Source organism: Pelophylax lessonae (genome assembly GCF_965119305.1).
Source record: "Pelophylax lessonae genome assembly, chromosome: 7".
Classification (NCBI taxonomy): domain Eukaryota; kingdom Metazoa; phylum Chordata; class Amphibia; order Anura; family Ranidae; genus Pelophylax; species Pelophylax lessonae.
The window spans coordinates 117,392,563-117,464,651 of NC_138774.1; the positions used below are offsets into that span (position 1 = coordinate 117,392,563).

Sequence of the window (72,089 nt, forward strand, 5' to 3'; positions counted from 1 at the left end):
TTCTTCCTGGCAAAAAGCCCAAGTTCCTGTAAATTCTTGGGCTGTCTTGCATGAACTCAATGACTCAATGATTTTGAGGTCATGGGACTAAGATGGCCACTCCAGAACCTTCACTTTATTCTGCTGTAGCCAATGACAGGTTGACTTGGACTTGTGTTTAGGATCATTGTCATGTTGGAATGTCCAAGTACGCCCCATGTGCAGCTTCCGGGCTGATGAATGCAAATTTTCCTCCAGTATTTATGGATAACATACTGCATTCATCTTGCCATCAATTCTGACCAAATTTCCTGTGCCATTGTAGCTCACACATCCCCAAAACATCAGTGATCCACCTCCGCGTTTCACAGCAGAAATGGTGCACCTTTCATCATAGGCCTTGATGACTCCTCTCCAAATGTAGCGTTTATGGCTGTGGCCAAAAAGCTCAATTTTGATCTCATCACTCCAAATTAATTTGTGCCAGATTGAGGCTCGTCTCTGTGCTGTTTGGCGTATTGTAAGAGGGATACTTAGTGGCATTTGTGTAGTAATGGCTTTCTTCTGGCGACTCCACCATGCAGCCCATCTTTCTTCAAGTGTCTCCTTATTGTGCATCTTGAAACAGCCACACCATATGATTTCAGAGAGTCCTGTGTTTCACCTGAAGTTATTTGTGGGTTTTTGTTTGCATCCCGAACAATTTTCCTGGCAGTTGTGGCTGAAATTTTAGTTGGTCTACCTGACCGTCGTTTGGTTTCAACAGAACCCCTCATTTTCCACTTCTTGATTAGAGTTTGAACACTGCTGATTGGCATTCTCAATTCCTTTGATATCTTTTTATATTCCTTTCCTGTTTTATACAGTTTAACTACCTTTTGCCGCAGATCCTTTGACAATTCTTTTGCTTTCCCCATGACTCAGAATCCAGACACATCAGTGCAGCACTGGATGAAAGATGGAAGGGTCTGTCGGGAGGCCAGAAACTCATTGACCTTCTATACAAACACACACCCCCCAAGCAAACAGATCACAGGTGAGGGTGGTTACCTTTAATAGCCATTCAAACCCCTTTGTGTCAACCTGTGTGCATGTTATCAGGCCAAAATCACCAGGGTGTGTAAACTTTTGATCAGGGTCATTTGGGTAGTTTCTGTTGGCATTATGATTTAAAAAGAGTAAACACATTTGATTTGATAATAAATGGCTTCAGCCAAACACTAACCATAAGTGAAAGAAAAGTTTTTGTGTTATTCATATTCTCGGAAAAATGGCCAAGAAATCATGAATTCTGCCAGGGTATGTAAACTTATGAGCACAACTGTATATAGCAGAAAGTGAAATCTATCTGAATTATTTTTTTATAATTGTCGCTTTGATTATTGTTAATGGCGCAAAAAAAAAAAATAGAGCTTTCTTTTGGTGGTATTTGATCACCTGTGCTATTTGTGGGAAACAAAGAATATAAATTTTATTTGGGTACAGCGTCGCATGTGCCAAATTGAAAAAAATGGTCTGGTCATTAACCACATGCTACCTGCGCCCTGTCAAATGACGGCGGAGCAGTGCATCTATTGTTCTGGGGTACCGTCATATGACGGCGCAACAAAACTGCCTCCCGGGGCACGCAGAGCGGCGATCGTGGCCGCGCCATGTCCTAGCAACACGCAGCAACCTCAATCTCGGTAACAAGTCAATGACATGACCCATGTGATCGGCTGTGTCCAATCACAGCCGGTCACATGTAAATGAGGAAGTGCTGTTATTCGGCTCTCCTCGCCTCACACTGTCAGAGTGTGAGGCGAAGAGAGCCGATCAGCGGCTCCTCCTCACAGGGGAGACAAGAACATATTAGGGCACTAATCATCAGTGCCCTGATTACACAAATGTGAAATCAAGTGCCCATCAGTGCCTGCTCATCTAGGCACTGACTGGCAGCACTATGAGCACTGATTGTGGGCACTGATGGTGCTGCCCCTCAGTGCCAACCATCAGTGCCGCCTGTCAGTGCGGCATATTAGTACCTCCTAATCAGTGCCATCTCATCAGTGCCCATCAGCGCAAATCAGTGAAGGAGAAAAATTATTTTCAAAATTTACTCAGAAAATAAAAACTTTTTTTTTCCCAAAATTTTCTTTTTTTTTTTTTTTTTAAGAAAAAAAACCCAGCGGTGATTAAATACCACCAAAAGAAAGCTCTATTTATGTGAAAAAAAAAAATGATAAAAATTTCATGGGTATAGGGTAGCGCAATTGTCATTCAAAGTGCGAGAGCGCTGAAAATTGGCCTGGGCAGGAATGGGGTGAAAGTGCACTGTAGGCAAGTGGTTAATGGGGGAAAATCTTCCGGTCCAGAAGTCATTAAAGGTCAATTTAAAGGAAAATTTTACAAGAGAATTGAACATGTATGGCCAGCCTCAGGTGACTAAGCTTGCGTGTTGTAATTAACATGCCCTGGTTTATATGCAACAATCCAAAGAAAAAGTCCCCTGCACTTGAGCCTGGTGCTTAAGAATTCCATGGACTCTCCCATGCCACCAGCTGAATACTATGGACCTAGAGGCGGTCTCATCTGCATGTTTGATATGCTTGTCTTTGTCATGCGCTTGTAAGTATAATACTTTTCTTATGGCATTTATTACCATAATAAAATGTATTTAATAAATAAGGACTCTCCATTGAACTGGCCTATGGATGTGGCACAAAACATCTTGCTGCCACTTCAGGACTTGGTACGCGTTCATGTACTGGAAAACATCGGCGATGAGAGGGTGCACTGAACTAGTGCGTTCCTATAATAACATTTATTTAATAAATAAGACCAGTATTATACTTACAAAAGCATGACAAATACATGCGCATCAAACATGCAATTGAAACCGCCTCCAGGTCCACAGTATTCAGCTGATGGCATGGGAAGGCCCCAAAGCATTCATAATGACTTGTGCGTTTTTGAGTGTTAAGCCCTCTGCCTCAGTGCTATGAGGAAAAAGGCTTGACCCTCAAAATGTGTAAATTAGGGATGGTTTGGGAACTTCCCACGCAATCAGTTAAATACTGTTTACCTAGAGGCGGTTTCATTTGCATGTTTGATACGCATGTATTTGTCATGCTTTTTTGTTAAGTATAATATTTGTCTTATTTATTAAATAGATTATAGTAGTACACTAGGTTGGTGTGTGTGCTCTCTCTTTGTTGTTGTAATTTCTGCAAAAAACTGGAAAACATTTTCTGTGGCTCTGATACTTTCAGGAGTGGCAAACACCTATGCCGAGTCAGTGATGGAGCAGGGACTGCATGAAAATGACTCACTGGTCAGTGTACTTATCTTGACCCCTCCTAAATGAACAATGACCAGGGATGATGTACACAGTATGCCAACCCTGCATACTGTATCCTGGGTAATGAAATAGCACTGCTCAGCTTCACAACGACAGGGTACTGATTTACATTTTGGCAAGGGTATGCTGGGCAATTTGCTGTACTGAAGTTTTGTCTAAACTCTAAAACCACTGTTATCTATTCTCGTAGATTGTTGTTTTTTTCGCCTTTCCCCATAAGTGATGGTTTTGCACCTTAATAGACACCTGTTTAAGTAGACAGTAGGGGTTTTTTGTTTACTAAAGGGAATGTTTTATCCATTATGCTGCAGAAGAACAAGTGTCTGGACAGGCTCATTTTAATGTGGACTGCTGTGTTCCAAGTGCTGGGTTAGCCTGCAATATCTACACATGGTTTTTAAACGGACCCTACTACTTTGGCGATAGATATAGTTTAAGAACACAAACTGCTCAGTTACTTTGTGGCTGCCACAGACCTACCCTGGGTAACACTGCATAATGCTGCTTAGGTTCAGTCTTCTTCCAGAACAAGCAAAGTCCTCCTGCCACATGCATAATAACATGCCAAAAGTCAAGATGAGTGCTGCATAACAGTAAAAGATAGAGCTAAACAAAGCTACACCTTTTTGTGTTTAGTACTTCTGCTATAGGTCCCAATGCTAAACTGGCATTTGCGCTTTTGGCTACTGTTCTGGGTCATTGTATTGTTCAGCCCTCTGGTGTGCTGTGATCAAGGCTCATCGCAAAAATGCGTAAGCCACCTTTGTCTTTTTTACTCACTGAGGCGTGACAATAAAGAATTGGAAGATTTACAGAGTTGCTGGTTGTCCTTACGCTTGATAATGTTCAGCCCTCTGCTCCAAAATGTTCAGCTATAAGTATCCTTAAGTATAATAATGTTTCCTCTCTGATTTGGGTTTCCTGCTTTCCCATGCAGGAACATTTAATGGAACCTCCTCTTCATCGTCCAACTGGAGGCTTCCTGATGACAGTCTGACTCTAGCCATAGGATGTCTTATGTTTTTACCAAAAACAGCATAGTAGTATGGGTTTATGATCTCAGATTCAGAGTCACTGGATTCAGTCCCACTGTAGACATAACGCTCTGTCATTTGTGGACCTTTCTTTGAGGAGGAGGATGAGGATGATGATGGAACAAGAGTGGGAGGTGGTGGAGGGGGAGGAAGTGGTGGAGGTGGAAGTGGCAATGGAATAAGCTTATGTGGCAAAGGGTTTCTTGAGACACTTGAAGTCCTGGTTAAGATAGGGTAAGGACCTAAAGGTCTGAATTCGGACCCACGTGGCAACCATTCAGATTTCATATCTGAATGACTCCAAGATCTTTTAGGATAAGGGTCTTGAGAATTTTCTATATTTGTTAAATATGCATCCATGTTAGCATTACCTTTGCAGCTTGTCCTGGGGTAGACTGGCTGGTGATACTCCTTTAGTCTTCTAGCACTTGGACTGCGGTCTGCTGCCTGCTCTGGAAAAAGCTTAGATTGACTAGTAAGCCTCATGATTTCTTCCACTACAGCAGAGGCCTGTGCTGGCAATTGGGTTATTCCCTCTGCATAGCAGTATCTGTTGGGTAGTCCCTTTTTAACATAGTGTCTTGTAAAACATGGGTCAGGGCCTGTATCAGTGTAATAATTCCTTGGTGATGAAGGCAAAACATCTCTCATGCTACCTTCAGATGAGCTTTTGCGGTTTTCATTGAAATGGTTACTTTCCTCATAACAGGACACAGGTCTTCTCTGGATTTGTTGATGAGATGCATTACTTAGTAGATCACTATAACTACATCCAGGAAATGAGGCGCTGCTTTTGGACTGTTGCAAAGCTACTGCCTCCATCTCATCAGCTTTAAAGCGATCCATCTCTGTGCTGAAGAGTACTTCGACAGCAGAGTTCCTTCTGTTCCTGTCCATAAGTGAATCCCACCCCACACTGTTGGTGCTTCTAGAACACGGTCTGCTGGTGTACACCAGGCGTAACTCATTCGGCTTGTGAACATAAAAAGAAAAAAATAAATGGATTAAAAACCATGGTACATCTTAATGCAAAAGTAAAAGTTCTTCTGACCTTTTTATTATTTTACATTCTCTTCAGGTCTTGTGAATTGCATACCTCATCTTTGGTACTTCCAGGCCTCCAGCTGTGGTTTGCCCCCCTGGTGGCAGGCAAGTGTAAAGTTGGAGAAGAACATATCACCAGAAGTACCAAAAATGAGTTATACACCATCCAGGAGCAAGTTTTTACAACAAACAGATTTCTTGCACCCAATATCAGTTTTAGGCCAGCCATACAGCAAACAGACAGGTTCACTTTCCTCTCCTGGTTCATACATACTCTTTGCTTACCACAAGACCTTCAGCCACGGTGAGACAAATGTATGTGTGCTCCAGTTGCAGTCATGCCATAGCTGACTTGTTTCAGAAGTAGTATGCTTTATGAAGGTCATTTTTATCCTTCCTCTGAGGGTTTTGGCTGACAGCAGCAAGAGCCTATGGTTCACACTGGACTTAATGTCTTCTTTGTGGTTTTTTTTGTGGTTTTTTTTTTATATATATTTTTAAAGGATAAGTTCACCATTTAACAAAAAAATAAATGCAAATTTTTATTTTTTTACAGGTTAAAAAAAATGCATTTTACTATTTTTATTTTTTCTAGTATTAGAAGCCTGTAAAACATTGCAGCAGTGTTTAGCAGATCAATGGGTACCATGCAGGACTCCTGCAGAACTGTCAGCGTCAGTCAAGCAGATACCACAGCGCTTTCAAAAAGTGACAGTGGGTGCCCTGAGAAGATTCCACTTGCTGTCACTGGGAAGGAATATGGCTTCAGCTGCTGGAACAAGTAACATTTTCCACCCTAAATACAGGTGGAACATGTAACATGATCCAAAGGGTGCATTTACGTGTTCCAAAGGGTGAATTTATCCATTAAGTGCTGGTAAGTTACATAACTAATAATTTTGTTATTGGGTTTAGATATCCTTTATAGCAGACCTCCAGGCACAAATTCATTAACATATGTCCCAGTAGTGACAAAGGACATAAATCTACATTTTGTTAACTAAACTGCTTTGCAAATCCAGACGATACCTTGTCAAACTAGCACAGACATCATTCTTATGCTGCACATAGCTCATGCAGAGAGCAAAACTGTGGAAGGGAACCAGCAGGTCCTCTCCACTACAAGCCGCCTGCAGAAAACCAAACAAGGAGGCACATACAGGACCAATCCTACGAATATGGTTAGGTTAAGTTCCTGAGCAGAGGCAAAGTGCAGGATTGGTTTTATGCCGCATTACTGTACACATTTGTGAGAAATACAAAAGTTGTTTTGCCCTGATGTCAGCTTTAAAGTCATAGGCACCTCACAATAAGTCCACCATCACAGGAAAACTCATGACAATGTAAACTAACTACAAGTAACTAAGAAATTCAACTAAACTTATCACGATTGAGAATCAGAGTACATATTATCAGGTACGCCAGGGGTTAACTCCGTTCCTTCCTGTGCACTTGCTGCAGCACCCTCAGTGACTAAAGAAATGCTCCAAACTGTATAACACAAAAGGAACAGATGAGAGCGCAATCTACATGCAGTATTAATCAGATTTAGACAATTGGCAACTTACAAAATGACAGAAGTGCTTATCACAACTCTGAACTGACAAGGCTGTCATTTTGGGATTTCCTCCTCCTTGCGCATGCCAGGACAGCAGGAAGAACACTATCCATTCAGTATGCTGGATTCACTGTGTTTTGGTGAATCCAGGATACTGATTGGATGGTGCTTTTCCTGCTGTGCTGGCATGTGCGAGTAGGAGGAATACCCAGATGGCAGCCCATTCAGCTCAGAGTTGGGCTTTTGTAGGTTGCCAGTTGTCTTTTAAACTAAATGTATGTGATTAATACTGCGCTTAGATTGCGCCCTCCCTAAAGTCTGATTTCCTGCTTAGTCTGGCTAGAGCAAAAGCACAAGCTTTATCATACAGTTTACATTCTACCTGCTTTGCCACTTCAGAAAGGAGGTCAGGAGACGATCTACACTGTCTTTCATGAAGATTTGCTTTTAAGTGTTTCCTGGAATGACATAAGAAAACCTTTAAGTGTTAAGGAGCAGTCATCAGCAGTCTGTTTCAGGTGTTAAAGATGAATGCTTACCTTTCAAAAGGGAGATTCTTCGCTTTTCCTTTAGTCCAGGATTCAAAAAGTTGTCTTTGTGTTCTTCCACTAAATAAAATCACATTTTAATGAAAAAGATATGAAATGTTAATCCATGCAAAGCGGATACTTTAATATTGGACGTACAGTTTTGGGATTAGTCACTTTCTAACTTTGCACGGTGGAAGTTCCCAGCTCTGCCTACCTGCTGCAGCCTTACAAGAAACGTATTTACCCTGGCAGTTTCAAACCTGAATTGAGAGGCCATTTCTAAATGCATATCAATGTATGTCAATTTTTTTTCAACAGTATCATTCAAACTGAGCACTTACCTGCCCTTAGGTGCAGTCTGGTTTTCTCACAATGCAGCTAACCAAACTCCAGGACTGTGCCTTCAGGATCCAATTGCATATAGTTGCATCTAAACATATCTAATTGTGCTTAAATGGGGCTAAACCCACTCCAAAGCACATCTAAATGTAGGAGAGTCATTTTGGAAGCATAAAAGTTGTTTATACTTCCCAGATAATTTTGTCAGCATTTAGAAAAGCTAAAGGCAGATGTGGCAGGGCCTATAATTTGCAAGTTTGGATGTTTTATTTGATACTATTTTTATTTATTTTTCTCCACATAAATAGGGAACATTTTAAGCTTTACATATTCAGGTTGAAAAAAGACACAAGCCCATTTTCCTCAACCAATTAAAAAAACAGAAAACAAAAAAAACAAACAACCATACAATCCCATACCCACAGTTGATCCAGAGGAAGGCGAAAAACCCCAGCAAAGCACGATCCAATTTGCTACAATTTACCCAATAGAAGAATCTCAAACAATCCCCCAATGTCTGCCTGCTCTACCCCTTACCCCCTCTTGGGCACTAAGAATGTGGGCTTTTAAGCACTGGAAGGCATTGATAAAAGCAGGGACCATTATACACTTATGCTTTGGGGAAGAGCCCAAGTACAGTGAGGAAAATAATTATTTGATCCCCTGCTGATTTTGTAAGTTTGCTCACTTACCAAAAAATGAAGGGTCTATAATTTTTTTATCATAGGTGTATTTTAAGGACCGGAAGATTTTGCTGCTTAATGACCAGGCCCTATTTTGCAATTCAGCACTGCGTTACTTTAACGGGCAATTGCGCGGTTGTGGAAAGCTGTACCCAAATAAAATTGACGTCCTTTTTCTCCCACAAATAGAGCTTTCTTTTGGTGGTATTCGATCACCTGTGCGATTTTTATTTTTTGCACTATAAACAAAAAAAGAGCAACAATTTTGAAAAAAAAAATAACATTCCCCAAAAAAAATTTAAAATCTAATTTTTTAACATTTTAGGCCAATTTGTTTTCTGCTACATATTTTTGGTAAAAAAAAAAAAAAAAAAAAAAAAAAAAAATCGCAAAAAGCGTATTTTGATTGGTTTTGCGCAAAAGTTATTGCGTCTACTAACTAAGGGAAAGATTTGTCATTTTTATTGTTTTTATTTATTTTTTTACTAGTGATGGCGGCGATCTGTGATTTTTTTTGTCGGCGGACAGATCGGACCCCTAACTGACATTTTTGACACTTTTGGGGGTACCAGTGACACTACTACATTAATCAGTGCTAAAAATATGCACTGTTACTGTAATAATGCCATTGGCAGGGAAGGGGTTAATACTATTAGTGATCAAGGGGTTAAATGTAAGCCTAGGGGAGTGATTCTAACTGTGCGGGGGTTGGGCTTGTGAGATCATCACAGAGACATGTGATCCTATATAGCAGGATCACTTCAGGGAGAATGACGGACGGCTGTGTTTACATCAGCCGTCCGTCCTCTGTCAGCGGGGGGAGATCGCGGCATGCGCTCGCCCCCTAGAGTCTCCTGATCAAGCGACGTAGTACTATGTCGGTTTGCCCAGGAGCAGCCACCTGCCTCAGTAAATCTGCGGTGAGCAGTCGTGAAGTGGTTAAATGATAGACACAGAATATCAACCAAAAATCCAGAAAAACATGTTTTACATTAAGTTGCAGTTCAGTGAGTAAAATAGGTATTTGATCCCCAAGCAAAACATGACTTAGTACCTGGTGGAGAAACACTTGTTGGCAAGCACAGAGGAAAGCCATTTCTTGTAGTTGGAGACTAGGTTTGCACACAAATCAGGAGGGATATTGGTCTACTCTTCTTTACAGATCTTCTCTAAATCCTTAAGGTTTCTTGGCGGTTGCATGGCAATTCGAAGTTTTAGCTCCCTCCATAAATTTTCTATAGGATTAAGGTCTGGAGACTGACATAGTACCTGATGGAGTGGGCTAGTCATGTTTTGCTTGGGGATCAAATACCTATTTTACTCACTGAACTGCAACTCCATTTTTAACATTTGTATCGTGTATTTTAGGATCTTTGGTTGATATTCTGTCTCTATCTTTGAATATACACCTATAAAAAAAAATTAAAGAAAAGGGGGAAGGACAGAAAGGCGCCACGCAGGCATGGTGTAGCACAGTTTATTAAATATATATGAACAACAATTGCACTCACATGATAGAAGCAGTGACAGACTAAGGCCAGATAATCGCAGTAGCCAATAGGAATGCGCTTCAGGGGCAAGCCATGCCTCCATCAGCCTCAGAGAGCGATTGTCAGGCTTACAGCACATCCATGACAGCTGGAGATTTTCTCCGTGGACATCCATCCCTGCTCTGGACACATCACTACAGCAGTCTCTGGTCTTTCCGACATCGGCTCTTCCCAGACGGATTCCTTGCACTGCAGGCTCTCCCACGATTGCCAGACTATATATCCCCCCCAGATCTTTAACCATAGTTCCTTTTTACTGTCCTTGAATATTTCCCACTGGCCCCAGTCTGTCACCCCTTCCATCATGTGAGTGCAATTGCTGTTCATATATATTTTAATAAACTGTGCTACACCATGCTTGCTTGGTGCCTCTCCGATCTTCCCCTTTTCTTTTGCCGTTTGTGGATTCCCAGTCTATAGTGAGAAGGCAGTCTGGCAAGTATTGTTCGTGGCAGCCAGAGACTTAGTTTTTATATATTTAACTGACATAACAGACCTAAGCATCCTAAGGATGCTTCCCTGGATGTGGTTTGGGCAATCAGGGTGTACCTGGCAGCTACAGAGTCTTTTAGGAAGTCAGACTCACTATTTGTACTCACAGATGGACCTCGAAAAGGGTTGGCTGCTTCTGCTGCGACCATTTCCAGATGGATCAGACAGACAGTGGTTCAGGCCTATTCAATTAAGGGTTAGGTTTCCTCCTTTCCCTGTTAAGGCGCAATCTACTCAAGCGCTTAGTGCTTCCTGGGCCTTCCGTCATCAGGTGTCAGTGATACAGGTTTGCAAGGCGGCCACCTGGTCATCTCTGCACACTTTCACAAAGTTTTAAAAGGTGGATGTGTTGGGATCTGCCGATGCTTCCTTTGGCCGCAAGGTTTTGCAGGCTGCTGTTTAGAGGACCCTGGTCCTCTTTGAGAGTGTATTGTTTTTTTTCCGGTTGTTACCTGGTTGGCTACTGTTTAACCTTGGGAACTTTTTCTTACTGTTCCCACCCCTCATGTTTGACACTGCTTTGGGACGTCCCAATGGTCAAGGAGATGAAGAGCTGTGTCTGTCAATAAACGAAAGAGAAAATTGAATTTTTGACTTACGGTAAAATCCATTTCTCTGATTTTAATTGACGGACACAGCACCCACCCCTCTGTGGAGTTGGCTTTCTTCTGATAGTGCTTGTAACAAAACTGTTACAAGCACTATCTTACAGGTCCTATGTCAAGCAGGTGCCCCACTCCATGCTGACCACAGGCATTCTGCACCGCTGCCAAAGCATTCTCTTATTGGACAAGGTGGAGATTGTGAAGAAAATAAGCCAGCAACCCAGTACATTCTATGTTCCAAATACTTTATTAGGCAACATTTAAAAGCAGCACAATACATCTAACGTGCTTTGGCTATGCAGCCTTTCCTCAAAGAATAGGAAGCCAGAACTGATTTTAAATTAGCTGTATTGTGCTGCTTTTAAATGTAGCCTAACAAAGTATTTGGAACTTGGAATGTACCAGGTTGCCGGCTAATTTTCTTCATGGATTAATGCCTTCGGAGTACACACACCAGCCACGAGTGAAAATAAATGTGAAAATAAACCAGCTGAGAGAGTAAAGTTTTTTCAAGGTGGAGATTGTATTGTCACTGTCCCTCCTCTCCACCTCATCCAATCAAAGAGGTCTTTATATTCGTTGAAAAAAATACAAGGCGTTCATAAATAGCGGAGAGGCCGAGCGAGCCCTGTGGTCAGTATGCAAAGGTTTTGGCACAGAACCCAGGAAAGATCTCAGTGATCACTGTAGTAGTGCCAACTATTATAGTGATTGTTAGCCTGCAGAATGGTCCCTCGGGTATGAAATAAGCATGCTTACATTAGTCCAGACTGAACAAATGTAACTCTTCAATTAAGATCACTTAATTCCCTCACTTTAGAGGGCTTTCCTTTCACTTTCTGTTCAGGCTATGGGATGGGAAGTGAAGGGAAATCTCCCCAAAGGGACACAGATGCAAAAAAAAAAAAAAAAAAAATAATAATAACTGACAGGTGTTATAACCCTCCCATACTCCATCCAAAATGAAAAAAAAAAGTTGTCCCTTTAGTGACACTTTAAATAACTAACTAGATAATGCAATAAATATTGTGTAAGGGTTGTTTAATAGTGGTTACTATTGTGCTGGATGTGACAACTTCACTCTTTTTTGTAAAGGGCTATAACTATTAGAAAATTAAGCTCTGTTGTATATAAGTTTAGATGCAAATATTATCAATTTCCAACTAGAGTGGTTGGTATTAACCACTATCAATCTATCAAAATCATATTTCCTTGTTCATATATTACTTTTCCGTTCATTGAATACTGCATATTACTTCACTCAACTGAACAATTGTTTTCAGCAACCAAAATGTGTAAAACCACAAATTAATAGACTGATAATGTTTTAAGTCGTTAAGCTATCAGCATTGAAGTTAGGGCCGATCCCACCTTTTGCATAATCTGATCTCTTGTTTGCTATTTACAGCTTTGGGAGAGACAGGAAGGGCTGAGGGAAACATTAAAGAAAAAAAAGGCTATAACACTAGGCTACAATCTTATAATATGTGACAAGACAGAGTTATGGGGATGTGCAAAGCAAAGCAACCCATAACATGCATACTTCCCAACATCTGAGATGAGAATAAGGAACTTTTTAGCACAAAGCTTGTAGGCAAAGGACACATCCCAGCCATGCCTCTGTTACAAGAACCATGAAGAATCAATACACGAACAATGATTGGCTGAATCAATCGATCTTTATACTGACTTCTTTAAAATAACAAATGCAAACAGGTAGAGGGATGAAGAGCTTACAGCAGCAAAATACAGTTGGTAGGTAAATATTTCATTCATAGAGCTGAGAACCAAAAATAAGAAAGATAAATTCTCTCAGCATCTCTAAAATATGCAGGTGTTAGCTGAACTTTTTCCTATTTTCCAAGGCAATTGCCAGGGCTGCCCTTTATCCCAATCAGCTTTATCTTGACCTTAGAACCTCTCAGTGCTGCAATTCAAGCAAACACCTCAATTCTTGGTCTTTAGTTTGCAGATACCCAACCCAAAATTACAGCAATTTGCTGAAGACATCTTACTGAATATTTACAATTCACACGTTACTTGACCAAACCCTTTTTAACATCCTATCGAACTTCGTGGTTGTTTCAGGATTTAAGTCAACAAAGTCCAAAGCCTTAAATATCACTCTTAACCTCCCCCATTATGTCACCAAATCAGGGAGAGTACCAATGCACTTGACCTTCAGCCTTACTTTACTTGGGCATCAAAATCTCCCCTTCATTTGATTCCCTATGTAAAGCGCATTAAACATTCCTTCTCAAGAACTCTCAAGTTTAACAACTGTCTGGCATTCTTTCCGTGTGTCCTGGTTTGTACACTAGCAATATGTCATATCTCCCTAAACCTCTTTATTTTAGGGTTTTACAAATCCCCATACCCACCTGTATTCTCCAGATTGAACAGAGGAAATTTTTTTAAATTTGTATGGGGCTTGCAGAGATTGACAGCCTAAAATTGATACCACTGCAAACTGTCAGTGTACCAAACCTGGGAAAATTATACAGCACAAACAACACCCTTAGCATCTCTTCAGGAAATCAGAACTTCAAGTGTGCTCCAACATTATGTACAGCTCTCCTATCCCCTATATAACAGTCCAGAAAGGATAGATCAGAATTATTCTCAACAAAAAGTCAAATCCATAACCCTTGGAAAGCCCTACTTCATAGACCTAATTCTGACCTCACCATTAACTAATAAAAGCCAACAGCCTTCATCTTTCTAACTTCACGTCAAACCATAGCTAAAGCCTTCTCTGAACTTCATGTAGATGAAGCAGTAAATTATAGGCACTATGATTCACAGGAGACATTGAAACTAAATGACACTCACCACAAATTTTTGAAAATATTGTCTCTGTGGCTCGGAGTACAATCTCAATCTAAACAATAACCACCACCTACTCTTGCTTTAAAGAACCAAAGATCCTACGCAATAGGATCTTCCAACCAGGTCCAACACTCTTTCCCTCCCCCTTCCTAGCCCTCCTCATATTTCTTCTCTATCTATTTTTTACATATTACACTTAAGCCTGCCATTAACCCTGTTTCCCCCATTCCCTGGCCCTCAACTCCACTTCCCTCATTTTTGCTAAATTACCACTGAAATCCACTTTATTAATCCTCACCCTAGCAAGCTATACCCAGATATCGCTACTCTCCTATTGTACTACACTACCTGCACAAAATCAGGTCTAGATACACACCCCCCCCCCCCCCCCCGTTCCCACCCATCCAACAATTATCTACATTCTTGGGTTTACCCTGCTGAAATTTGCCTTTAGTATGTATAGTTAATGGCATGTATATTCTTCTATACATTTATACGTGGAGCATTTGATATTTCAGATGTACTTTTTTTTTTCTCTGCCTTTATTGTATCAAACTTTATTAAAATTCTGATTGGCTGGTATAGCATTGCTCTTTACCTTATTCACTAAGCTTACAGTAACAGAGATTTTTCCTTACCTGTATCTGAAATTGGAACCCTTACTACACAAGAAAGGCCTTGGTTTACACTTAGGCTCTTCAGACAGACGAAAGAAGGCATGATACTCCACACAGGTTTTCCAGAAGGCTTTACAGGCATCTCGAGTAACCATAGTGAATTCCAGGGTATCCTTGCATAGGGTCTGCAAAATTAATCGATTGTCAGACTGTTAGGATGCTGAAAAGATGATTAATACATATGTAATTTCCTTTTGTAAACACTTTTTAAGCAATGCATTATTATACAGCCCCAGAACCAACAAAGCATCTCAAAGGATTATTGTTTTTGTTTAGGTGGTCACATATCCTGGAGGGGAGGGGGGTGGTAATTCATCTAAAACAAAGCCATTACTGCACATGCAAATATCAATAAGGAACGTTGCTAAGTGTACTACTTCAGCAAAACATTAAAAAAAAAAAAATTAGGATTATTTATTGTGTTATTTAGATCAGCACAATTTCATACCCCTTGGCTGGTACCTTCAGAGCTTGCAAATAATTATGGACTATTCTCAAAGAGAAAATAGGCTTTTCCTGGATAATGTCTTGCTGGTTTAAATCAAAGAACAATAAAAAGAAAGCTGCTTCCACCGTGGATACCTTACAAGCACAGATTAAATACATTGCATTGTTTATTAAGAGATATTCTACAACATAGCATGAATAAACAATTTAGGACATGCTCACATCAATATGGGGATGAAGTTTGATCAGGAAATGTTTCCTTTTGAAGCTGAGCTTTCTTATAGTAGCCCAGTTGAAGGTATTTATCTTAGTGTTTCCCTAGAAAATGAAAAAAGAGAAAATGATTTCAAGTGAACCTTTTCTTTAAACAGAGAAAGACACATCATTTATAGTACTTACAGGGGGCTTTCTGTTGCTGCTTTTTCCAAGTCCAACTTTATCATCTATTCAGCATTGCTGTACTGCTATAAAGTAGCTTCTATACTATTGGAAGCACAACTTGTGTCTGGGCAGCACTCCCAGTTCTTAGACCTGGCCTCTGATCACATGAATGTAAACCAGTGATCTGTAGTGGGCAGGATATGCCTCTTATCTCAAACCCAGAAAGTGCTCCTGTGAGTAGAATACAGAACTATACCTAAGCACTGACACATGCGCAGAGATGATCTGCTGCTTTTAGATCAGAAATTCTATGCAAACAGTATTTTTAGACCTCATTTATGCGGCCATGTAACGTCACACATCGTCAAAAATGAGCATAATTTGTTCGGAGGGTAGCACAGGTAAACGCCATCCCCTGTGCTAAACGCTGCGCCAATACGCTCATTCTTGGAAGTGTATGGCCTTACTCAACTGTGTAAATAACACCTTATTTTACTAACTGGATAGCCACACTTTAAATTTTAGTTATAGATTTGCTTTAGAAAACATTTAAATGACAGAAGCCCTGAAAGGGCAGATTGACAAATACAAAGCTTGATGTAAAGTACTGTTCATTTAAAAAAAATCACAATTCTGCAGAGAAACCAATCAGCTGCCAGGTTTTATTGCTAAAGATTAACCACTTAAAGACCAGAAGGTTTTACCCCCCCAAATGACCAGGCTATTTTTTGCGATACGGCAATGCATTACTTTAAATGACAACTGCGTGGCCGTGCAACGCTGTACCCAAATAAAATTGATGTCCTTTTTTCCCATAAATAGAGCTTTCTTTTGTTGGTATTTGATCACCTCTGCAGTTTTTATTTTTTGCGGTATAAATAAAAAAAGGAGCAACAATTCTGAAAAAAAAAAAAAAAAAAACACAAAATTTTCTACTTTTTGCTATAAAACATTCTATATTAAAAAAATTTTAAAATCTATTTTTTTCATCAATTCAGGCCAATATCTATTCTGCTACATATTTTTGGTAAAAAAAAATCCCAATAAGTGTATATTGATTGAGTTGCACAAATGTTATCGCGTCTACAAACTAGGGGAAAGATTTTTATTTTATTTTTTTTTACTAGTAATGGTGGCGATCAGCGATTTTTTGCGGTACTGCGACATTGCGGTGGACAGATCAGAAATGTAACTGACACTTCTGAGGGGACCAGTGACATTACTGCAGTGATCAGTGCTAAAAATATGCATTGTTACTGTACTAATGAAACTGGCAGGGAAGGCGTTAACGGCAGGGGCGATCAAAGGGTTAAATGTGTCCCTAGGCGGTGTTTCTAACTGTGTGGGGGATGGACTTGCTGGATGAACACAGAGACCTGTGTTCCTAAATAGGAGGAATACAGAATTCCTGTGTTCCTCCTGACAGAACAGAGGTGTGCTGTGTTTACTTCAGCAGACCGCCATTCTGTCTCTCTGGGAAGTGATCGCGGGTGCCCGGCGGACATCCTGCTGGCTCCCCCTCTAGCCAATCGGGGAGCGTGCGCCCCCCCCCTAACTCCCACACTAAACAACGTACAGGTACGTCCTTTTGTGTAACAGAGCCGACCTGCCACTGTATGACTACGGCTGCTGGTCGGCAAAGGGTTATACAAGCTGATGTTAGAAGCTGATTGGTTTCTCTGCAGAATTGTGACTAATTTTGCCCTCTCTAGCTTTAGGCCCTGTTCACACCTGAGCATTTATTAGCTCGTAAAATACTCATCTCTAAAGTCTCAAAATGGCCAGCAAGCAAAATCCCATTAATTTCAATGGCCCCTGTTCACAAATGAGCGTTTTGTCCCCTGAAGCAAAACGCCTAAAGCTTAAAAAGTACATGAGCTTCTTTTTTGGCAGATTGCAAGCGTTTTTGTTCAATGTCCTTGCCTGCCTCCAAACACCTGCAAAAAATGCCTGAAAAATCAGTAAGGAAGAGGAAGGTGGAGGATCCTAAAGAATGATTTTAGGGACTTAGGGAATAGATTGAGGAATAGGACCTCCAAGGTGGTTTTGTATGAAATACTGCCTGTATCTTGAGCCACACCAGAGAGGCAGAAGGAGATTAGGGAACTGAATAAGTAGCTGAGGAACTGGTGTAGGAAGGAGGGGTTCAGGTTCCTGGAGAACTGGGCTGACTTCTCAGTCGGCTACCGGCTCTTTAGTAAGGACGGGCTGCACCTTAATGGGGACGGTACAGCTCTATTGGGGAGAAAGATGGCCACAAAGTTGGAGGGGCTTTTAAACTAGGAGTAGGGGGGGAGAGCTCAGAGGTATAGTCAGTTAGGAGGGAGCTAAGGACAGAGGGTATTATTGGGGGCAGCAGCGACAGCAGGTCCGTAACGTCTAAAATTGGGGGGTCTGTGCGGACAAACCTCAGACCAAACAGAAATAAAAGTAAGCACTATTCGCTATCAACTTCCACAAAACTAAGAGGGGTATATGCAAATGCCAGGAGCCTAGCTAATAAAAGGGATGAGTTGGAACTGTTCTTACATGAGGGGGTATGTCTCTATGTCAAGAATAATGTAAGGGTGGTAGAGAGGAGTGATGTTATGGAAGAGATGAGTACGGAGTTAGAATCGGTGTGGGTAAAGCTCCATAGGGAAGAAATAAAGGGAAAAGTAATTGTGGGGGTTTGTTATAGGCCACCCAACCAAAGGGAGGAGGTAGAGCTGAAATTTATATCACTAATCAAAGATGGAGAAGGATATCGGAGTTTTAGTAGAGGATAGATTTAGCAATAGCATGCAATGTCAAGCTGCAGCTGCCAAAGCCGGCAGAATATTAGCATGCATAAGGAATGAGATGTATTTCAGAGATAAAACTATAATCCTACCACTTTATAAAACTCTGGTCTGACCGCATCTGGAGTATTCTGTCCAGTTCTGGTCGCCAGTCCTCAGAAGGGATGTGTTGGAGCTAGAGAGAGTCCAGAGAAGGGCAATTAAACTAATTAGGGGATTGGAGGACCTTAATTACGAAGAGCGTTTACAAGCGCTTGATTTATTCGCCCTGGAGAAGAGACGCCTGAGAGGGGACATGATAGCGATTTACAAATACCTCAACGGTGATCTGAGCATAGAAAAAAACAATTCAGTCGCAAGGAATGCATGGAGGACACGAGGCCATACAATGCATTTAGCGGAGAAGCGTTTTAACCTCAGGCTACACAAGGGGTTCTTTACAGTAAGGGCTATAAGACTGTGGAATTCTCTGCCACAAATGGTAGTTTCTGCGGGGAGTATGGCTACGTTTAAAAGACTCTTGGACGTACATCTCAAGGATCAAAACATTCAAGGGTATGAGAGATGATTACAGCCACACACACCTACACAGGTAGAACTGGATGGACTATTGTCTTTATTCAACCTCAACTACTATGTAATTATGTAAAAAAATGCCCGAAAAAAAGCCCAAAAACGATACACTCAGGTGTGAATGGAGCCTTAGTAAATAAACGCCTTTCTGCCATTTGTTTTGGGGGATTTCACCTTAGATAGATAGGAATCCGATGCCTACATTATAAAATGAGTCATGAAAATTAATAGCCAGCAGTATCAATCTGCAGATCTGTGGATCAGGGGCACCAAGTTAGGTGGAAATGAAAATTTGATCAGGAAGTGCCTCTTCCCTTCCCTAAACTTGGGTTTGGTTGCAATTCAAAGCTGAACTCCAAGACACAAATGAACAAATGTCTTACATCATTTTTTTTTTTATTTTAAACAAGCAGTGCATGTACATTTATATGACTTGGCATTAGTCTCTTGCAGTCTCTGTGTAGCCAGAGCCCAGATGGGAGGCACAGCACGAGGAGCCACACAGTCTTGCTGCAGTGCTCATGTGCAAGAAGCATGCTGATATGGGAGGTATTTTTATTTATGCATTCATTGCCTCACTAAACAGGGCTTTATTGTGTAGCAGAGCTCTGTAAGTGTCAGGACTAGATGGACAGAACTGAAAATCGTTTGGTGGGTAAAACAACCCCTCCGTCAGCTTTAAAAAAATACTCTACCCAACTGCAACAGAGAGTTTATGGCCTGTCCTCAAAGGACAAATCACAACTGCAAAACCATAAAATTCTTGAAGCATTTATGGCATATTGTATTTACAAAATGAATAGGACATTGGGACAGAAATAAATATTCTAGACAACTGGACCCAGATTGTAGTAGAGTGCTCCTGTATAATACTTACTAGCAATAGGCCTACACATGATTGTACTCACCCTTAACACCAGGACTCCCATATGAGCAACTGCAAGATTGATTTGCATGTTCTCTCCATCGATGGCCTGATGAGCTTTGATTCCATACATGTCCAGTTTCCGAGCTATGTCTAACAGCTGCATGTCTGCCTCTGCTGGAGATTTCCCTCTGTAAGAAAAGCATACCTAGTAATGACTGCCATCCTAACTATACTTCGCAATGATGAAAAAAAAAGTATTTTAACAAATGGACCCTTGAGTAACTTTACAAATCTTCTTCAATACATTTCTGGAATATTACATTACGCAGCAACATTATACATTTTGAAAAAGAGGTAAACCTCTTATAATTAAAAATAGGTTCTTGGGCTCAAGCCAAGTGACTTTATCCAGGTTGAGGTGATATCATCAGCCTGCTGAAGACAGGAGGAAGTGTTTCCCCAATCCCCTCTCCCCTGGTGATCAGATGTTGTAACTCTGTAGCAAGCCACAAGATGAAAGCAGAGGACTGATCTGTGGCAGACGTTGGCAAAGGTTTTCATTTATCCAGGTAATGGTAAAACCAGAAGTAGCTATTTACATTTAGCTGGACTTGATCTGTAATGTTTCCCCAGAGTGGCTTCTTCAGTTCTCTAGTTTCAGGAATATGATAAATGGCGTAACACCTTCAACACTACTGAACAAGTCCAACGGAATTTGACTAACTAGTTATTTTGGTCCCACATTGGCCTGGTGGCGTCTCCCGTTTTCCAAGGTCTTACATTAAAGGGTTTTTATTTCATGAATACAAAGAGATTACACTTACACATGTCGCTGATAATATTTAATGATCTTGTTGTCCAGATACTCCTGGTTTGGCAAGTACTGGTTCTGCTCCAAATGTTTCTTTGCAGTTTCCTCTTCATAATCTCCCAACTCAGCTACAGTAGCAAAAAACAAAAAAAAATGACAATTCCTTTCAGCAGACACATATTGTACCCATAGATCTAAGAGGAACCCCTCTACCTGCTTATTGGAACAGTGCAACGTAAATAAAATATTACTTACCCTGAATGATGTAAGATGTCATTAAGGCCCCACTGTTGTCATTACAAGGTAATTTCCCAGATGCTAGATCTTTTTTTATTTGTAAAGCGAAGAGATACCTAAAAAAAAGTACATTGAATAACAAATAAATAGCACTCTCCTCTCACCTGTACTTTAACAAAACTGAAAAAAAAAATGCACATTTGAAGTTGGGTTGGCTATGTTAGACCCCGCCCACACAGCAGTATCATTCATTCATTCACATAGATCTGTAAATGAATGAACAAGCCCTGTCTTCCACTAAAGCAAACAAACTTGTAGTTCTCAATGGAATGTGAGTGCAGTAATTACTGCATTCATAGAGCTAAGGTGTAAATGCAGTATTACAGTCTTTGTTAAGATCTTTGAGAATGAATTACTTTACAGTACAAGCAGCTAGACAGATTGTTATCAAGTTCTTTTATTGCCTGGTAAAAATATGCTAGGCCCCTTTCACACTTGTGCAACCTGAAAGTTGCGTGAATTTGCCATGATTTTGCTGAGACTTTGATGCGATTTTGCCACGACTTGACGTGATGCCCATGTAATCTTAAGGTCTATGGACCTCAAGTTGCATCAAAATCGGACCAAAGTAGTGCAGGGACTACTTTGAAGTTGCACAGATATGAAAGGTACTCATTGGAAATCATGCTAGTTATATAGCCATAACCTGTCATGTGACCTTGAGGTCCCAAGTCGCACAAGTGTGAAAGGGGCCTTAATGGTACTTAACATGTCATAGTCCAGACACAGGTGCACTTTCAGATTGCTACTTAGACTTTTAGGGCTGATCCATGTACTAAACTGTGCCTTCCACACACTGGAATTCATAGTTTATACCCAGGAATGCATTGGGTGTGTTATGTCACACAAGATATTGCCTTGATTGAGGCAAAATATCATGAAAAACAAAAAAAAAAAAAAATAGAAAGTATTACCTAGTTAACTCGCCCCGCAGTTGCCCCGGGTCCACTGGGAAGAACTTCACCAAGAATTTGAAAATGGTTTCCCTAGGATCTTAAAGAAAAAGCACATTCTGCACAGGAAAGTATAAACATGAGATTACTTTTGTATGACAAACTCATTTTCTGGCCTGTTTTACAGGTGAAATACTATTTTCTATAGAGTACTTTTACAAGTTTTATATATGTATTTACCCAAGTTTTACAAACTTACTTTTCACCTGTTTGGTTATGGGTTTCAGAAGTCCCAGCCAAACCTGCAAAAATAAGAGAATTCATTTTTTAGTATATATTAACTCACAAAATAAACATCTTTGGATGGAAAATTATTTCCCTGAGTATGGCATATCATATGTGTTATTACCTTCAACTGCATGCCATCATTTAGAGCCCACTATGTATGTGAGTGAACATGCTCTGGAACAGTACATGGCCATTGGGGCTCAAATGCATCGACGTAAATATTGTGAACGGATTCTAGACAGGGAACTTTACAGTTATTACACTTTAACAAGCCTACTTAACACCACTGTGCAGTGTTCCCTAACCCTACAGAAGCCAAGTTTTACTCAAATCAGATTGTCTTGCCACACAAGCTCAGGGTACAGAGAATGCAGGCCAAGCAGTGAATATATAGTAAGCGCACCCATTATGTATTAGTCCTGCATATGTGCCTGTCCCACAGTTTGTAATATATAACTAGCAGCAGGTGTACAGTGTGCACACATTTTGGGTTGTCACCAGAACAGGAATAGAGGGTAAATTTTCCTATGGGTGACAGCCAGGGATTCCCTTGCTTTGGAGGGCTTTCCTCTCACTTCTTGTTGTGGCTTTGCAATAGAAAGCAAGGGTAATTCTCCCCAATGGGACACTAATGGCAAAAACAAAAACCTGACAGGGTTTATAACCCTCCCTTGTCTCAAAAAAGTTTTGCCTTTAGATCTACTCTAAGGTTATGTTTTAGGGGTAATTGAATGTTAAGTGGTAGGGAAGGTGTGAGCATTAGACTGGGTTCAAACCAATGTGCTCTGGTTTGGGAGCAGCCCAACTTATGCGCATTTTTCAGGTTTGCTCCCAAAGACTTATATTAGACTGTGCGTTTTCATGAAAGCACATCAAAGACCTGCATTGTGCATCTTTGATGCACTTTTTGAAAATGGTCTAATAAAAATCAGTGGGAGTACACCAACAAAAAAAAATGCAGATACAATTGCGCTGTGCCCAAACTACAGCACATCGGTGTGAACCCAGCCTTAGATTAAGTGTTAGGTACTGTATAAGTTACAGTTAAGGGACATTATTACACGTGATTGCTTTTTCACTTGTTTGAAAGACTTCAGCTAAACTGTAAAGTCTGTCCTTTGCCTGTTCAGACATAGGATCACTCAGATGTTGTATGCAGGGGGTAGGTCTCCATGCTAAGCGTTGTGTCCTAGATTTACCACAAGATGGTGCTGTCACAGAAACAAACATTTTTCAGGAACACAACTGCAACACGACATACAAGGTAGTATACTAAAGTATAGTATAAAATATATTGTTTTTAACAAACTTGATAGAAAATGTGTTAAAACATAAATGTTAAAGAGGATAGAGGTTAGACAGTACCATAGAAGATATCATAGTAAAGCACAATTTTCCAGTAGAAACAAATGTATTTGGGAAATGAGCAAGTCTGAGCCCCTGGCTAATTTGGCAAATCAAATTTTCAATTTGCCAGAAATAAGTATGGTGGTTTCTTTGATCTGTGTATATTCATGCATACCTGCAATCCTCAGTACTTGGATCACTGTACTTGTCACACTTTCCCTTCAAATTGATCATTTTGATTAGGTCTAGAACAGTTTCTGCAACATAATTAAGCATTTTTCTCAGGGAGTGAAAATATGTCCCTGGAAACATCCATAATTTCTTATATATATTAGTCATCTGTGCCGTACATTTCTACATTATACAATCTGAAATTCTCCTTAATTATACTTATCCCTACTAAAAGGGACTACAATCTGACTCTGTAATTTGTGGGTACTGTAAAAAGGAAAAAATATCTATTTAGTGTGTAGGGCCGTGCAATTAGGTCCACCAATATATGATAAAGAGAAGGTTCAATAAAAGTCCAGCAATAGCTAATAACCAGAAAGTACAAAAATAACAAAATAAAAAAAGATCCGATAACTTGTAAGGGGGAGGTGCAATAAGGTCCAAAAATAGTTAAGTGGAAGATATAGTAAGGTTCAGTAATCATTGATAAGGGGGAGGTGTAATAAGGTTCAAGGATACAGTAGCTGGTAAGGGGAAGGTACAAACAGGGTCCAGTACAACTGATTAGTTGGAGGAGCAGGAGTTCCCAAACTGTGGGTTGGGACCCACTGGTGGGTCCCGAGCTGCGTTTTGAGTGGGTCACACTGAGCCGGAAATCACTGAGAGCTGGCCCCTTAAATTGTGCTGTGCGAGCCCGCGCAAATTACAGAGAGCCAGAGCAATCAAATCCCGATGGATTCAGGACCCCGTCCACACAGTTTACGGAGACTGGTCTGCATTTCCCGCGAGGAGGATACTTGCATCATTGAGTATGTTTGTGGGCTGTTATGTAGGATATGTTCATGGGGTACAGAGCCAGCTCCTCAGTCCTGCTGGCGGCAACGGTGGTGGCTAGACTGGCGGCAGGCTTCTCTCAGCTATAGCGGGCAGAGACGGCAGCCTCTGCGTTATAGGAAGACCAGGTGGCCCGGCGGTGTCAGAGGAGTTCATGGCAGCTTCTGTGACCCCAGTAGAGGATCTGAAGGAGAAGAGCCAGGAAACCAAGACCAGCATAGAGCTCCTCATCATGGAGACTCTGGGTGAGGTGTGTTGGGCCCTGGAGAGGGCAAACAGGGGATTCACCTTCACTGTGGACCGCTGGGAGAGGAAGGAGGGTGAGTGCCATACAGCCTGCTGGTCACTGTCCTGGGGTGGTTGATTTCTGTCCTCTGCCTGCCTTATACTGTCTATGAGGGTGCTGCTTACTTACAACTCTGCTTATATGCCACAGGTTTCTGACCCCTCACTTAAAACTTCTGGCAAGTGCATTCAATAATAAATTGAAAAGTAGTAAATTGATATTTTTAATTTAACATCCCCCTCCCTTTAAAATATGCATTATTATTATTTGCATTTATATAGCAACAAATTCTGTTTACAATATTCAATTGCAAGCGAGTCTCGAAAAATAACTGTTTTCAGAAGCGGATCTCGGCCCAAAAAAGTTTGGGAAGCCCTGCAATAGAGTCCAACAATAGCTGGTAAAGAGAAGGTGCAATAAGGTCAAGCAAAAGCTGATCGGAGGAAGATGCAACAAGGTCCAATAATAAATGATAAGGAGGGGATGCAATAAGGTTCAGTATTAACTGACAAGGGGGAGTTGCCTTAAAGTCCAATAATAGCTGATAAGGAGTGCAATAGGGTCCGGCAATAATTGATGAGAAGGTATAATAAGGTTCAAAATTGGCTGAAAAGCAGGAGATGCAATAGGATCTAGCTATTGCCCATAAGCAGGCAGTGTAATAATGCCCAGCAATAGCTGATAAGGGCAGGTGCATAAAGATCTAGCAATAGATACTGCAGTAAGATCCTGCAAGGTTGCCATAATGAATATTGGATTACTAACCTGGCAGCAACATTTTTGTGAAATTGGTTTCAAAGTAATCACTCAAATTAAAGAGAATGTACATAATTTCATTTTTATTAATGAGTCAACTGTTGAGTGATTCTTCTGTTATCATTAGGCTTGGTTTCAGTCATACAGGTAGTGTTTGATAAAGTCTGTCACTTTAACTCATCCACTCACCATAACATCCCCAATTGTGAAAAAAATATAATAATAATAACCTCCCCAAAACAATGATGGTTACATCTAAATATTTAATTGAAAGGCGGATAACTTACATGGTATCCCGTGTTGTTTTTAAATTCCAGGCCAAAGTATTCTTTCTCTGTCAGGTTTAAATGGCTGCAGCTCATGTTGAACAATTCCTTTCCAGGAGCTTTTTGCTGTAAAAACATAAAACATATTAAAGTGTTACATCTTTTTATTTTCTCTCCTTCTCTAGCTGAGCTCAGCCACTGTAGCTGGAAAAGGAGATATTGCACTGCAGAGTGGCCACTAGAGGGCACACAATTATAGTGCCCAGCCCATCCTGTAAACGGCAGGATGGAGAGGAATAAAGGGGTTGGCATCATTTGCGACAAGCCACCCCCCTCCCCCCACAGCTGCATGTGTAATAGGAGGAGGTGCAGCATTTCAAACGGAGGGTTTTTATGTGCTATTCAGTAGGTATGGAATAGCATAGGGGGTTTTTGGAAAAGGTCGCTGAAGGTGAACTTACACTTTATATTTGTTGTATTTTTTTTGTATGAAAAAAAAAAATTGTATTATATATATATATATATATATATATATATATATATATATAAAATGTAACTTAACTTTACAGCTAATTTAGTACATGTAAAGCAGACTAAAACCATTTTTTTTTAAGTGAAACTCAAGGCAGACAGCTAGATATAGTCACAATGCATAACTTTTGTCTGTTTTACCTGCCAAAGTTAATGTTACTGCTTCCTGAGTAAGTCCTCTGTTGAATGGACAGAGGTGAGGATATACAGTATCTCACAAAAGTGAGTACACCCCTCATATTTTTGTAAATATTTTATTATATCTTTTCATGTGACAACATTGAAGAAAACGGAATTTTTGTAAAATCTTACCTGTAAAATTCCTTTCTCTGAGTCCTCCGACAGTCGCCGCCTCTTCATATTCGTCACATATGGGTATTAGACTTTGCTCCGAAGGAGTAGCTAGGCAACAGAATATGTTAACAATAAAGCTTTAACATATCCCACCCTCAAGGGGTGGTCCCCTCAGTCAATACCCTCCTACTTCCTGCAACCATATCTCAGTTTTAGTGGAATAGCAGTAGAGTATACATTCAAACCCCAAAAGAGGGGCGGGGGCGGCGACTGTCGGAGGACTCAGAGAAAGGAATTTTACAGGTAAGATTTTACAAAAATTCCGTTTTCTCTTACGTCCTCCGACAGTCGCCGCCTCTTCATATTCGTCACATATGGGGACGTCCCAAAGCAGTGCAAACATGAGGGGTGGGAAACGCATCCGCGCCGAAAGGCAACGCAGTCTCCACATCAAAGAAAGGAACCTTACCAAAGGAAGGAAACCAGCTGGGCAACAGCAAAAATAAGTGCTCAACAGGAGCAACAACCCAGGAAAAGACAAAAAACCAGGGGATACAAAACTTATCCCAACAGCCAGGAGTCCCCAACAAGGGACCCTAGGGAACAGCCGCACTAAGAACCTTGCGGCCAAAGGAAGCATCCGCCGATGCCTGAACATCTACTTTGTAGAATTTTGTGAAAGTGTGTACGGTCGACCAAGTCGCCGCCTTACACACCTGGGCTACAGAAGCCCCATGACGACAGGCCCAAGACGTACTCAGAGATCTAGTAGAGTGCGCCTTCACAGGCACAGGGGGAACCTTCCCCTGCAAGGCATAGGCCTGTTCAATGGTCTGCCTGATCCATTTGGCAATGGTAGAGGCGGAAGCCACCATGCCCTTCCGAGGACCCTCTGGAAGAACAAACAAGGAGCCCGTCTTTCGAAAAGACTCAGTCGATTTAAGGTAAACCCTAATCGCCCGAACAACATCCAGAGAATGCAATCTCACCTCCTTTGGATGTTTAGGCTTCGTGCACAACGAAGGCAAAACAATATCCTCGTTAAGATGGAATTCCGAAACTCGTTTCGGCAGAAAAGAAGGATTAGGTCGCAAGACCACCTTATCCAAATGAACAACCAGGTACGGAGACTTGCAGGACAAAGCCGCCAGTTCCGACACTCTGCGAGCCGAAGTGATCGCCACCAAAAAGGCGACCTTTTTGGACAACATAGACAACGAGATCTCCCTGATCTGTTCAAAAGGAGCACGTTGTAACACAGACAGGACTAGATTCAAGTCCCAAGGGGGCAAGGGATCCCTCCTAGGAGGAACCAGACGCCGCACACCCTGAATAAAAGTGCCAACCAAGGAGTTGGAAGCCACGGGACGTTGAAACAGAACGGCCAGCGCAGACACCTGACCCTTTATCGTAGCCAGCGCCAAACGCTGATCGACACCCGTCTGAAGGAAAGACAGCACACGGGAAACCGAGTACGTGCGGGGTGAAAACCCCCTGGACTCACACCAGGCAAAATAGGCCTTCCAAGTACGGTAATAAACCTTTCCCGAGGAAGACTTCCTCGCGTTGATCAAGGTATGAACAACCTCAGGAGAGAGACCCTTCTCCTTCAGGACCTCGGTCTCAACAGCCAGGCCGTCAAAGCCAGCGACTGTAAAGCAGGATGGTAAATCGGTCCTTGAGACAGTAGATCGTCCCGAAGAGGCAGACGCCAGGGGGCGTCGACCGCCAGATTCACGAGGTCTGCGTACCAGGACCGGCGAGGCCAGTCCGGTGCCACAAGAATCACCGTGCTGCGTTCCGAGTGTAACCTGCGAAGGAACCGGGACAGCAACTGAATCGGTGGAAACGCGTACATCAGCCTGTACTGATGCCACGGGGCCACTAACGCGTCCGACGCGTCTGCCCGAGGGTCGCGCGTCCTTGCCACGAACCTCTTCACCTTGTAGTTGAGGCGAGACGCGAACAGGTCCACATCTGGAAGACCCCACTTCGCGCACAACATCTGGAAGACAGCCGGGTGGAGAGACCATTCCCCCTGATCCAGGGTCTGGCGACTCAGATAGTCCGCCTGCCAGTTCTCCACTCCCGGAATGTGAACCGCCGTTATCGCCGGGACATGAGTCTCGGCCCAAGACAGAATGTCGGCCACTTCTCGAGCCGCTCGGGCACTCCTGGTGCCCCCTCGGTGGTTGATGTAGGCCACCGCCGTGGCATTGTCCGTCTGCACCCGAACCGGGCAGCCCTGCAGCCGGTCCGTCCAGCGATGAAGACAGAGCCTTATCGCACGCAATTCCAGAATGTTGATCGGGAGGGAAGACTCCCCCTCCGACCAGGTCCCCTGGGCGGACAGAACGCCCAGGACACCACCCCAGCCCGACAGGCTGGCATCCGTGGTGATTATCGTCCACGAGATCGGACGAAACGACTTGCCCCCGGACACCAACGGGGACTGGAGCCACCACAGAAGGTTTTCCCTGGTGCGATGACTCAACGAGATCTGAAGATCCACTGAGACTGAGGTCGCCCGTCCCACTTGGACAAGATCTCCGCCTGGAGACCCCGCGTGTGAAACTGCGCGAAAGGAATCGCCTCGAAAGCCGAGACCATCAATCCCAGACATCTCATACACGTCCGCAGAGACGAGTTCGGAACGTCCCTGAGGGACCTGACTTCCTCCTGAAGAGTCCTGAGTTTGTCTTCCGGCAGGAAGACCCTCGCCTGCACCGAGTCCAGTATCATTCCCAGATAGGGAAGACGAACCGACGGACTCAGTGTCGACTTTGGAACATTTATCGTCCAACCGAACTCCTGCAGAGTTTGCATCGTGACAGACAGGTCCTTCTCCAGACCCTGACTGGACGCAGACCGAATCAGAATGTCGTCCAGATACCCCAGGACAGAAATGCCCTGGGCTCTCAATAATGCCAGAACCGGTGCAAGCACCTTGGTGAAGACCCGCGGAGCCGAGGCGAGCCCAAAGGGCAACGCCACGAACTGGTAGTGATCCTCCGCAATGGCAAATCGAAGGTATCTCTGATGACCTTCGAATATGGGGATGTGAAGATACGCATCCTTCAAATCGATGGAGGCCATGAATTCCCCCGGAACCAGGGCAGCCACCACCGAGCGCAGGGATTCCATGCGGAACTTGCGAACCCTCACAGAGCGGTTCAGAGCTTTCAAGTCCAGAATTGGACGAACCTTGCCCTCCTTTCTGGGCACAGTGAACAGATTGGAATAAAACCCCCGAAATCTGTCCCGATGAGGCACCGGAACCACCACTCCCTGAGCCCTCAGGTCCCGCACCGCCAGGTGCAGATCCCGCAGGCGCTCCGGAGACAGTTGTAGATTTGAGGGAAAAAATCTGCTCTCTGGCCGAGAGAGAAACTCGATCTTGTAACCAGATCGAACGATTTCCAGAACCCATCTGTCCCGCACACGGGCCAACCAGGGCTGAAGAAAACCGAGCAAGCGTCCCCCCACCCCAAAACTGGGTGAGGGCGCCCCTTCAGGCCGAACTGTTATGGGCCGCAGGTCCGGATTGGCCGGACTTCTGTTTTCCAGACCAGGGTTTCTTCTGAGAGCCCTGGCCCTTGAACGGTTTGCCCTTGTAGTGCGGCCGAAAGGCACGAAAGGACCCCTGAGGGGGCCGAAAATTAGCATGCTTCTTCCCAGAAGCCCCCTTAGCCTTGGGGAAATGGGGCAAGAGAGTGCTCTTACCCCCGGTAATCCCCTTAATCAACACATCCAGGGACTCCCCAAAAAGGCGAGACCCATCATAAGGCAGATTGGCTAAGGTTTTACGTGAAGATTGGTCCACCGACCAACATTTCAACCAAACCAGGCGGCGAGACAACACCGCCACGCTGTGCACACGCGCGGCCAACGGAATCAGGTCCAGGTCCGCATCACACAGATACATGACACCCTGGTGGATCTGATCCACCATATCCAGGGTCGCCGCTGAGGCCGAATCGGCCACTAGGACGCGCCTAAGCATCTGCGTCCAACTTGCGATCGCCTGGGCCGCCATGAGAGAAGCAAACAGAGCCTTAAGCATAGAACCCGTAACAGAATAAGTATGACGGGCAAGGGACTCCAGTCTCCTATCCGTGGCATCACGGAAAATAGGGGATCCCTCTGCAGGGATCGCAGTGGCTTTGTTCAAAACCGCAATAGCATGATCCACTGGCGGAGGCACACACCACCGTTCATCAGTGGCAGGCGAGAAAGGATAACGCAGCTTGAATTTACTTGGTACCGCAAAAGGCTTGCGCAAATCGCGCCATTGGTCCTTAACAGCGCGCTGAAAATCAGCATTGCAGGGAAAAACCTGCGGCGTCCTGCGTTTTCTCTGCGTCCCATAAGCCGCCAAGGCAGCTGGGGGACACACCTCGTCCTGCAAACGTAGCGTCTGCTTAATGGAAGCAATCAACTCATCCATGATTGCAAGCTCTTCAGGCGAGCCAGGGGGAGAATTATCAACCCCCTCAACTTCAGCCTCTACCTCAGACCCCACTAGATCAAGAGAGGAGCGGGACCCCGATAGGGGGGTCCCCGCCAGAACAGCCCCATCACCTTCACCCTCAGAATCAGAGGACAGAGCAACTCTGGGCCGTTTAGTAGATTGAGCAGCCACCAGCATTTGCACCTGTGCAGCAAGGCCAGCCACAATAGTGGCTAAATCCCCCCCTGGGGGGGAAACAGCGGTCCCCTGGCTTTCCACCAATACTGTGGGAAACTTGCCCTCCTGAGAATCCATTGCCCCTGTATGCCAGACAACCAAGGGTTAACTGCCCCCTTACAGCAAGCGCGGCAAGCGCAGCCCACCGCACCACACTCAGGCACAATGAGACCCCCACAGGGAATATACAGACTGAATACAGGCAATGGAACACAGGAATAGAAGGATAAAACCTGAGGAGACTCCGCTGCTGCTGCTGCCTCGATCGGTGCTTCCAGGAGAGAGGAAGTGATGCTGCCAGGGCGCTCTATGTAAGCCTATGGAAGCTACAAGAAAATGGCCGCCGTGCATGTAAACCATGCGGCCGGAGCGGGCGCCGGTAAAATGGCGCCGTTTGGCGCCGAAATCGCCGCTCCACAGTGCATAAAATCACACACAAAATTATCCCAAAATATGGATACATGTTAGATCGCCGCAGCGATCGCTGTATATGCCCCAGCATGCCATTAAAAACATGCCCCACAGCACACAGCTCCTCACACTGCCCAGCCTGACATACTCAGTGTCATACAGCTCCCCCCCCCCCTTGCAGCCCACAGCATGCAGCCGAGATATAGGGAGACAAGCAGTGTGATTAAAGGCAGGTTACACAGTCCCAGACTGAGACCCCCCCCAGACAGACAGGTCCCCACATAGATACACTTACCTCACATGGCGTGGGGAACCCGCACAGGCGAACAAGCCGCTGCACATGAGGCAGGGAGAGTCGCAAATCAAGACGCACACAATGGCGGTTCAGAAACCGCACAGCGTCCGGTGAGGTAGCCACCTCACCAATCATCCCTGCACCGAACAGGGATGGGTCGTTCACCGTGCCAGGAGCGTTACCTGGCTGAACGCTCGATGGCAGACTGGGAAGCCACTGACCCACGACCTGCGACCAGGGGGATCAGCCCGAGACCCAGTCCGCATGATCCTCTTCGTCCGAAGAACTAACTAATGCTGACAAAAATAACAGCTAAGTAAAGGTAGAGAGAAAACTCAAACAAAAATCAAAAAGAAGAAAGAGTCTGGGACAAAAAGTCCCAGCACAGAGAGAGCCAGCCACTCCTGACAAGCTAGACATTAAAACTGAGATATGGTTGCAGGAAGTAGGAGGGTATTGACTGAGGGGACCACCCCTTGAGGGTGGGATATGTTAAAGCTTTATTGTTAACATATTCTGTTGCCTAGCTACTCCTTCGGAGCAAAGTCTAATACCCATATGTGACGAATATGAAGAGGCGGCGACTGTCGGAGGACGTAAGAGAAATTAAGCTTTGCTACAATGTAAAGTAGTAAGTGTACAGCTTGTATAACAGTGTAAATTTGCTGTCCCCTCAAAATACCTCAGCACACAGCCATTAATGTCTAATCGCTGGCAAACAAGGTGAGTACACCCCTAAGTTAAAATGTCAAAATTGGGCCCAATTCGCCATTTTCCCTCCCCGATGACATGTGACTCGTTAGTGTTACAAGGTCTTCAGTGTGAATGGGGAACAGGTGTGTTGAATTTGGTGTTATCGCTCTCATTCTTTCATACTGGTCACTGGAAGTTCAACATAAAACCTCATGGCAAAGAACTTTGAGGATCTGAAAAAAAGAGCACAGTGGCCAAGACCATACAGCGGTTTAACAGGACAGGTTCCACTCAGAACAGGTCTCGCCATGGTCGACCTAAGAAGTGGAGTGCACGTGCTCAGTGTCATATCCAGAAGTTGTCTTTGGGAAATAGATATAGGAGTGCTGCCAGCATTGCTGCAGAGGTTGAAGGGGTGTGGGTCAGCCTGTCAGTGCTCAGACCATACGCTGCACACTGCATCAAATTGGTCTGCATGGCTGTAGTCCCAGAAGGAAGCCTCTTCTAAAGATGATGCAGAAGAAAGCCTGCAAACAGTTTGCTGAAGATGCACTAAGGACATGATTACTGGAACCATGTCCTGTGGTCTGATGAGACCAAGATAAACTTATTTGGTTCAGACAGTGTCAAGCGTGTGTGGCGGCAACCAGGGGAGGAGTACAAAGACAAGAGTGTCTTGCCTACAGTCAAGCATTGTGGTAGGAGTGTCATGGTCTAGGGCTGCATGAGTACTGCTGGCACTGGGGAGCTACAGTTCATTGAGGGAACAATGAATGCCAACATGTACTATGACATACTGAAGCCGAGAATGATCCCCTCCCTTCGGAGACTGGGCTGCAGGGCAGTATTCCAACATTATAACAACCCCAAACCTACCTCCAAGACGACCACTGCCTTGCTAAAGAAGCTGAGGGTAAAGGTGATGGACTGGCCAAGCATGTCTCCAGACCTAAACCCTATTGAGCATCTGTGGAGCATCCTCAGATGGAAGGTGGAGGAGCACAAGGTCTTTAACATCCACCAGCTCTGTCCGTGATGTCATCTTGGAGGAGTGAAAGAGGTCTCCAGTGGCAACCTGTGAAGCTCTGGTGAACTTCATGCCCAAGAGGGTTAAGGCAGTGCTGGAAAATAATGGTGGCCTCACAAAATGTTGACACTTTGGGCCCTATTTGGACATTTCCACTTAGGGATGTACTCACTTTTGTTGCCAGCGGTTTAGACATTAATGAGATGAGTTATTTTGAGGGGAAAGCAAATTTACACTTATACAAGCTGTGTACACTCACTACTTACATTGTAGCAAAGTGTCATTTCTTCAGTGTTGTCACATGAAAAGATATAATCAAATATTTAAAAAAATGTGAGGGGTGTACTCACTTTTGTGAGATACTGTAGATCCACACCATTCAAATTTCCCAGATATCACAGAGCTGTTCTAGTATTGCAACAAAATCCCTGGGGTCCATCGATCTAGGCCGCATACCGAAGTAAAGGGCTTGAACACACTGCACTGTAATTACACTGTATTGCAGGAACTGTTGGGCAGAGAGTTTCTTTTCCCAGCAGTATCTTCAAAGTTCCATTGGTAACATCACCACACTAGCAGCTGTGCGGCATACGTGTATGTATTGTATTCTCACTGACTAGAAAGGTGGGGGGGGGGGGAGAATATTCCACTGACCACGAAAAAACTGAGTGACGTGGGATATTCTATTACTCAGGATCCCCAGCAGTTTGGGTACATTACTGCAGCACTGGGGATCGGTCATGGGAGTGCGATGGATTAACATCAGTGGACATTGCGTTGTCTTGATTTATGAGGATTACATTGATGGACATCATGAATGATAATAGATTAACTTTGCTGGACATCGTGACTGATGTGAATTTAGATCGGGGAACATTAATAGCCTTTTTCATTGTGTTTTTTTTTGCACTGTTATTAAAGGACAAGGTGTGTGTTTATTTACATCTTTGTGGGAATGTTAAGGGATACTAAGTTAAGTTCATGGTTCAAAGACTTGTGCTGTATTATACATATAGTCCTGACCGCTGCACTCTCTAAGTTGTGATGTACATTTCTTGTTATGACCTGTGTTTATTATCTCAGTGGTTGCTAGTGGCTAAAGAGTCCCTAATTTTTTTATTGATGTTTTTCTGAATGGTACTTATTTATTTCTTTTGAGTTAGTAATGGCACTTTTCCACTGCAAGTACCGGCTCGGCTCTACTCTACTCGGCCCGGTTTGCTTTTTCACTGCTGGTACCGCATGGTACGGTGTTGGAACGGTTCGGTACGGTGTAGTTTGCTTTTCCACTAAAGTAGTACTAAAGTTAAGTGGGTGGGATAACAACGGGGTGGGTGGGATTCTCTGACCAATCAGTGGCTAGTAGTGACTGCATGCAAAGGATTGTGGGATATGGTACCTCTTGGAACCACAATCGAGGTGGTACTGTTTTTGAGAGCCGTACCATTCGGTTCCATGCAGTGGAAAAGCGCCGCCGTACCGTACCGAACCGGTCCTACACCATACCATGCGGTACCAGCAGTGGAAAAGCACAAAAGCGAGCCGTACCGTTACATGCAGTGAAAAAGCGTCATTAACGCACTGCATGGCAGTACCCATGTATCCATTACCTTTTTTCTTATGTAGATCTGCATGTCCTGAACAATGGCCTTAAAAAGATTAGAAATAATTGGATCATAGTGATATTTCAACCTGTTTTCTGTAATTAGTATTGTACATGCCTTCAAATCTTGTAATCAATCAGTCAGCCTATTTTTAGAGAGAAAAGTAGTCACTCTGCTGTTTGCTTTCTCTGGTCTGTGTTCAGTGTGGTGACACAATGATAAAGGACAGAGGAAACCAGAAACATCAACCAACTTGTCAAAAGTAAGGCTTTAAGACCATTTCCAAGCAGCGTGATGTTCCTATGACTACAATTGCAAATATTGTTAATATTATTAAGAAGTTTAAGGTCTTTGGGGGTGTAGCCAACCTCCCTGGACATGGCTGCAAGAGAAAAATCACCCACAGACTGAACAGAGGGATAAGTGTGAATGGTAGACAAAGAGGCCAAGGAAATCTTCCAAAAAGATACAAGCTGAATTTCAAGGTCAAGGTACGTCAGTGTCTGTTACAAAAAGCATATAAAAGCCATGCTGGAATTTGCCAAAATACTTGAAAAGCCACAATGTTTTTGGAAAAATGTCATTTCGACAGATGAGACAAAACTGGAGCTTTTTGGCAAGTCCCATTAGCTCTATGTTCACAGACAGAAAAATTAAGCTTTTTAATGAAAAGAACACCATATTGTCTGTGAAACAAAGACAAGGTTGGGTTATATGCTGGAGCTGCTTGCTGGGTCAGGAACCAGGTGCCTTGAATCTGTGCAGGGCACAATGAAATCTCAAGGCTATTAAGGAATTCTGGAGTGAAACATATTTCCTAGTGTCAGTAAGGACTATCTCAGTCATGGGTCCTCCAACAGGATAATGGTCAAACACACACAGATAAAAGGACCCAAGAATGGTAATGAACAAAACACTGCACTAATCTGAAGGGGACTTCTATGAGCCCTGATCTTCGTAGATCGCTGTCCACTTCCTCAGGAGTATAAGAAGGTATACTTCTCCCTCCCCTCCCTTTGTAGGGAGCTACCTTCTACCATTTTTTTTACATGGAATTTAGCTTATACTCATTTACATGTATAGATACCTTCTTGCATCAAAACTCCAGACGAAGTGGACAGCAATCCACAAATTGCATAGAGTCATAGGATGTCAATATAATATTACCAATCATGTATTCTATATTTTCTAGGTCTATATCATTATGTATCTGAACAATATGAAGTTATTCCTTCATGAATTTTTATATCAACTCTTTAATTTTAATAGATTTTTTTTTTTTATCACAATTGGAAGTTATCATGTACCTTGATGATTATGGAATGTTTATAATATGATTTTTAAATAAATATATAACTATAACGTGCTTTATGCATTTTTACAGTGGCCTGCCTCCTTTAAAGTCCCACGACCAGTGCAAATTGTATATACAATTAGGGATGGAGGCATGCTGTGGTGGGTGCTTCCGGTCACAATCTTTTTATTATGCATATAATTGGGTGGAAGACACCCAGGTCCCCAGTGATCTGTCACACCACAATCAGTTACTATATACATAATATATATATTTTTTCTAAATGTGCTCTTGACCTACCTCTGAATATTTCTCTTTTACATTTTCAATACCTCCTGGTTTTTTTTTTCTTTTTTACCCTAGAGTTAGCCCAGACAGTGGGTGGGAGACGTGGGGGCTGGTGTCCCAGGGGATGTGGTCGGGGTTGTGCCCAGCTGCACATCGGTGTCATGCCTGCACGCACGGCTCGTGGTGTCATTTAGCGCCGCAATGTTGAGGCGGTCTTGGTCCATCTGACGCCCTTGGAGGGGCTGGCGCCGGATGTGGAATTAGTCGTCAACACTTCCCCTCCTGTTAATCGACATTTGAATGATGCTGCCAGGGACCCGCCCTGGGCCTTGGGGATGTCTAGATCATTATGTATCTGAACAATAGGTATTTATTCCTTCATTCATTTTTATATATCAGCACTTCAATTTTAATATGTTTTTATCACAAGTGTAAATTGTTATCATGTACAGTGCCTTGCCAAAGTATTCGGCCCCCTTGAACTTTTCAACCTTTTGCCACATTTCAGGCTTCAAACATAAAGATATAAAACTGTAATTTTTTTTGTGAAGAATCAACAAGTGGGACACAATCATGAAGTGGAACGAAATTTATTGGATATTTCAAACTTTGTTAACAAATAAAAAGCTGAAAAATTGGGTGTGCAAAATTATTCAGCCCTCTTAAGTTAATATTTTGTAGCGCCACCTTTTGCTGCGATTACAGCTGTAGGTCGCTTGGGGTATATCTCTATCGAGAGACTGAAATTTTTGCCCATTCCTCCTTGCAAAACAGCTCGAGCTGTGAGGTTGGATGGAGAGCGTTTGTGAACAGCAGTTTTCAGTTCTTTGCACAGATTCTCAATTGGATTCAGGTCTGGATTTTGACTTGACCATTCTAACACCTGGATATGTTTATTTGTGAACCATTCCATTGTAGATTTTGCTTTATGTTTTGGATCATTGTCTTGTTGGAAGACAAATCTCCGTCCCAGTCTCAGGTCTTTTGCAGACTCCATCAGGTTTTCTTCCAGAATGGTCCTGTATTTGGCTCCATCCATCTTCCCATCAATTTTAACCATCTTCCCTGTCCCTGCTGAAGAAAAGCAGGCCCAAACCATGATGCTGCCACCACCATGTTTGACAGTGGGGATGGTGTGTTCAGGGTGATGAGCGGTGTTGCTTTTACGCCAAACATAACGTTTTGCATTGTTGCCAAAAAGTTTGATTTTGGTTTCATCTGACCAGAGCACCTTCTTCCACATGTTTGGTGTGTCTCCCAGGTGGCTTGTGGCAAACTTTAAACTACACTTTTTATGGATATCTTTAAGAAATGGCTTTCTTCTTGCCACTCTTCCATAAAGGCCAGATTTGTGCAGTATACGACTGATTGTTGTCCTATGGACAGAGTCTCCCACCTCAGCTGTAGATCTCTGCAGTTCATCCAGAGTGATCATGGGCCTCTTGGCTGCATCTCTAATCAGTCTTCTCCTTGTATGAGCTGAAAGTTTAGAGGGACGGCCATATCTTCGTAGATTTGCAGTGGTCTGATACCCCTTCCATTTTTAATATTATCGCTTGCACAGTGCTCCTTGGGAAGTTTAAAGCTTGGGAAATCTTTTTGTATCCAAATCCGGCTTTAAACTTCTCGACAACAGTATCTCGGACCTGCCTGGTGTGTTCCTTGTTATTCATGATGCTCTCTGCACTTTAAATGGACCTCTGAGACTATCACAGTGTAGGTGCATTTATACGGAGACTTGATTACACACAGGTGGATTCTATTTATCATCATTAGTCATTTAGGTCAACATTGGATCATTCAGAGATCCTCACTGAACTTCTGGAGAGATTTTGCTGCACTGAAAGTAAAGATGCTGAATAATTTTGCACGCCCAATTTTTCAGTTTTTTATTTGTTAACAAAGTTTGAAATATCCAATAAATTTCGTTCCACTTCATGATTGTGTCCCGCTTGTTGTTTATTCTTCACAAAAAATTACAGTTTTATATCTTTATGTTTGAAGCCTAAAATGTGGCAAAAGTTCGCAAAGTTCAAGGGGGCTGAATACTTTCGCAAGGCACTGTACCTTGATTATAAAAAGTTTATAATATGATTTTTAAATTAATCTATAACTTTATGCCTTTTAACAGTGGCCTGCTCATTCAAAGTCCCACGACCAGTGCTTTTTTGTTTGGACATGGTTTTCATTGTCTCTGGGCATTGCTAGGATTAAAAAGAACTGGGGCATCTTTAGGCATACCAAGTAGAAGGGTAATGTAGCGCACATAGCGTGTCACACCGAATGGTGGGTGTGGCCAAATAGTGTTAACGGTAAGAGGGGCTTAAGAGACGTGGCTAAATCAAACAAGGTCAGTCTGTCCCCAGTACAGTGCTGGGGGGGGCACATAAAAGCGGAGTGGGGGCATTTTGGAGCACAAGTGGAATGGGGATCCCTATGATTAAACTCTGGAGCGGAGTGAAACGCGTTAGTTAACGTGGGGTGTGATCACTGTTAGCATGTGGTACCTACGTGTCTTTGCATTTGCAAGTGAACATGGGGACTGGGGGCACTTTACATTTTTTTAATTAGTGTTTGTTTTATATTGATTTTTCTGACAATTTCTTTTCTGTTTTTGATTTAACTGAACTTTATTGCCATTACAAGGGATGAACGACATCCCTTGTGATAGCATGAGCCAAGACAGATCCTCTTTATGGAGAGATTTGGGGTCCTCTTTCCTCCAAAGCAGCCAATCAAACTGAGATCAGATTGCCAGAAATGTGTCACAAATGCCTTTTTGAATCACCCCCAAAGTTTGTGGGATGCTCTTACAATCCTACATACAGTCACCACTGGACAGTATCATTTTTAATGAAACCAGAAGAAAACTGAATTGTAAGATTACAGTAAAATATTTTGAGGCCAAAACAAAGGGGTTTAGGATTTAGCAAGGAATTCCTACATAAAACTTAAGAAAACAAATACAGGTACAGTGCCTTAAAAACGTATTCATAACCCTTGAAATTTTCCACATTTTGTCATGTTTATCAAGGGCAGGGTCAATGCAGCTAGCTATCAGGAGATTTTGGAGCACTTCATGCTTCCATCTGCTGAAAAGCTTTATGGAGATGATGATTTCATTTTTCAGCACGACCTGGTACCTGCTCACAGTGCCAAAACCGCTGGTAAATGGTTTACTGACCATGGTATTACTGTGCTCAATTGGCCTGCCAACTCTCCTGACCTGAACCCCATATAGAATCTGTGGGATGTTGTGAAGAGAAAGTTGAGAGACGCAAGACCCAACACTCTGGATGAGCTCAAGGCCGCTATCGAAGCATCCTGGGCCTCCATAACACCTCAGCAGTGCCACAGGCTGATTGCCTCCATTCACGTCGCATTGAAGCAGTCATTTCTGCAAAAGGATTCCCGACCAAGTATTGAGTGCATAACTGAACATAATTATTTGAAGGTTGACTTTTTTTGGATTAAAAACACTTTTTTTTTTATTGGTCGGATGAAATATGCTAATTTTTTGAGATAGGAATTTTGGTTTTTCATAAGCTGTATGCCAAAATCATCAATATTAGAACAATAAAAGGCTTGCACTACTTCAGTTGTGTGTAATGAATCTAAAATATATGAAAGTCTAATGTTTATCAGTACATTACAGAAAATAATGAACTTTATCACAATATGCTAATTTTTTGAGAGGGACCTGTAAATACCCTCAAATTAAAGCTGAAAGTCTGCAGTTAAAGCACATTTTGTTTGTTTCATTTCAAATCCATTGTGGTGGTGTATAGAGCCAAAAAGATTAGAATTGTATGAATACTTTTTCAAGGCACTGTACATGTGTTGAGAAGTAACCTTAATTAAAACCCAGTGTGTAGACTCTAAAAGCTAAATGCACAGTAGAAATTCATACATGGGCATTATTTGACCCGTTTTAAGATTTGTAATTTTGTTCAACCAGTCTTGTGATCCAGACATTTCTGTCAAACAGAGTAATAAGTTCCTCAAACCTCTACTGCAAAATCCACACAGCCTAATTGGATAACGAAGGAGCAGCAGAACAAAGATAAGCTGTTAGTCATGCAAATCTAGGTATTTACACTACTTCTATTTAAACATATAGTTAATTTTTAACCACTTGTGGACTTTGAGTGTATGGGGCAAACCCCCAAAAAGAAGTACATTGGCTGTACCACATACACCTTCCAATGGTAGTAGTACCTTGCAAATCAAACTGACAACAGCACATGTGTAAAGGAAGCTAGCAACCAGTCTTTAGCTGCTTCATTGATAACTAAACTGAAAAACAAAAGATGAGAGTCACACTCAATAATTAGCTTATCTTAGCACTTTATTCCGATAGCAAGTATGCAGCTGCATACATGTAATCTCCACCCCAGAAAACACACTCCTCAAATGCATTTCACCCCTGATGGGCTTGTTCACAAGGATAGAGTGGATAACCTTAGTGGATCATTTAAAAATCACAGCAGAGATACAATTTCTTCAGATGGGTGAGGTAATGCGAAACGCGTTGAAGAATTAGACACCACCCTTACCTCACCCATCTGTAGGGATTGAATCTCTTATGAAATTATTGAACTATCCACAAAAATTGAGGTATGTAATGATGCAAAGGTATAGAAGGTGGTAGTCACAAAAGAAATTTGTCTGAGTATCATATAAAATATGTTAATATTCTGGTTTTAGACCTGGCAACTTAATATATGCATATACAGTATTTCACAAAAGTGAGTACACCCCTAACATTTTTGTAAATAATTTAGTATATCTTTTCACGTGACAACACTGAAGAAATTACACTTTGCTGCAATGTAAAGTAGTGAGTGCACAGCTTGTATAACAGTGTAAATTTGCTGTCCCCTCAAAATAACTCAACACAGCCATTAATGGCTAAACTGTTGGCAACAAAAGTGAGTACACCCCCAAGTGAAAATGTCAGAATTGGGCCCAATTAGCCATTTTCCCTCCCCTATGTCATATGACTCGTTAGTATTACAAGGTCTGAATGGGGAGCAGGTGTGTTAAATTTGGTGTTATCGCGCTCACTCTCATACTGGTCACTGGAAGTTCAACATGGCGCCTTATTTCAAAGAACTCTGAGGATCTGGAAAAAAAATTGTTGCTTTACATAAAATGGCGTAGGCTATAAGATTGCCAAGACTTTGAAACTGAGCTGCAGCACGGTGGCCAAAACCATACAGCAGTTTAACAGGACAGGTTCCGCTCAGAACAGGCCCCGCCATGGTCAACCAAGGAAGTCAAGTGCACGTGCTCAGCACCATATCCAGAGGTGGTCTTTGGGAAATAGACGAATGAGTGCTGCCAGCATTGCTGCAGAGGTTACAGGGGTGGGGGGGTCAGCCTGTCAGTGCTCAGACCATACACTGCATCAAAATGGTCTGCATGGCTGTTGTCCCAGAAGGAAGCCTCTTCTAAAGATGATGCACAAGAAAGCCTGCAAACAGTTTGCTGAAGACAAGCAGACTAAGGACATAAATTACTGGAACCATGTCCTGTGTTCAGATTAGATCAAGATAAACTTATTTGGTTCAGATGATGTCAAGCGTGTGTGGCGGCAACCAGGTGAGGAGTACAAAGACAAGTGTGTCTTGCCTACAGTCAAGCATGGTGGAGGGAGTGTCATGGTTGGGGGCTGCAAAAGTGCTGTCGGCACTAGGAAGCTACAGTTCATTGAGGGAACCATGAATGCCAACATGTACTGTGACATACTGAAGAAAAGCATGATCCCCTCACTTCGGAGACTGGGCTGCAGGGCAGTATTCCAACATAATAAGGACCCAAACACACCTCCAAGATGACCATTGCCTTGCTAAAGAAGCTGAGGGTAAAGGTGATGGACTGGCCAAGTATGTCTCCAGACCTAAATCCTATTGAGCATCTGTGGGGCATTCTCAAATGGAAGGTGGAGGAGCGAAAGGTCTCTAACATCCACCAGCTCGGTAATGTCGTTATGGAGAAGGGAAGGAGGACTCCAGTGGCAACCTGTAGAGCTCTGGTGAACTCCAGGCCCAAGAGGGTTAAGGCAGTGCTGGAAAATAATGGTGGCCAAACAAAATATTGACACTTTGGGCCCCATTGGGACATGTTCACTTAGGGGTGTACTCACTTTTGTTGCTAGCGATTTAGACGTGAATGGCTGTGTGTTGAGTTATTTTGAAGGGACAGCAAATTCACACTGTTATACAAGCTGCGCACTCACTACTTTATATTGTAGCAAAGTGACATTTCTTTAGTGTTGTCACATGAAAATAAAATAAAATATTTACAAAAATGTTAGGGGTGTACTCACTTTTGTGAGATACAGTATATGCATTTTCTTCTATTCACAAAAATACCAAAAACAAATTCCTGTTCTGTACACAGGAAATCAGGGAAAATCTCTAAAGTGAAATCTTCTTACACAGTTATCATGTGTCCACATTGAAAAATGTCTCCTAGACCTCTTTCACAATACAGAGCAGTGTACCCCTGATTTTTGTGCATGTTAAACACACGTTCCCATAGATTGTCTATTAGATAGTGTGTTTTTGGTGCATTTTCTGAAAGATGCAGCATGCAGGACTTTTGGTGTGCTTTCAGTAAACGAACAAGAATGTGTGACCTAAATGAAGTCTACTGTGGGCACAATGAGCTACACCTTTGCTGCGGCTAAACTGCAGAGTGGGCACTGTAAAACCCCCTATATTCCTTGTACAGTGACACCTGAAATGTTGAAAATGTCCCTCACTTTCAGTCACAGTGACAATGCTGAGCCTGGAGAACTGAAACTGTTAACCCCCCGCATCAACGAAAGTTCAGCAGCAGGAAGATGACAGGCCAGCCCCGTAAATCATTTTTCTACAAAATCCAGGAACCTGTACATTGTGGGACATTTAGGTTATAAACTGTATAGCGTAATCAAGATCTGAATAATCTGGGACAGCGTTTAACCTTTTTTTTTTCAGTCACTGCACCCTTTTACAGTATGTAAAATCTGGAGGCACACCAGATTCAAAAACTAAAATATTACTCATCAATGGGGAAACCTGAGTCTGGGACAATGCACACAACCACCTTGATGAAAGTAACATCAGAAACCCCCCTTTACATGAGAGGCCTGACCCCCACATCCACATCAGAGTACTCCCTTCACGTCAGAGTTCCCCCTATACATGGGAGCTCCTCTATCACATCAGAGTCACCCCTACACATGGGTCACCCCACCACCATGAAATCCCCCCCAATCACACAGGCTGCCTGCACCACAGAGCCCCCCAGTCAAACAGTCCCCACATCACAGAACTCCCCAATCATACAGTCTTCTCTGAACATCAGAGACCTACCTATTGGCTTCAGCAGCATGACAGTTGGGCAGTGGGTGGAGGAGGTGGAGTTCCGTCTTGTCCTAAATGCTGGGGGTGGCCCTGCATGCCACCTGCCCTGCTGAGCCAACTTCCATCACCATAGCAAATGACGTCATGCATCCTATCCCGAGAGCGTCATTGGTTGTTATGGTGCTGGCAGCTAGCCTACCAGCAACATGACAGGGAAGGAGGACCGTGACACTTATCCTGGGCACCCTGGGAGAATCTGGACACTACCCTAGTTGAGAAACTGTGGTCACAAACCACAGATGCATTATTAGAAGCACAGATTCAAGAAATTGATTAATACATACTGCATACATCCTCTCAAAGACATGGGTGTTTTACCAGATTAAGATAAAAAAGTGGTTAGTTTATGGCACCTAATGAAGCAACACTTTAAATAGACCTCTGTTAGATTAAAACATCTCTAGAGGTGATATACAGCCAAAAGGGATCAAGGAATGAACAATATAGTTTCACTTTTTTTTTTGTCATTTGGCACAGCCGAGATATAGCTCAGCGATCACTTGAACTGTTTATTGGTAGAATGAGCATAACGAGTTTCCAGAAAATAAGAGATGTTTGAGAAAATTGCTATGCTATGGTATTTAGCTGCCTCTATAGTGACATGCTAATAGTGGGTTCTGCTGTACAACTGTGCTAGTTCCTGTCGTTGTTAAGAAGCCTCATGTAATTAAAACAATTATAACATTCAGTAATGGAACATCCCATGTGCTCAGTGCCCTGAATATCTATGGAATCCAAGACAATGCCAGCAATAACTACAATCCCATTAACCCCTACAAAGATCTGGAGCATAATAATGCCCATAGAATGTGTACATCTTTGTTATAGAAAGGGCAGGCAATTCTCTAGAAAGGACCAGGGAATCTAAAACCTATGTAGTTGTGTCAGCAATAATCTTCATAAATATGTACATAAGGTAGCCTGGCCTTAGAAGATGCTGAGATATTTAAATGAAATTTGGTCTAATGCAGAAGAAGGCTATCGATTTAAAACCAGGGGCTTTAAAAACACAATACTATTAACGAGCTTTAACAAAACTTGCCATGAACTGGATAAACAGCGAATATTCAGTGCAAAATAGGACAAGAAGACTGTGTCTGTGGCTCACCCCTCCGATCCATCATGCTAATGGACTCCACTGATTATACATAAGCTAAGGAGAAGACCATGCACTGAAAAATTTGGATTTGTGACTTACCGTAAAATCCAATTCTCTGATGTTCATTGATGGACAAAAGCTCCTGTCATTCTTTACCATTGGGTTCTGCTGCCCCCTACAGGAGTGGGACACTAGGCAGGAAAAACTTCTGGCTACACCCATGGGCAGTCCCAGGGAGTATACTCCCTCTTCCTGCTACAGTCGCTCAGTTTTGTTACAGTGTCAGGAGAAAAATTCCCAAGACTAAACAGTAGCCAACCAGGCAACAGGGGCTCAGCCAAAACAACTGGAGCCCACCTGAAAAAAACAATACACCCTCAAAGAGGATCAGGGCCTCTCAACAGCAGCCTGCAAAACCTTGCGGCCAAAAGAAGCATCCGCAGATGTTAACACATCCACTTTATAAAACTGTGTAAAAGTGTTCACCAATGACCAGATGGCCGCCTTGCAATCCTGCAGCACTAACGCCTGATGACGGAAAGCCCAGGAGGCACTAAGTGCCCTAGTAGAGTGGGCCTTGACAGGGAAAGGAGGAACCTGACCCCTGATGGAATAGACCTGAAACATCGTCTGTCTGATCCATCTGGAAATGGTCCAAGAGGAAGCAGACAAACCTTTGCGAGGTCCATCCATGAGCACAAATAGAGAGTCTGACTTCCTGAAAGACTCTGTAGCTGCCAGGTACACTCTAATTGCCCAGACCACATCGAAGGCATGCAAGGCAATTTCCTTTGGATGTTTAGGCCTGGGACACAGGGAAGGCAACACAATGTCTTCATTCAAATGAAAGTCAGGGACCACCTTAGGAAGGAATGACAGAAAGGGGCGAAGCACTACCTTATCCTTGTGAATCACCAGATAGGGTGAACGACAGAATGCCGCCATTTCCGACACCCTGTGCGCAGAGGTGACAGCCACCAAAAAAGCCACCTTCTGGGACAGCGTGAGCAGGGGAATCTCCTGAATATTTTCAAAGCGAGGCTTCTGTAGAGCTGAAAGCACCATATTAAGATCCCAAAGTGGCAACAGAGCCCGCACTGGAGCAACCAAATGTCGGCCACCCTGAAGAAAAGTACGCACCAGGGAGTTTGAGGCCAAAGGTGGTTGGAAAAAGACCGCCAAGGACAATACCTGGCCCTTGATAGTACTCAAGGCCAATTCCTGTTCAACTCCTTGTTGAAGGAAGGTTAAGATCCGAGCCACAGAGAAGGAGTGAGGATGAACCCCAAAGGACTCACACCACGCAATGTACGTCTTCCACATACGATGGTAGATCTTCCTAGAAGTTGATTTCCTAGCTTTTAACAACGTAGGAATCACCAACTCAGACAAACCTCTATCCTTTAGCACCTGGCGTTCAACAGCCAAGCCGTCAAAGCCAGCAACTGTAAAGCAGGATGGAAGATCGTTCCTTGGGACAGCAGATCCTCCCTGAGAGGAAGCTTCCAAGGAACGTCGGCGACCAGCTGCACTAGATCGGCGTACCAAGCCTGGCGAGGCCAGACCAGAGCTACTAAGTTGACCGGAATCCCTTCTGCCTCGATCCTGCATAGGAGTCTGGGCAGAAGCTTGAGGGAAGGCCTAGATCAGATGATACTGACCCCCACGGTGCCACCAGCTCGTCTGTGGTGTCCACAAGTGGATCCTTGACCAAGCCACAAACGTTTGCACCTCTCTCTGAGCCGATACGCCCAACAGATCGACCTTTGGGGTGCCCCACCGGAGACAAAGGGGATGAAGCACCTCCGGATGAAGGGACCACTCACCTTGGTCCAACGCCTGCCGACTAAGGTAATCCGCCTGCCAATCTTCCACCCCAGAAATGTGTACAACAGAGAGGGCTGGAAATGAACCGTTCTGCCCACCTTAGAATGCTCGCTACCTCGAGAGCCACCAGGGCACCTCTTGTGCCCCCTTGGTGATAGCCATGGCATTGTCCGACTGAATGTGCACTGAGCATCCCTGAAGACGATCTAATGATCCAGACACAATCTGATCGCTTAGAGTTCCAAGACATATTGGTAGTCTGGACTCTTCCAACGTCCAGATCCTCTGAGCAGAATGCTTAACGAGGACGCCTTCCTAGCCAGACAGGCTGGCATCAGTGGTGACCATTGTCCAATACAAGGAGAGGAAGGATTTTCCCAGCCGGAGAGCGAAGCTACCATTTTAGGGACTCCTTTGTTCAGCAGAATCTTATTGTCTAGAGACTGCTGAGTCTTGTCTCACTTGGTCAGAATTTCCCTTTGCAGGGACCTTGTATGGAACTGTTCAAACAAAACCGCCTCAAAAGTAGATACCATCAGGCCCAACAACCGCATGCAAGTCTGGAGGGATGACCAATTGTTGGCCAGCAGGAGGTGAATTGCAGTCTGAAATTTTTTGGAGTTTCTCCAGAGGAAGGAGCACTCTGGCTACAGCTGAGTCCAGAGTCAGGCCCATATAGTCAAGCTTTGTGGACGGAACCAGAGCAGACTTCTGAAAATTCAGACTCCAGCCAAACTCCTGCAGAGTTCATATTGTGATCTCCAGGTTCTCCAGCAGAGTAGAGGGAGATTCTGATCGCAGAAGGAGATCATTCAAGTAACCCAGTACTGTGATACCCCGTTGGCGTAGCAAGGCTAGCACCGGAGCCAACACTTTTGTGAAGACCCGAGAAGCGGAGGCAAGACCAAAGGGTAACACCCCAAACTTATAATGCTCCTCTACCACAGCAAAGGGGAGAAAACGCTGTGACTGGCACATATTGGAATGTGGAGATAGGCATCCTTGATATCTATAGAGGTGAGGAAATCCTCCTGGTGCAGGGATGCCACCACCGTTGACTCCATTCTGAACTTCTGTACCCGCACAAAGCAGCTTAGCGACTTAAGGTCCAGGATTGGATGCGCTTTGCCTTCTTTTCTGGGGACTGTGAACAGGTTTGAGTAAAAACCCTAAAAGCATGCCTAAGTCGGAACCGGGACAATCACCCCTTGCAGGAACAGTAAAAGAAAGACAAGCTCCAAAACTGGAATATATATATCCTAAGTGGATATTAAAGCAAAGGTATCCACGTCCCAAAATTAATTGAAAAAAATAGGAACAGGGAGGGGCAGGGGGACTTTTAAAGGGGATACTGTCATCAGACCAATAATCAGAGTACATATGGAGTAAAAACTGTTTTTATTGGAAGAAACCGTAGTCATATATAAAATGACTGTATTGAAAAACAAATAATGTATTGCAAATATTGTAGGTAGCATGCACAGAAACCCAAAAGGTAACATAGGTTTGATGTAGTGATGAACGTTGATGCCCATACACTGGCCCAACATGTTTCGCGGGTAACCGCTTCTTCAGGGACATATACACAGATAAGGGACATCACAAATGCTGCAACCAGACCAAAAACAAGAATGAAAAAAGAAAAAACATGATGAATGGAACAAGATATCACACAAAACATAGTACATTCAATATATGAGTATTCATTTGAGATGTAGGGGTCACAAGGAGAGGCACACATTAGGCCATAACACCCACCTGCAACCAGACCAATCCTGAGACGAAGAGGACAGACCAAGGATCGTAATTAGAGTAGATAACCCCCCAGGCGGACATGGGAGCGGTCCAAGCCTAAAAGAGGCCAGGTAATAGGGGTCACAATAGTAGCGTAATTATTCACTATAAAACAAGGTAAAGGTAAAGATGAGATTGGATATGTAGAGTATTCATATTAGTCCTCAAAGTATATGGAAAATTATAAAACATATGTAAAAGAAAAGGGGGTATATATGAAAAAAGTCTTACCAAAAGGTATGTATATATACATATCATAGTCCATCCAAATGAGAGGGCTAACGGGTGGCTAATGGGAGAGCCTATGCTGGTAAGTGAGAGGAGGGGATCACAAATATAGTCCAATATCCCTAGATCGAGTGTAAGAAAAACAAGGGTTACCATATAAAGTGGACATTCATTAAAAATGAACGAAAGGTGACACCCAGGTGTGAGGGAAGAACCTGAATAATGTGAAAGGTAACAAGTGGAAACCATAGTGAACACCATGTGTGTGTATATATATATATATATATATATATATATATATATATATATATATATACACACATACACACACATACATACACACACCTGTATATACACGTGTATATACAGGTATAATATATATATATACATACATACATATGGTGTTGGACCGCTCCCATGTCCGCCTGGGGGGTTATCTACTCTAATTACGATCCTTGGTCTGTCCTCTTTGTCTCAGGATTGGTCTGGTTGCAGGTGGGTGTTATGGCCTAATGTGTGCCTCTCCTTGTGACCCCTACATCTCAAATGAATACTCATATATTGAATGTACTATGTTTTGTGTGATATCCTGTTCCATTCATCATGTTTTTTCTTTTTCATTCTTGTTTTTGGTCTGGTTGCAGCATTTGTGATGTCCCTTATCTGTGTATATGTCCCTGAAGAAGCGGTTACCCGCGAAACATGTTGGGCCAGTGTATGGCCATCAACGTTCATCACTACATCAAACCTATGTTACCCTTTGGGTTTCTGTGCATGCTACCTACAATATTTGCAATACATTATTTATGTTTTTCAATACAGTAATTTTATATACGACTACGGTTTCTTCCAATAAAAACTGTTTTTACTCCATATGTACTCTGATTATTGGTCTGATGACGGTATCCCCTTTAAAAGTCCCCCTGCCCCTCCCTGTTCCTATTTTTTTTCCTTGCAGGAACAGGTCTTGTACAGTCCCAAACAGACCCTGGGGACAGGTTTAGGTTGGAAGTAAAAAACCTTGCCGGGGACAAGAGCGAAACTCGATCTTATAGCCGGACCGAATGACTTTGTGGACCCACTTGTCTTGTACCAGGAAAGTCCACGTGTCCGGAAACCAGGAAAAGATGTCCCCCTACCCCTAATACGGGTGTAGCACTGCACCCTAGGGAGCTGCTGAGAATTACACTTCTTGGATTCCCCTGGGTTACCCGTAGCAACAGCCTGTAGAAACTTAATCTCTTTAAATACTCGGCTCAGGCAATGAACAGTCCAAAGGATTTGTTTTTTTTGTGTTTTTATTGGAACTTGGATGGGAGAAGGGATGAGTGGGATACTCCAACTTGAACTATGCACAATTCTGGAGGACAACTGACTGTAGAATGTGGCAAGGCCACTGCTTCACCTTGACACTGTAGTGAAGATAAGAACATTTACTCTCGCTTAGATTACTCTTCTCTAATTGGCACCCCCTTTCTCGCTGATTGTGTGCGCTGACCTTCTGTAAACTGACACCCTACTGGAGTGGTCCCCTTCCTAGGGAGACCCCTGGCAGGCTCCCTGGTACTCACGGACACTGTTTTTCCCAAGGCCGCTCTGCTTCTAACTCCACTTGTCAGCTTCCTGCACCTCTTGGCTCAGTACCACACTCCACTTCACTAGGCAGACTGCCTGTGACCACCTTCAAAGCTAACAGGAGCCGTCACGCTCCTCCTGGAACCTGGCTTCCCACCCAAAGTCACCCAGTCACATGTGCCCCTGGCTTTTAAAACAAATCCCAGGATGCACCACTATTGTGCCAACCCACTGGGATAATCATAAAAGCCTGTATGTCACTGGCTGGGTTTTCTCCACTGTCCAACAGGCTCCCCTATTGAATACAGTGGGGACACTCCTTCAGACCAGATGAAACACACATGGACACATGCAACAGGCCTAACTACTGATCAGACTCCCCTGTGAAGCAGGCAGAGCAAACTATGCTTTTTTTTTTCCTAGCACCTACCTAGGAGGGTGCTACACGGGTGAGGGCGCACCTTGATGCAGAAGGAGCCTTGCCAGCGGGTCTGGAGGATCCCGATCTCAGCTTGCCCGACCAGGTTCATTGGGATCCACCAGAGGAGGCCCTGAAAGGCTTCGAGCCCTTGTCAGTTGACGCTGAGGGATGAAAAAATTTCTTATGCGCTGAGAAGGAAGGTCCACGTCTACGATGAGGTTCCTTGCCCTTAGTAGCCTGCGGAAGAAAGGTACTCTTCCCCACTGTGAAACCTTTAATGATGTCATCCAGTGTAAGTGCAAACAGGCAATCTCCTTGAAAGGGAAGATCAGTCAAAGCCTTTTTAGAAGTCTGGTCCGCAGACCAGCATTTGAGCCAAAAGACACGCCGAAGGACCAACGCCAAAACAGAGAGGCGAGCCATCAGGGAAGCAGCGTCCAAAGAGGCATCTCAGTTAAACTGCAGCCCCTGGACCAGTTGGTCCGCCAGCTCAGCAATGGCAGGGGGGAGCTGTTCTCTCTCCAAGTCGTGGCATAGGAGCTTAACCCACTCCGTCAGCATCTGCGACACCAGGGCAATGGTAAACACCGGCCTCATTGCCGAACCAGCTAAGGTGTACATAGTGCGGGTCACAGCCTCCGCTTTCTGGTCAGTCGGGCCCTTTAGGGCCGGGGACACTTCAACCGGAATCATGGTTGCCTTGTTTAATCTGGAAACCGGAGGGTCCACCACTGGTTGCACAGTGCACTTCTTAAGTTCTTAGGAACCCCATGGAGAGGCTTTGGTCATCCCCACTCTTTAGCAACAATTCTGTCAAAATAGGCAGGGAAAGGAAACACGCTTGCCGCTCTGGATGGCTTGCGAGTGCCAAAGGGTACCTTGCGGCCCTGTCGCAGCTTCAGCTGCATCCTCCCTCTCTAGAATTTCATGCACAGATACAATCAGTGCATCCACCAGCGCCATTTTGTGTGCGGTCGCAGACGTGGAGGAATCCATGCACCAAGCCGCCTCCACTCGGGACACAAGGGATCGCCGTCAGTGCATGGATGCATGGTTGGGACCTGGAGAGGTCCCCAGCCTCAGAGAGGAGATCAGGTGGGGAAACGTGTGCTCCAAAGACTCCACGAGTCATCAGGTGGATCACACAAAAAAGTGTAACACACCGCCAAGGGACAACCCCCCCTCACCGCTCTGGCAGCACCACCCAGTCACCAAACACAAGGCACAGAGCAATCCTTGGGAGAAAGGGAGAGGACCCACCAGAATCATCACCCGCCGAAACAGGCACCTGCAACCACCAGGAGAATCTTTCACTAGACATGCGGCGATCAGAAAGCTAAATTATCCAGAAGTCAGCACCAGGGGATAAGGATGGGCTCCCACCGTCGAAATCACCGCCCATAGGGCTCCACTGTCATGGCCGCCGCTATTTGCAATGGCAAACCACAAGAACATGGCCTGCCGGTCTACACAATCATGGCCGCAGTGTACAGGAATAAACAGGCTACAACAAAATGGTGGAACCACGAGGCATACAGGGACCCAGAATTAAGAGACCAGGCCTCAGGACAGATCCAGGCAGGATGGGGTGTTCTGGCAGGAGCCCCCACCAGGTTCAACCCCACTCCCGTACAAACAATCGTCTGGTCGCCATCAGCGCACCCCAGAGGCCCCCATCGCCAGTTGGCGCCCTGCCCCCACCCCAGGAAAGTGACCAGACCCCCCAAAACAATACATCCCCAGTGTATGTGGAGGGGGGGCAGGGTGAGGGACTTGGCAAGGGGGGGTGCCTGCGGGAAGATGGGGAACCCGGGGGTCAGATTGTCCCAAGGAGGGGCCCACGTCCACTCCAAGACCCTTCAAGGGTAGGGGGGGGGGACAGCTTCTCACCATACCAGGAACCAGGTGGGCACTGCTCTAGTCACATCTTCCTCTCCATTGAAATGGGGCAGCTGTCAGCCAGGAGGAACGCTGCGACTCAGCCCAAGGCCAGGTCGTATGCGACCTCGCAAGACGTTTAACTCGCAGGGCCATCCCTCGTCCAGTGGGGCTATGGCAAGGCCGACCTAGCATGGAGCTGAGGCCTGCGCTGGCCAGACTAGGGTGACCACTGGATCTAGATTATCCAGCCCGTCGCCCAGTCCGGCAGTTGATAGTAGATCTCACCGGAAAAATCTAGGAGGAAAAAATTTTCGATCTAAAAAATTTTGCTCAGACCAAAGATCCCAGCAAGGAACTAGGTCCTTACTCCTGACTAGGCAGAAAAAAAGAAAATTGGATTTTTACACTGTGAAATCCATATCTCTGATGTTCATTGAAGGACACAGCACCCACCCCTCTGTAGAGTTCTAATTCTCATGTTAATGCTTGTAACAAAACTGAGTGACTATAGAAGGAAGAGGGAGTATACCCCCTGGGACTGCCCATGGGTGTAGCCAGAAGTTTTTTCTGCCTAGTGTCCTACCCCTGTACGGGGCAGCATAACCCAATGGTCAAGAATGACAGGAGCTGTGTCCGTCAACGAAAGAGAAACATCTTTACATGACTACTAGCAGTTAGATACCTTCTTCTCTAAGTAGCTTTTTACATGCCCACATTCTACACATATGCATGTGCTGTTGCTCCTAAATCAGCACCATTAGCGAACAATATTTCTTTGGCCTAAAATGTCTAACCTGCCCAATATGCATTTTATTTGACACAAGATTGAAGGAAATCTGCCATGAGATGAAAACTGTATATAAGCTGCTCTTTCTGGCCTTCATTTGCAAGTGCTCGTTGCCTGGCTGTCAATCGGAATTCCTGACTTTATTTTTGAATCACTGGCCTTTTGTCTGTATGTAGCCAGTAAAGGTCAGTGAATATACAAACCTTTACTGTTTTTCTAGGTTAGAAAAAAAGGCAGCCTAAAGTGATATTTCAATTTGAAATCTGCTCGATTGAACCATCCAGTGGGCAATAACAGCCACCAGGCCTTGTCTGGCTTCCAGTGCATTTGCAATAGAAGGTACAATGTACTTTTGATCCCCATCATCTAGGTTTACCAACTAAAAGATAAAAAAATGCATTATCAAAATATGTACAGCAGCCATCTGATGATCATGCTAAGGTGGAACAAATTTCCCCACCTCCTTTGACCTCCTTAAGGAGATTAGGGTGCTGAAAACTCCAAATAATAAAATAGATAAAAATAAGAACTACAGGAGTTCTATTTATCCCAAAACTTCCCCTGAATTCCATTACCTCTAGTAAGAAGCCACTCTAACCACTCTCTTCTCCCTCGCCTATCCCCACTCCTCTTCTTTCCTCTTGATATTTCACTAGTTGCCAGATTAAGCAACTATCAAGTGATTACCAACAACCAACACTAAATTGAAGCATATAGATCATTATAGAAATCCGTCCTAAATTTGTACATAGTTCCTATAGATTTAGCAATACCTCCTTGCTTATAGAACTAGGTACACATATTTGCCTTCTCTGTTGGTCCACAAACTTCTCAGTTCTTATTCATAAACAGTATACCTATAGCTGCACAGGTCTACAACATTTTGAATGCAACAATTAACTTCATTGCAATGTTGGAGTTAATTGCACTTGCTGCAACAGTTCCTTTCCATATATTTTGCTGTCTTTTTATTTTTGTAAAAAAAAGTTTTTTTGTCCTTTTTTTCGTTTGGTGAAATAAAACCCCTAATTGATTTTTAGTCAACATAATCCATAACCTCACTTCCGGGGTAAATAGAGGCAAAAGAATTAGTATAATGAAGTTTGTGAATATCGAGCAATATGGCGGATTGTTTACATCCGCCGGAATTACAATATAAACTCCAAAAAAATGGCCGATGCGAGACTTCCGGCCCGACGAATATAAATAAACGTCACATCCGCTATTAGGCCACTCCCTGAGGAAGTCACGTGATGTGACGTAACGCATAGGAGGAGCCGCCAGAATAACCGGAAGTGACGTTACGGACCGGAGCCGAGTACTCCCAACGCTACCTACGACTTATTATATGCCCATAACAAGCCGGAAAATTGTAAGTGTAATGATCTTATATATGAATAAAGAAGTTTTTAAATACTACACCATGATGGCCCTTTATGCTTAATACGCCCTGAGATCACACTAGGAGATTAGGAGACCCGAGGATAAAAAGCACCCTGATACGAATCTGGAGAGGGCCCCGGGGACCACGAGTAGGACTCTGCAGACAGTCAACCCAGGCCAACCACTATCCAATTGGGGGAGAAATATACACATTCAGGCGATTGATACACTTCATTAAGGTGAGAGTCTAGAACACCTAGAGGTGACACCTGGTGGAGGAACAAGTCACTGCACTTTACTTTGTACAGAAGCACTTTGTGACAAGTTGAAGAGACACAGTTGGATTTTGTTTATTAGTGGTGAAAGGAAAAAACGGACAATCACTGGAATTTGCACTTTATTTATTTATGAATTTTATAAAGATTTATTGAAATATTTTGAAGTTTGTAAGCACTTAGCACTTTATAGTTTGGAATACTGGTATCAACACTTTCTTCATTTATTGAATTAATTATATGTCGTTTAATTGAAGTTTTATTATCATGTACAAATCACGAGGATAAGGAATTGGAAATTTTAGCACACTCACCATTTAATTAATTTAATTATTTAATCATTTAAATGAGCTCCACTTCTGAAGCGCGCCACACACCCCCACATTTTAATTTTTACTAACTGCATTCTGGTACCAGTATAGTGGTGCAGCAGTAAGAAGGGACCCAAAATACCTCGGATAGCGCAGGGACCACCTACCCACATACATAAAACCCCTAATTGTGTCCTCAAATATATATGTATAAAAAAAAATGGGGAGAAAAAAAAAAAACACCTATATCCACCCAAAATCATATTAATTTTAGTGGTATATTCTGAAGGTCTACTACAAGAAGATCATGGCACAACCCCCTCTTTTGATCCTTGAGAAAGTCTAAGTGATTCAATATTTTTACTGCTGATTTCTTCACAGAATTCTGTTATAGAATGAGGTCTTGTCATGTATTAGTGCCGGCCCTGTGTGCCCCAGGCCACTCTCCCTTTCATCCTGCCTGAACTCACAAGCTCCTTACGTGCACAGCACAATTCCCTTCAAATGGATAAAATGCCTGCAAGTGAAGAGCCAGATCTGTTCATACTCTGGAAGAATAGCTGGCATGCACAAGCTTTAATGGACACATTAGCTACAATAACATACTTGACCAGTAGGCTAATTTGCTTGGCTCCAAAGTAACTATATATAGATCTCCATGTGTGTAATATACAGTCCACCTCAGCTTACAATATAAGATACATGCATGTAAAGCAAATACAGTGTACTCTGTATTAGACGTACTAAACTCTCACATATGTCCATAAATGTATTGGTGAGATCTAAAACAGGAACTAAAAAAGCATTTAGTTTAGAGTGGAATGGAAAGTTACCTAAATACACATACATAGTAAACAATAGTAAATAAACGAATATATATATAACAGCAATTCTTAAAATAAATATGCCATTATTATACAATATGTTTGGACAAGGTAAACTATTAAGAGTCTGCTAATATAAACTGGCTGTACAAATCAGTGGGAAATTGCTTTGAAGAGCAGATTTTGCAAGTAGCAGAATCACAAAAAATGTTTGAGACTACATAAATGTCCAACAAAAAAAAAAGAAGCAGTATCTGTCCAGTTATACATATAGGTCACCGTCTTTATACTAAGGGATAATAAAATCTTCAGGAAAGTAAACTGTTTTTTTTTCCAGGGTAAAACATTTTATGGTTGAAGAATAATTTTGATAATTAACATGCTTCCATCAACACAGGCTGTTATTTAAAACTTCTGACTATATAAATGCTTCGGAAGAATGAAGAATGTACTTGCAAAACGAATGATGCATATCAAGAACATGCAAAGAACAGAAATGAAAAAGAAAGAATAGAAAGTCAGTCAGTTTCCTTATGATTTTCCAGGTTGAGGTTTAAAATATGTTGATGTATTTTTATTTACTACGCTGGCTCTAATGCAAAGCAATGTTATACTCCTTTACTTTACTAAAGGATAAAGGTTTTTCTTTTTTTTTTTTTAAAGGTAATTAGTTATAATTCTGAGTTGGATATATCCAAATGATTGTTCTTGAAATCCCCCCCCCCCCCCCGATGCTATTGAATGACTATACTATATATGACTATATGTTATCATACAGCACTACAAAGAACCTGCATTGTCTACCTGGTATACCCGTTTTCATGCAATGGCTGTCTCTCTGTAAAACTTTAATAAACAATATTGAAACACAAAAGCAATTCATTATCCTAGTAAAGGCAAACAGCATTGTAAAAGACATTATGTAGTCTGCATTTGTTTAAGCAATAGCTTATACTACAGTATATACATTTCTAATGTTAAATCCTGTACTGTCATACATATGATGGGAATGGGTTTGATAGATCTACTTACATCCACAACAAAGGTCTTCTGAGAGTCATCCAAAAACTGGACTTTCAAGTGAAGCATCCTGCAAGACTGTGACCTGCTGAGCAGCAGAGCAGCTGGGTAGCAGAATATGTAGTGTCATAGGCTCTCCCCCAGCATATTCATCAGCTGCTGGTTTAGGCTTTGAGAATCTGCTTATGGACAAAACCTCTACAGGCAGCACATATAACACAGCATTTTATTATTTTATGTATGTACATACAACTGTTGGAAAATGTTAAGGATTTTCTACATTTGTACATGAATAGGTATTAAAATGTGATTTGATCCCCATTAAAGTCATAATAATGAACAGAAAAATGTACCATTCATTAAACACATAAAAATGTACAAAAAGATGATTAAAAACGTATCACAGAGACTTAGTGACAATGCTGTAGTCTGAAAAATGTACATCACTCATGTTAAAACACCAACAATATCACCTCTGATAATGTGCAATACCTGAAAATGTATGTTGCCCTATACAGTTACCATGCCCCTTGTGAATGCCCTGTGCAGCTGCTATGTCCCAGTAAAGTTGCCATACCCATTGTGGAATCGTTGGAAGTTTCTATGTGGGTGGCAGGGTGGCTCTGCAACTGCTTCATCCCTGGTGTTGTCTCCCAGTTGTTGTCATAGTACCTCACGTAGTTACAATATCCCTGCATTTGGTGTGCCCCTGGCAGGATGCACCATGTAGTCTCCATGTCCAAAGCTAAAGCAATGTACTTTATGTGGACATCCCTGATACATAGGTCGGGTCCCCCCACACTTGCAATGTCCTGGACAGAGTAAATGCTGAAATAGTCGTTTCCTAGACAGTGCAATATTTCCAATACAATAATTAGAAGGAAACCAGTAGAGGTGCGCATTTTCACTGGTATCATGATTAGATTACGATTATCCTGTCAACGATTCGATTCCGCGATGCATCACGATTACTATAAAAGACAAGAGAAGGGTGCACCGACTTAGTGCAATACATAAAATATTTATTGAAAAACTGTTAAAACCACATCTTACATTATACTCACAAGAGTATGCTATATAAAAGCATAAAACCCAAAGATTCCTTCGACTATCCAGAGACCGCAGAACCATATTCCTTAATTAGGACAAGCGAACTTGAAGGTGTCCATATAGATAGGGCTAACGCATTTTGAGAAAGAACCCTCATCCTTATAGCCATCTGATGGCTCGAAGGAATCCTTTGGTTTTATGCTTTTATATAGCATACTCTTGGGAGTATAATGTATGACGTGGTTTTAACAATTTTCCAATAAATGTTTTATGGTATTGTACTAGGCCGGTGCGCCCTTCTATAGTCTTTTAGGCTTTCAGTTTGTGTGGATACCCATCATCCTGAGAGGGTAGTGACCGGGGGGGGGGGGGGGGGTGACTGGAATAAGACCTTACTGCAACTTGAAATGAGGTGGATTCAACGCCTCAAGGCCACCACACCCCCGGGGCTAAACGAATCTGAGAGCTACAGACCCTTCCTGGAAGGATTCTCCTCCGGGAAAACGGACTGATAGAAATATACAGAGTGGAAAGGGTGCCTCCATACGAGCAACCCCCCACTCGAACGGCTCTACTGACCTACCAAACCTTTGGTCCACTTATGATGGGTGCAATAACTCCATAATGATCAACATTGGCAAAAGGGAAGGGGCTAACCCCCCTTCCCTCTTGTTAAACCCCCCCCCCCCGTGTCTCCCTTCCTTTCTCCCTCCCCTTCATTCATTTAATTTATTTAATTTATTTATTTATTCTCTTTCCCCCATAAAGGATAGGTGTACCAGAAAACAAGGAGCACCCGATTCAAATCCGATCCCAACTCAGGCTACCATCCCTGACTCTCCCCCCCTATATTTGTCACTCCTAAATGAATCCACGGTATAATTTATTCTGCTGTTAATACAAGAAGGAATACATAGTATACATAACCTGTATGAATCAATTATTATGCTGTAATAACTTTTAGAAATGAATTTTGTTGAACCATGTAGTGATGTTTCAGTGATCGCTCAGAGCACCCGGCACGGAAAGCCCCTGCTGTTGTCATGACAGCAGGGGCGAACCTGTGTGAGCAGGCGCTGTCCACCACCACGCCCCCTCCCGAGCACCTACCACTCGGGAGCTCGCATACACTCCCGTGTCGGCGGCCGTGCTGTTTTCCGGATGACGCAAGGTAGGATGCGCGCGCACGTCGCGCACGCGCCCTACAACCAAGCGTCAGCTGGAGGGAATCAGCTGAAGAGACGTGCGGCGAGGTCTGCGCATGCGCGTCTCTTATAAATAGGCCGGGGAGCAAAGGATCCTCTCACTCCCCAGCTACCAGGGAGGCGAGAGGACCGAAAGAGCCAGAACCCAGCAAACTGTAAGCTTCTTTGCCCAAATCAATTGCCAGCACACACATTGTATGGAATAAGGAACCAGCTTACTCTAGCCTTACCAGCACTTTACTTTGCCATATAGACTCCAGATCCAACTAGAGGATTTATGCATTTATGCAGGTATTATCAAACAGTGATATACACTTGACTACATGCGAGGGGCAGGGACTTCACCCCAAGAGAAAGTGAGTCCGCTCCCCAACATTGTACCAATAGACACATTAGATGCAACAAACCTCTCCTTTTCCAACAATCTATAAATAGTGCAATAACTTAGGATTACACTAGTATCATTGGCAATATCTGGACCTTAGGTCAACTGGAGGAACCATATGTACCTCTGCATTGATACATCTATATTAGTACCACCAAACAGGGATATACAATGTACTATATATTAGCTTCACCCTTGGAATAACCAAACCCCTGCACTATCATCCCCAGCAAATGAAGCAGCCATACTAGGAGCAAGCCCATAGAGGGTGCACCAAAACTATTGGCTAAAGGTAAAAAAACATGACATCAAAATACTCTCAATACGTACCAGGACACAGTCACACAATTGACTAATCTTGTTATATACCCTACAGTAAGCGTTCCATCGGGGCAGGACATACAGCCTGGGAGCTGTACGTGTGTGTATGTGCATATGCACATATACCCATGTACATATCTTACCCCTGCGGCAAAAGAGGCTCTTATACCACCAAGAACCCCACAAGGTAATAACTGTACATGTACAGGACTGAACTATGTTATTTCATCAAATACATTGATAATATATAGAATAACCTACACCTCTAGGTTGGACATACAAAGCTCCGACCAGAGTAGAACACACCATATACCAGAGGACAAACTGATGGGACCATCTGGAGTAAAGTCTGAACAAGTGGTGGTCAAAAATAACCATATAGTCCGTAAGTCACCTTCACTGACTACACACACCAACCATTGCAATAATATACAAATCTCCTGAAACCAGTATAATACCTTGCAGGTTATACGGCTCGTGCTCTCGCTGCTCTTGAGGGATTTACATCACCACGCATGGCAGAAAAAACTGAATGTATGTATCAATAGTTTCTTTTCATACCATATGAGAATAAAATCTAGTGGTATTTACTATGGGATGACTAAAACTATTTATATGACTATATAAATTGTGACCTGCACCCTTGAAAAAGGCTCCAGGAACGAGCCGAAACGCGTCGGGACGCGAACGCAGGAAAACTCTCTACTCTCATAGAGAAGTTTCCCAACCAAAAGTCACAACTTTCACACTTGTCACTGCTTTATACTCAATCACTTCTCCTCACTTAGGGGCCTTTAACCCCTCACTATCATTGTTTTCACTGTATATATATTATGTACCAATACAGTAAACAAACTTTACTTTTATTATCTGTATTTTGATTTACTCTTTGCTACATTGCACTTAAAGTCCCAATTTTTTATGGCCTGAGGTACCTACCCCATACACGATAACGACAGGGACGGTGGCAAACCACATATTATCCGATAGGTAGATAAGGATCAAAAAACCCCCAAGATGCCAACAATTTAGCCACCGTCTCTTTGGTTTTTACGCAACATTTGAGCGCAGGAGACATTTACTTTCTTTTTTGCATCACGATTACTGCCTGTGGTTGTCATTAAAAAAAAAATTAAGCTATCAGATGAACTCCATTTTTTTTTATTTTATCTGCTCCAAAAAAAAAAAAAAAGGCCCCTCCCTGCATTTAGCAAAGTCTGAACACAACAGACAACAGTATTTTTTTTAGAACAGTAAATACGAAATGGCACAGCCCCCTTTAGTACATTCCACAGCCCCCGAGCACATTAAACAGTCCCCTTTACATTCCACAGCCCCCCCCCCCATTTACATTACACAGCCCCTCATTTACAATATACAGCTCCCTATTTACATTACATAGCCCCTCCCCCCTGCACTCCCAGGACAGCCCTGCCAGTGCACTCTAAAGTTAAAACAAATCAGTGTCAGTGCCCGTTTCAGGGTCCCTTCCTACAGTGTGTTAGGGTTAATGTAAACTGATGCCTCTACCTTTATTATCTCTGATCTTTCATCGTAGTCACTCTCGTGCACTCCGGCCAGGAAGGAGGAGAACGGCCGGCCAGAGGGCACGTGACTGATGGCAACGAAAGATCTGAGATAAAGGTAGAGGCATCGGTTTACATTAACCATTACACACTGTAGGAAGCGGTCCCTGAAAAGTCACGGGTACTGATTTGTTTTAACTTTAGAGTGCATGGGCAGGGCTGTCCTGGGAGAGGCGGAGGGGGGGGGGGTAAATCGGGATGACATTATCCATGCATTGATGCGGCCGTTCCTCAGCATGCATCGATGCTACAATTTATTTCAACCAGCGTTTATAGCACTTCTAAACAATGAACAGTCTGATGAGAGGTTTACCCCACCCAAAATGTGAAGCATGATGAAGGAGGTTGTGTCTTTTCAAGACCTTGACAGCTTTAAATTACTTTGGCACTACTAAAATCCAAGTTGTATCAGGAAGTTCTATAGCAAAATGTCAAGACACCTGTCTGTGATCCAAAATTTTGACCAATTAGATCATGCAACATGACAATGACCCATAGCATAGCAGCAAATCAACAATAGCTTAAACAGAAGGCATTCCTTGCTTAAGAATGTCCAATTTAAAGTCCTGACCTCAATAACATTGAAATGCTAATATAGATGAAAGCATCTGTAGTACCCCTGCTGTGGGCAGGCTGCATTTAAGTATATGGCTGTGCTACAATTTGCTGAGCTAAAATCCATTCTGAACCTAGCCAATCCTTGGGAGGCTGATGCACAAGATGTGGCTGGGGAGAAAATAAATATTTGTGAAGATCTGATCAGTCTCACTCTTTCCCTGGGGCTTCTCTTCTGGGAGGGGGGGCAAGTGCTTGTGTTCCAGAGAAGCTACTACTACTACTAATCAAAATCTACTAATCAAAATCTACTACCAATCCAGGAAGTCACATCCCCTCGAGGCGAGCGTCCTGGATTGTTTGTAACCGATTCTTTTATGCTGTTTTGATCATTCATTCATGTAAGTGCAATTTAATAAATACCTGGATTATTTAACCATACGGAGAGCACTAGATTTGTCCATTTATCTCTCTATGCATGTATTGGACCGATCTGGATCGGAGTAATCTTCCATACATACCCATTGATGTTACCATCTCGTGTATACCCCATTAGAGGGAACAAGCTTATTTAGACCCTTGGTGATGCGGGGGTCTAAAAGTGAGGTGAGAGGCCAAATTTACTGGTGAAGGGTTGGTGAGCACAGTCACTGTGGTGTGAAGTACTGAAGAGTTTTGTCACCTGATTTTTTGGACTCTATTTTTCAATTTGAAGCACATTATTTTTTCACTTTGAATTTTATTGTGTTATTGTATAGATCTGGCGCAACACTGTTTGTTTTTCTTTACTACTACTACTACTACTATTTTCTAAGTGCTTATAGTCTGAAGGAGAAGTGCCTGAAGGAACCTTGCCTGTGGAAGCTCAGCTGGAGAGATGGGTGCCTTTCACCTGTAGCTACAGGTATGAAAGTACTTCTTGAGAATGAGATACCAGAAGTTGCTGCAAGGACTGCGACTGCTTTCATAAGGTCACAGTTTGACTAGATGTCCCCTCTTTCATCAGTAACATTTTGTGGCTGCTAATATAGGGCCTAATACTGCTGGAACAAGGATTTTTTAGGAAGCTGTTCTCCAGGATATTTGGGAGTGGTATATTTCACCCTAAAACCCTCCTGCCTATAGTTGTTCAAAATCTTCAGTAAACCTTAAAGATCCCTAGACTGAGCCTGAATTTGTTTGTGCGTTTCTGGGATTAGAGACAGTACAGGTGGCCTCTGAACAGGTATTCTTTTCCAGTGGCCCCTTCAGGGGGTCATCACTAACAAACAGGAACTGCAATAGTTTTGAATACAGATATGTGGCCAGTTTAAGTCATCACAGATTCGACCAGCATCTACAAAAGGTATTGGATTCTGGTTATCACAAACCAAAAAGTTCTAAAAATATGTTGCACAGCAATGACCTTGTTCGTTCAATAAAGATATATTGATGTGAAAAATAGGAATTTTGACTTACCTGTAAATTCCAAATCTTGGAGTACAGTACAGGACATTGGACTTGTGTTCATATACCATGGGTTTAATGCAGGCTACCTTGTGGTGATTGGGCAAAAAACTTGCTTGGGTCTGCCCTAAAGAACAGTCCACGAGACTCCAGACTTTTGTTTTTTTTTTAAGTAAGTTAAAGGAGTATTAAAAGTAAAGGGTGCGCTGATAAATAAAATTAAAGTAAAGCTGCTACCAAGAAACTGTGCCTAAGTGTAAGATTGAAAAAATGGTTGGTGCGCTAAACTGAAAGATGTGTCTTGATACCTTGATAAACACAATTGACCTTATTAAACACAATATAATAAATAGAACAAGATGCAAACCAAGTGATCTCAAAAATATGTGCTAAAAAGTCCAAGAATATTGTCCATCATAATGTGCAACAACAGCGTGAAGGTGAAATAATTTTCCTCGTGAGACTTCTGTGCGGATATAAAGGTGCTGGAAATACAACTCAAACAGTGTGACATCCACGTGTAAAGATCCCCACCACCAGCAGGTTGATCTTCTTACCAGATAAATGAATACAAATATCATGAATATTCCACACTACCGGTTTGTGCAAAAAGACCCATGCACCCTGCGTGAAAACACACTCTTAAGCCTCTTAACCAGATGTAAGAATAATTGGGCATTTGGAATACACTCTCCGCAATCCAGAGCGCAGCTGATGGCTGAATAGGTTTCTAGTTTTCACGGACCGAGTAAATCTCTCTTCTTATTGTCTGTTAGCAGGAAGGAAGAGGCTCCAGTCCAGAAATTAGGAGGCGGGCAAGTCTGGGCTGAGACCGAGAGACGAATGACGATCAGACGAACGGAACTTTCCGGTCCGGTCCTCCAACGGTCCGACACTCCGGTCACGTCTCCAGCGGTCTTCTCACAACTCACAAGCAGCTTCTTGCCGATGCCGAGTGCGAACTTCAACTGAATGCTGATAGCGGCGGCGGTACGATAGTCCGTCCGTTCTACTCCACATGCGGCACTTTCCCGTTTGACCACTCCTAACCGAGGGTCAATTGTTCCGGTAAGGAGACCTCTTTTTTTTAGAGCACATGGTGTTGTACTGGTTTCAACACATGGAAAGAGCTATTTGTTGTGGACTTATGGACTGTTCTTGGGGCTAACCTTGGACCTTCTATTTGCACACACATATGAATATTTCTTTGGTATACTTATATGGCGCTGTACACTATTTTTATTTGTACATTTTAAGTCTTGTTAAGACAGGAAATAGCTTGGTCAACATCAGAAACAGGCCACTTTTTTTTTTTTTTTAGGAACCCCTGCTCAATATTGTTGGACAAAGCACTTGGGAGGGGATGAAAATCTTTTTAGGATTAGGCCAGTCACCACACAAAATATTCTGCAATATTGAGTGTATGGTTGGGGACTTTTTTAAAGAACCCAGGCTGGTGGCCTTTATTATGGTTGACGCAAGCTGCTCTAGGTTGAAACATGTGCACACTGCATCAATAAAGATCAAAATGGTGTTCTTAAGTTCAGGAGAAAGGTCAATAGATAGACTCCTCATGGACCAGGTCATCAAAAAACAGACAAGTTACAATCATCATCCTCTTCAGCTGAACGTGCAGGAGCAGCAGCAACAAGAGGAAAATCATAGATGGATTCCAATGAAAATCTAAAGGGTATGGATGCTTGCTTGCTGCCTTTCCTTTTGAGTCAGCTAACCTGTCTGAAATTTTCCCTATAAACTTAAACATAGTAACAGAGAGTCTCTTTCTAGATAAGCAAGAGCTTCCCCACAGAGGTTAAAGAGGCCCCTGAGAAGTTTAGCGACTGAGGCATGGGACAAAGGTCTGATCTATCAGTGTTAGGACCCATGGGAAGTGCACTGCAAACCACCCTCCATAGAACTTTTTGCAAATCTTAAGCTGGCTAGACCCACAGAGCTGCCCTCTTTGTGCTCATGATCCACCAGAATATTGCTGCAAATGAGAGGTTCCCACAAAGGGTATTCACGATATCCCTTCCTACTTGACAAAGGTAATCTCAACTGTGACTAGTTGCTTGAAGCCAGCAGGAAGCCCAATTGTGTCCTGAAGGTTTAGAATACTGGAGCTGTTGCGCAGATAATGGGAGTTATGCCCCATACACACGTGCAGATTATCTGCAGACTTTTGTCTGCAGACTTACCTTTTCTATGTAGTGCAAGGGCCTGCCGGATTGCATACAAATTGAAAGTGTTTAGATTTGACCTCATATTATATGGTTTTGGTAAGTCTGCAGACAAATGTCTGCAGATAATCTGCACGTGTGTATGGGGCATTAGTCTGCACGTGCAGTAGAAGTCCCCAGAAAGAGGCACTGCAGGCTCAGTAGGGGGAGCCATACAGTGAGCCCGGAAATCCAAATGTTTTGCAGAAGAAAAAAAAAAACAAAAAGTGTTGCAGTGCCTTGCCAGATGCAATACTTGCAACAAAAAATGTCTCATCCAACTCTCTTGAGATATAACCCCTTAGGGGAATCAGATCAGCAGCCCAGGCTCCCAGGACTAAATCCCTGACTTACCACAGCCAGGGCCGTCTTTAACGCAGGGCAAAAGAGGAAGCTGCCCCGGGCCCAGTCGTTGTGGGGCCTAAAGCAGCTGCCCCTTGAGCCTGCACTGCCTGAGAATAGTTGATAAGTGGATTTGGAAGGGCCCAAGAAAATGTTTGCCCTGGGTCTAATCAATAATAAAGATGGCCCTGACCACAGCAGTGGTCTTAAAAGTCCTAGGGTCCCCACAAGGCAGATAGGCAGGATCCAAGAGACATGCCCAATCCATCTGAATAAAAAGAAATGATGCTGCGCTATTCAAAAATGCTGAATAAATAGTAGAATCACTTAAATGATATCTCTACATATGGTGATGGGACAGGTAAGTAAAGTGCATAGTACTTGGAAAATAAACAGAAAAATAGTGTATTCAGGGTGGGCAGAGGTGTATATGTGATGCAATCTCCCAAAATTGTGTTAATCAATAGTATAAAATAAAGATGGACAATTATATCTGGATTACTACAGTGCAATAACATGAAAAATAGACAATTGTATCAGAATCACTTCAGTGTGAAATGCAATATAAAACCATTAATTGCGAAGGAAGCATACAAATATAAATGGTAAAGGGAAAACCCAGTGTTAAATTTTCTAATGATAAAACAAAGTTGATCAGATTGATTACTATTAGCAGCAATTCCCATATAGGCACAAGCTGTGCTAATGGGAGCAGACAAGATAAGTGTCCTACACATAAATAGAATGCTGGTAAATAAAACAAACAGTCCGTGAGCACAGTTCTGTTTGCAATCAGATGTACAAATAAGTCCCTTCAAGCTATTTCTTCCGAAGATACAGGTTACTTAGAACTGCAACTATGTATAATAAAATAAAGGAAGGAGGCGCAGGGATCCTCAGTGGATGTGGCCACACTACCTGCTTACCTTCCAACTGTTGAATGAAAGCCTAAAGCCTCGTACACACGCGTCGAAAATCGGCAAGGAATTTTCGTCCGACGGCCGATCTGCCGATTTTCGGCTTGTTAGTATGATGCTTCTGACAACCAACTCCGACTTTTCGGCCGAAAAAAAATCTGGTGTGCAGGCTATAAAATTTTTGTCTGCCGTCAAAACACGGTCGATTTTCGTGCAGTCAGTACAGATTTCGAAAGGGAAAAATCTAATGAGCAAGACTGGGCATGCTCAGAGAAGAAATAACACAAAGAAAGCAAACCAACACATGACATCACTTCTGAAGTAGAATTTTGTCGGGTGAGAAAATTCGTGTGCAGTCTAGGCACATTCCAACCAACAAAACACCACTCTGGACAAAAGACGGACGATCGGTCGGCCGATAATGGTTGCGTGTGTACTAGGCTTAAGTTCCAACACCAAGGCCGGTGAGCGCTGCGGGATCTTCTGGTTACCTCTACGTGGGTCACTTCTACGGCTGGTGTGCACCTCCTACCTACGGTGGATGCTCGGGATGGATGGATTTTCACGATCAAATAAGGAGAGAAATGGATCCAATAGTGTAACATTGTTTAAAAAGAATTCATTAAAGGCTAGTAAACTCACATAAAAGCAGAGCTGCAAAAGGCGTTAGGGTGGTTGGCCGGTCCTCCGGCAACAATTCCGATAGTCTATCAGCTTTCCCTACGTGCATCGTCCCCGTCACGTGACTTCATCAGGGAAAGTGATTCTGATACAATTGTCTATTTTTCATGTTATTGCACTGTAGTAATTCAGAGATAATTGTCCATCTTTATTTTATACTATTGATTTATACAAGTTTGGGAGATTGCATCAAAGATACACCTCTGCCCAGCCCACCCTGAATATACTATTTTTCTTTGTTTATTTTCCAAGTACTATGCACTTTGCTTTCCTGGCCCATCACCATATGTAGAGATATCATTTATGTGATTCTACTATTTATTCAGCATTTTTGAATAGCGCAGCATCATTTCTTTTTATTCATTTGCATTATTTTTGGTATTGGAATCTGCCAGTTTGATGTGTGCCGCTGTTCTTTAAAGTTATTTGATTATTTTTAATCGTGATAGCGCGTGGGTACCTCTCTGTTTATGCCCATCCATCGGTCTTTCCTATCCCAGTGGGCATACTTCGTATGGAGTCTTCAGGAACAGGGCTTCTCAGGATTGATGCACCACAGCCTTGGACCTGTAAAGCTGTGGCTAACTCATCACGCTGCACCATAAAACCAATGCTCAAAGACACATTACAGGCTGGCCCAGCTTATTCCCAGCAGATTTTGGGTGCGTCTTCCAAGGCAAAGCCACAGCAGATATAATACATACAGTATTTAACACACCTATTTTTCTCCTTTTTTGTGTATTACTGTGTGTATACTAATTTTTAGGCAATACAAGAGCAGTCTCAGTCACTGAGCTAAAGACATTGGAGATTGAGGCTTTAAATAGGTATGGGGGTGCTAAACAGTAAAAGAGTGTTAACTATATCATTAAAATATTTATTAGTGAATTCAATAGACTCGAATCCCTTTCAAATTTTCAAACCAACTATCAAAAGTCTTGGGCCCTGAATGTCTCTTTTGACCTAAACCCTTCGAAACATAAATACCCATTTATTTTTCAAATTGTCTGAATCCTACATCAAATATCTCGGCAACATGATCCCTCGAAACCTATTCACCACTTTCACCATAAAACTTCCTCCATTTTACAATAATAATAATAAAGAAAGACTTTAATCAAAGTCAGTTTTGTAATGGTCATGGTTCGGGTGATGCAATATCCTAAAAATGAAAGGCAAAACGTATATATACAGTATTGTGCAAAAGTTTTAGGCAGGTGCGAAGACATGCTATAAAGTAAGAATGCTTTCAAAAATATTTATATTGTAATTGTTTATATTTATCAATTTACAAAATGCTAAGTGCACTAAGGCTGCATTCACACTTGAGCGTAGCGTTTTTTACCGCGATTTTACCGCGATTTTTACCGCGATTTTTTCAGGCGTTTTTCATTGACATCTATCAAAAACGCTGGTAATCAGCCCAAAAAGAAGCTCATGTACTTTTTTCAGCTACAGGCGTTTTGCAAAACGCTCAGATGTGAACAGGGGCCATTTAAATGAATGGGGTTTTACTTGTTGGGCGTTTTGGAAGTGTTTCTTTTGAGCGTTTTTGGAGCTGAAAACGCCCAGGTGTGAATGGAGCCTAACAGAAGAACAATCAAATCAAGATTTTATGTGCCTACCCATTGGCTTCAAAGCAGCAGGATAACAACCCCAAACATACAAACATCAATGCCATTAAGAACCATCTCCAGTGAAAAGAAAGATCAAGGAGTCCTGGGAATGATGATTTTTGAACTGACAGAGCCCTGATCTCCACGTTGTTGAGTCTGTCTGGGATTACATGAAGAGACAGAAGGATTTGAGCCAGCTTCCATCCACAGAAGATCTGTGGTTAGTTCTCCAAGATGTTTGACACAGCCTACCTACCGTGTTCCTTTAACCACTTTACCACCGGAGGATTTTGCTGTCTTAAGTCCAGGCCACTTTTTGCGATTTGGCACTGTGCGACCTTAACTAACAATTGCGCGGTCATGCAACGCCTTCCCCAAACAAAATTTACGTCCTTTTTTTCCCACAAACAGAGCTTTCTTTTGGTGGTATTTGATCACCTGTGCGATTTTCATTTTTTGCGATATTAATAAAAAAATGCGACAATTTTGAAAAAATAACAATATTTTTCTACTTTGACAGTTAAAAAATATCCAATATATTCAATTTTTGTCATATATTTAGGCCAAAACGTATTTGGCTACATGTCTTTGACAAAAAAATTCTCAATGAGCGTATTTTTAACCGCTTTAAGACCGGAAGATTTTACCCCCTTCCTGACCAGGCCATATTTTGCGATTCGGCACTGCATTATTTTACCAGACAATTGCGCAGTCGTGCGATTCTGTACCCAAATTAAATTTATGTCCTCCACAAATAGAGCTTTCTTTTGGTGGTATTTGATCACCTGTGCGATTTTTACTTTTTGCGCTATATACAAAAAAAGAGCGACAATTTTGAAAAAATAACAATTTTCACATTTTTTTTATATGAAATTCCCCCCCCCCCCCCCCCCCGAAAAATGTAAAAATCAAAATTTAACTTTTTTTGCCAATTTGTTTTCTGCTACATATTTTTGGTTAAAAAAAAAAAAAAAAAAAAATCACAATAAGCGTATTTTGATTGGTTTGCGCAAAAGTTATCGCAGCTACTAACTACGTAGCTACTAACTACGGGATATTTATGTCATTTTTATTGTTTTTTTTTTTAACTAGTAATGGCGGCGATCTGCGATTTTTTTTGCGGGACTGCGACATTGCGGCGGACAGATCGGACCCTTGACTGACATTTTTTACACTTTTGGGGGTACCAGTGACATTACTACAGTAATCAGTGCTATAAATATGCACTGTTACTGTAAAAATGACACTGGCAGGGAAGGGGTTAATTTTTATTGGTGATCAAGGGGTTATTGTATGCCTGGTGCTTACTGACGTGTGTGGGGGGAGGGGACTATGTGACACAGGGATAGATCGCAGGTTCAGCTATGCTGAACCCTGCAATCTGACCCTGCCTGTCACTTAGGAGATCCGGCTGCTTTGTTTACACAAGCGGGCGGATCTCCACACTCGATCCCCGACGATCGGGGAAGAGCGGCAGAGATCACCGCCGCTCCTCCCCTGGCCCGGCTCCCGCTGTAATGAATACAGCGGGAGCGAGCCTCCGGCGCCGAGCGCGCCGCCCACAAGGGGAGGAGTCCAGCGACGTAGGTCTACGTCGCTGGACGATAACGAGCCACATTGCCGCAGTAGCAGCAATGTGAGCGCTCGTAAAGTGGTTAAAAACTGTGTGCAAGTGTACCTAGAAGAATTGATGCTGTTTTAAATGCAAAGGGTGGTCCACAGTGAATATTGATTTTAATTGGATTTCACTTCTGTTCATTTTAATTGATAAAAAAAAATGTGACTTCTAATTCTGAAAGCATTCTTAAATTTACAGCATTTTTCACACCTGCGCAAAACATTTGCACAGTTATTTCTATATACATATACATTATAAATACCTTTTTTTAGAAGTGATTACATAACTTCCGTTCTCTGCTGCATAAGGGGCTTGAAGAGGTGAGGCTGGAGAAAAAGCAGTACAATGATCTTCCCAGTGAATGGTTGTGCTGAGGGCATATGTTTGATCGTTGGAAGACAGGCAGGCTGTTCTCCCAGGACAGCAAGGATTTGGACCATGCTATGAAGGATGTGCATTCTATGCCTAGTGTGGTCAGTTCGAAATAGGAAAACAGGGGGACTGGCAGAATCACCAGGTATATAAC

General features: G+C 42.9%; 1 protein-coding gene across 1 annotated transcript; it reads right to left on the reverse strand.

Moving 5' to 3' along the window:
- Window positions 1–4,165: 4,165 nt before the first annotated feature.
- FRMD7 (FERM domain containing 7) lies at window positions 4,166–57,722 on the reverse strand. Its single transcript, XM_082262547.1, has 12 exons — window positions 57,635–57,722; window positions 25,680–25,784; window positions 21,970–22,012; window positions 21,732–21,810; window positions 20,776–20,873; window positions 20,534–20,648; window positions 19,750–19,897; window positions 15,330–15,425; window positions 14,622–14,785; window positions 7,495–7,563; window positions 7,338–7,413; window positions 4,166–5,325 (listed from the first exon to the last, which is right to left on the reverse strand). Exons 1-12 carry the CDS (start codon window positions 57,689–57,691, stop codon window positions 4,204–4,206), a joined length of 2,172 nt encoding a protein of 723 aa, XP_082118673.1. The 5' UTR covers window positions 57,692–57,722; the 3' UTR covers window positions 4,166–4,203.
- Window positions 57,723–72,089: the final 14,367 nt, after the last annotated feature.

What these genes read in the sequence shown, in the direction of transcription:
- FRMD7 (XM_082262547.1), bottom strand. Translation starts at nt 57,691, where the DNA reads ATGCTTCACTTGAAAGTCCAGTTTTTGGATGACTCTCAGAAGACCTTT. An exon ending in CATAACCAAACAGGTGAAAA is followed by an intron (nt 21,811 to 21,969) that starts GTAAGTTTGTAA and finishes TTTTTCTTTAAG; the next exon opens with ATCCTAGGGAAACCATTTTC. An exon ending in TTTCTGAAGTGGCAAAGCAG is followed by an intron (nt 5,326 to 7,337) that starts GTAGAATGTAAA and finishes TATGTTCACAAG; the next exon opens with CCGAATGAGTTACGCCTGGT.